This window comes from Rhododendron vialii, chromosome 5a (assembly GCF_030253575.1).
Source record: "Rhododendron vialii isolate Sample 1 chromosome 5a, ASM3025357v1".
NCBI classification, from domain to species: Eukaryota; Viridiplantae; Streptophyta; class Magnoliopsida; order Ericales; family Ericaceae; genus Rhododendron; species Rhododendron vialii.
Window position 1 is genome coordinate 14,355,500 of NC_080561.1, and position 60,948 is coordinate 14,416,447.

At 40.0% G+C, this 60,948-nt stretch overlaps 2 protein-coding genes across 9 annotated transcripts; one reads left to right on the plus strand and one right to left on the minus strand.

Moving 5' to 3' along the window:
- Positions 1-12,311: 12,311 nt before the first annotated feature.
- On the plus strand, positions 12,312-21,337 carry LOC131327286 (protein LNK1-like). 8 transcript variants are annotated; one of them, XM_058360378.1, is made up of 11 exons: positions 12,386-12,467; positions 13,278-13,345; positions 15,690-15,721; positions 15,873-16,005; positions 16,109-16,220; positions 17,087-17,610; positions 17,695-18,004; positions 18,355-19,038; positions 19,624-19,772; positions 20,693-20,822; positions 20,918-21,337. In XM_058360378.1, the coding sequence occupies exons 6-11, from the start codon at positions 17,303-17,305 to the stop codon at positions 21,023-21,025; spliced, it is 1,689 nt and encodes a 562-aa protein (XP_058216361.1). In that variant the 5' UTR covers positions 12,386-12,467; positions 13,278-13,345; positions 15,690-15,721; positions 15,873-16,005; positions 16,109-16,220; positions 17,087-17,302; the 3' UTR covers positions 21,026-21,337. The 8 variants fall into 8 exon arrangements, with proteins under 8 accessions (XP_058216359.1, XP_058216358.1, XP_058216356.1 ...); XM_058360373.1 differs by having other exon boundaries at positions 12,327-12,481; positions 15,873-16,144; XM_058360372.1 differs by having other exon boundaries at positions 15,873-16,144.
- A 5,866-nt stretch (positions 21,338-27,203) lies between these two features.
- Positions 27,204-36,749, minus strand: LOC131327289 (uncharacterized). The gene is made up of 4 exons (XM_058360380.1): positions 36,325-36,749; positions 36,067-36,196; positions 31,316-31,502; positions 27,204-27,638 (listed from the first exon to the last, which is right to left on the minus strand). The coding sequence occupies exons 1-4, from the start codon at positions 36,535-36,537 to the stop codon at positions 27,416-27,418; spliced, it is 753 nt and encodes a 250-aa protein (XP_058216363.1). The 5' UTR covers positions 36,538-36,749; the 3' UTR covers positions 27,204-27,415.
- Between the last annotated feature and the right edge of the window lie 24,199 nt (positions 36,750-60,948).

A 60,948-nucleotide genomic window follows, 5' to 3' on the forward strand; every position in this document is an offset into this window, starting at 1 on the left:
CATTGATAAGTTGGAGATGTTTTGGCATTGGAATTACTAAAAAGTATTAAGTATTCGATTTTTAATGAATTTTCGAACACAGACTGTTCTGCTGGAAATTGTGCTTTGCTGCACAGAATTTCTGAGTTTGGGGGTAATTTTAACTAGGTTCTTTATTGTAAAAAATCTGAGAAAAATCAGGGATAAACTTTGAGATGTTTTTATGATCTCTACCGAATTTTAGGCCATTTTGTTTGATGGTTTAAGTTTGACGGATTTTACAAGTTAGTGTGTTCCTACTGAGTTTTGTATGTGCTGCACTGACACATTTTGGAAAAATGGTCATATTTCTTAGCTCGGGTATCGGGTTTGCGCACGGGTTTTTGATTCTAAAACTAGACTCTTATGTCTTTCGGAATATGTAAGGGTTGTGGCTTAGTTTGTAGCAGGTTATATTAGTTTTTGATTTGAAGTTGATAGATGTGCAGAATCTGTGATTTTGGACAGGTTATTGTGTAATTTCGGACGAGCATAACTTTGTCGTTCGGACTCTTTTTTTAACAAATTTTATATCAAAATTCATGTAACGGAAGTGTACTTTCTAATGGTGGTAGTCTCATGACCTAATTTTAAACCAGTAGGAAGTTATGGTCAGAATACGATAGGATGGTTATGGTTTTCAAATCAATTTTAAGAGTTATGTCATATTTATACTCTTACATTTGATTGGGGGCACTTCTAGGCCTTAAGATGGACATATTTGTATTTTTTGGGTATCGTCTAAAACCTTATTAGTTTTATAATTTGGTATCAAATGGTTGTTAAATGGTTTAGGAGGTGTTGGTGGTCTTGTTAACCTTTTTGACACTTGTTAGCATGGTAAATATATTATGAGGTGTATCATATATTTACTTAAACATTCGAAGGGATTCATATGCTAATAGGAGTTAGCTTGTGACTAGGTAATGAGCTGGTCAAATGGGAGGTGCCAAAATCGTAAGTTTGGCGTATCTAAGTCATACAAAGGTGAATGTGTCTGATATGGTTCTTCTCAATAAGATATTGCTGTGGTGGTAAGTATATATATTGCTAATGGTGTTTTAGCTTTTGATATGATTATCGTTATGTAGATAATGCGGTGGAGGTGATTGTATATTAATGATATCATGCTAATCGATGTTTAGCTAATAGTATGCATGCTTGTTGTATGTTGATTGTACCCGCAAAAGGATTGTGGAGTGAATCACACCATGTTGTATGCCATTCCGTCTGATTAACGGAGGTTGGGAGCATGGTTTGCAGGACACAATGCCTTGGGTACATGGGAATGTGGCAGATGTGTCACTGCATGCTTGGGTGATTTATATTCAAGCTGTTGTTGATTCAGTTATTGTTGTGTGGTTGTTTATTGGTGATTATAACTATTGTATACATTTGAGTGTTTCAGTTGCGTTGGTGATGTATATTCATGTTGATATTCCTTCGGGTATTGTGATAACTATTGTATACATTTGAGTGTTTCAGTTGCGTTGGTGATGTATATTCATGTTGATATTCCTTCGGGTATTGTGATATTATGTTGAGCATTTCTATATCTCACACACTCTAGCTTTCCTTTTGGTCTGCCAGGTAGCAGGTTGATTAGAGTGGGTCCACTACCGGTCGTCGTGTTGGGGCGTTTTGCTAGCGTCAGGTGGGATTTTGGTTACGTTGTTGTGGAGTGTCTTAGCTGGTGCAGAACTTAATTTGTGAGGAGTTGTAGCTAAGGATAGTTAAAACTTTTAAATTGTATAGGTTATAATTAAGTTTGGTCGATGACTGACGTTTCATTTAAAGTTAGCCTTGGACGTTGTGGATAGTCGAGCTTGTTGTACGTAGTTGATGAAAAGTTGAATTGTTCAAGTTGTAAATAAGTCGTTGGTGGATGTGTTGAAGTATATAATTTTTATAGTACTATAATGTAGATATTGTTGCTTAGTTGTGCGAGGTCATGATTGGTTAGTCAATACGTTGACTCATTTTTATGTTAAGGTGATAAGTCTTCCGCTGGGTGTTTATTTCTGACAGGTTGTGAGGTGTGGTTTGGTCTTCTGTGTGAAATGCCACGTGGTCGCACCGACTCAGGCCCACTTTGGGTGCTGTTTGCGGGGTGGGGCGTGACAACAGCCCACATTTCTATCTTTTTATTGTCTTCAGTAGTTGAACTGTTATTTAGTAGTTTAACAAGTTTTTTTTTTTGTTATGGCCGTCAGGTGGCCTTGACTTGGTAGTTCGAGTTGGTGGTGGCCAAAGGGTAGATAACCATGCTAGTATATGGTCGCCACCCCATTTTGCTAATCGTTCTTTCATTAAACCAAGGTCAATATATGCTATTAAGTCCTTAGTTGATTCATAGTACGCCTTTATTCCATTTGATTCAATTCATGATGTTGTGCATATTTAGTTCGTGGCATGTTTTCTTTCGGTGTTTTAGTTTATGACTTTGTAGTTACAAATTCTGTTTAGAGGTGCTTTCCACATATAAGGCATGGTATTTTTGTTCCCCATGGCTTAGCTTCGAGCACTCTTCATTGGGATATGGTTCGTAGCATGCGCTTGCATATGTGATAGCCGTGTCCTCCCTTTGATCTTGGATACGGTCTTTTGTAGCTTGTTTGGAATATGCTCAGTACTTAGTTATCTATCTTGGTTTTCAGCTGTTAGTTGCGAGTTTGAATAAATTTGTTTTTAGAACTCTTGCTAGCTGTTTCGATTTGAGCATGTGCCTTAATTATTTTGTCGCAAGCAAGCCAAATGCATCGAGAATAGCCCTCGAGGGTAACCGAGCACCCGAGGCGGCGAGGGTTGGTGCCACAAAGTCCTAAAAGCCAAGTGACGATGCCTCGGAAGATGGCCGGAGGTGCCAAGGCCAGAAAGTCACGACAAGCTTCTGAAACCTGCAATTTTTGGTATTGTTATCGATAACAATATAAAAGTTATCGATACATTTTCCCCATTTTGGTCCAGAAGCTCTCCAGACCCCTGAGGGTATCGATAACCTTTGGCTTGAGTCATCGATAACTTGCTTCTACAGGAGAATTTCTGGCTAATGTTATCAATACCTTTTCTTAGGGTATTGATAACTTTTGTGTCTAGCAGATATTTTTCTTGCTTTTTCAGACTTTCCACTTATGAAAACTTTCTTTTTATGGGTAGATTTTTGGGATATTTGCTAGCTTTTGTAAAGAGAGAAACCCTTTGTGTATAAATAGGGGCTCTCTTTTTCATTGTTTGTATCGAGTTCATTACACCTTTAAGTCTTTTACTCCATTAATGCTTTCCAAGCTTTCTTAAGCTATTTCTTCCAAGAACACATGTAAGTTTAATTTGTTTGTTAATTTTCCAAGCATTAACGTTGCAGCTACTTGTTGGATCTTCATATAAATCAAGTTTATTTTCGGTTCTATCGGTTAAACATATTTTCAGTAATTAGCAAGCTTTCTAGTCTTTTCAATATGTGTGAGTAGTCGATTAGGCTCAGCCACGGGGTGATTAACGCCATGCCACTTAAGTTTTTCTTGCCTTTCTCAACTAAATACTTGAGGTTTGGTATGGAAAATGGGAAAGGTTCGCCTTTATGTAACAAAACTTGCCGATGTTAATTTTCGGTGATCATGTGCTTGCTCACATGGTTCCGGAGCGATGTCTCGGTTCGTGTTTGCCAAGAGAATGAAAGAGCTCAATCATTTTCCACACTACACTTCTTGTCTTTATTGATTTCATAGCTAAATCTTCCGGTTGATAGCCTATGTCGTGCGATTCAACCGAGTTATCGTTGAGAATGGTTAGATGACGTAAGTTACGAGTGTTATGAACTTCTACGCCTTGCCGCTTGTTTAATCTAGTTAAAACTCATTTCTAGTCTTTTTCATAGGAGCATTTTTCCATCTTTCAAAGCAAAACCAAAAGTTGGCCGTCTAAACGCCGCAAACCAGTACATCTAAAAATTCTAGCAAGCTATAAAGATTATCTCTGTGGGAATGATTCCGGACTTTCTGGGATTTATTCTGACAACGACCTAGCCCTACGCTTGGGATAAATCAACCTATTTCAACAGTTAGGTTTTGGCGAAGCATATTTTGGCACCGTTGCCGGGGATCTGTCTTATATAGCTTATTGGGAGGTTCGACAAACCTTTGTAAGTATTCCATTTAATTTTCCTTTGTGCAACATATACTATTTCTAGCGGATACCTCTAACCGATCATACTATCAGCTTGAGGTGTAACGAAGCTAAATCTAGTATCTATTGCCTTTTCTTTTCTTTTCCTTTCTTGCATACATATATATCGAGGTGGCAGCATAGCCCCTCAGAATTGTCTTGAGAGAGAGAGGCGGCGGCATAGCCCCTCCAATCTGTCTTTCTTATTGCAGAGTGGTTCCATAGCTCTTAATTGGTAAAAATGGAGGTTCATGCTAGTCGTCCATCGTAGTCCTTGCTCAAACTGACTACATCGATCTAGTTCTCCACCTCGCATATGAAGCAACCTCCGAGCTTATTCTCCACCAAGAGAACCTCCTCAGCCTTACTCTCCACCAAGTTAACACATGGCGGATGAGGAAGATGCTCCGGTTAGGACTCTTTTACTTGAATCCAGAACGGGTCACTCAACTGTCACTGATAGTCTTTCCACGGCCCACCACTGTTGCAAACACATTCGTGTTCAAATCAGATTATCATCGCTGCATTCTAACATTCCATGGGATGGAACGCGAGGACCCATACCAGCATATCCGAGAATTTGAGGAAGTTCTCCAATCATTTGTTAGTGGGGAAGTGCTTCTCAACCAATTTCATACACGAATACCATAATAGACTAATCGGCCGCAGACCTACCATACGAATTAATGGCTTATGCAACACCAAACACATCTACGCATAGACGGGCTCACACAGTATCCAACGGGCTCACACAGTACCCAATACGACATCTGGCCCACATAGTACCCAATGCAACCACGGGCTCACATAATGCCTAATACAACAACGGGTCCACACAGTACCCAGCACACTATGAGCTCACACAGTGCCCTATACACTACGGACTCACACAGTGCCCAATACAACAACAGGCTCACATAGTGCCCAAAGTACCACAGGCTAACACAGTGCCCAATATCATCACGGGTTCACACAGTACCTAAACAACCATGGGCTCACACAGTACCCCATATAACCACGGGCTCACACAGTGCCCTATACTTCGTAACTGACGGTTCCCGAAAAGTCAACAGTAATCAAGTTCATTACAATCTTGTAAGATTTTACACGATTTCTATCTATTTTATCAACCTAGAGTACTCTCATTCAACTACTTTAGTCGCCACATCTATTTAGGTCTCTATCAAACAAAATCACATAGATCACTCCATAGTGTTAATAGATACTAGTATGGACCAAAGACTTTCATTATAGCAGTCATTCAACAATCAAACATCTCAAATATGCACAAGTAATCACAATACAAACATGTAAGTTCACGCTACCTCGCAAATCGGTTTAAGATGTATGACCCGACTCCGTGGGTCTCTGCACGCTCCCTTTGCTTATCGATTGTGGACAATCTACCACTAAGTGCCCCGGATGACGACACCGATAGCAAAACCGAGGTGGTCTCTGACCATGATATTCCCTCTTTTGAGGACAGTCTACTGCACGATGGCCTGACTGGCGGCACCGATAACACACAATCGTTGACCGAGATAATACTCCTAACATTTTAGAAAGAGTAGGTGGTTCTGAACTATGCTGTCCCGAGGTGGACCGAAATTGTTCTCTCTATCTCTTCCTCCCTTGGCTTCCAGACGTTTCTATAGATACACTTTTGGCAATGGTTTGTTTCCTCGACTCTCGCACTTTCGCCTCCTCTTGTATTTCCTCCGTATACTCAATACTTCTAGCACACTCGACAATGTCAGAAAACCTTCCAATTCATTGACCTACCATAAACTTCTTGATAGACGGGTGTAAACCTTTCTCAAAATGCCTACATTTCCTATCATCGGTTGCAACTAACTCTGGAGCAAAACGGGACAAGGTTTGAAACTTGGTAGCATGTTCTGAAACGGCCATGTCACCTTGATCTAACCTCTCGAATTGGTTTCTAAGCTATTCACGATACGACTTCGGAAAGTATTGATTTTTGAAAAGTGTCTCAAATTCAGCCCAAGTCAAACTCTCCCCAACCGCTTCGATTTCCTGATTTGCAACTCTAACTGCCCTCATAGCATCTCTCCTTACTCCTAAAACAGATTCCCACCATTTGTTCGCCTCGCCGGTAAGTTGACAAGCGACTATACTCACTCCATAGGTCGTCCTCCGTAATCTTAAGTGCATTGAAGATCTTACGAATTTGTGCAAGCTAATGGCCGACCATAAGAGGGTCGCTACTCTTCCCATTGAACTGAGGTGGATTTCTACAACTAAACTCTCGTATGGCTATTATGGCCCGACTGTCCGCTTTATCCCTAAGAGGTGGTTGCAAAAGATTTGCTGCTACAAGTGCCACTACAATTTCCCTAGCAAGCTGATTTTGTCCTGCCCCCATTCTTGGATTTCCAATCCTACACCATCTATTCTCAGGTCTCGGAGGCATCTCACTACAAAGAAACAATGAAAAGATCATCAACAAAAGGATACACTGCGAATCTCCAACTCCACCAATCCCGTCTCACAACTCTACGCCACTGTACGGTAACATAAATGCAATGCCACATAGTTGGATGCATGTCAATCACTCTACAGCACACAAGTCATATCAAAATGCAATAATTTTTGAACCCATGAGACTTAAAGTCTCCCCACAGTCTCGAGGTATTCTAAACCTATGCTTTGATACCAAGTTGTCACGCCCTTGATTTTCAACATAAATAAACATACCTTTTCATAAATAAATTCCTCACATTATCTTACATAATACCCCAAAAGAGTTCACTATGTCCTAGTCATTAAATTACAGATCCAACTCTAAGAGTTTAAACATATTACATCATTAAAAGAAATAGAGTTAAGGTTCTATTACATTCACAAAACATGTTTGATCAAAATGTCTAAGTGTCTCATTTACCACCTCTTCCGAAGATATGCACTAGAATGCATGCACTTCACTCCATGCTACTGCTCTAGGATCACACCTAAAAAATGATAGATTGAGCTACACTAGCCTAGTAGACAAATCTACACAACCATTATATGCAAATGGGAGGACGAGTAGAATGAATAACAGAAGCAATGTACGGTATCTCAAGGAGAAACAAAACTCGACTAGTAATCGCCCCAAAGTCGACGACACAAATAAAGTACCATGGCTACACACCAAGACTCTAGTTTGACCACGAGAACTTACTATCTAAATGATTTTCTCATGACTAACACTGCCCCTTATCTTATTTCAAATCACCAATCCGATATCTTGACTCATGAAATTATCGTAATCATAGAATCACAATGTAAATGTCTTTAATACCACTTATACTTTCACCATGATACCCCCTTTTCATTCACATCATGTCACCATTTCCTTATCGTTCTGTGTCATGAGCAAAAGCTCCTGCCGGGCCATTTAAGGGATCTTGATACCCCCTACCAAACACCTTACGGTAGGTCCTGAATATATTATGAATATTTGCTCCTACCGGGCCATTTATGAAGTCCCATTACTCCCCACTAGTACCTCCTTCACTGATGGAGCTAATTCAAGTAGCACATCATAGGTCACCATACCATAATTCCTCCGATACACTTTACAATTTAGTCATTCATCTCAATTACGTATAGTGAACTCACAACGAAGACTTATTCACATAGAAGTAGTACGGATAATTTCATCTCAATCAACTCACTATCATTACGTTATTAGTTTTCTCATCACCATACAACCACTCACGTATCAAGGGATATCCTCTCACAACGGTTCATAGCTTTCCACCCTACAACCCATGAAACCGTACAAGTCACGCAAGAGATGTACCACATATCAATCATAAGGAGAATGTCTCATGTATCCACACCCAGCATTGTTTAACTCAAAGGAGTGTTCTACGCATTCATTTTTCACATCACATGTCAACACGTGCAACCTTCGCCCACCTATATCCCTTATGTTCTCTAGACCTTCATTTTGGTGTCAAAGGACTCATACGGAACCTAAGGACCACTACAAAGCCTAGTATGCCACTAGCCTCATCAAACCATTCAATTAAGTACTCAGGCGAACATAAGAACATCCGTGTTTCATTCCACGATTCTAAGGAAAAAGGATTACCCAATGTATATGAACATATCTATCTTATTTTGGCTATCAAACCTTATTGGCTTAGAATTAGGCTATGAGACCACCACCATTAAAAAGTAGACCTTTCGTACATCAATTTCGATATAAAATTTGTCCAAAACGGAGTACGGATGAAAAAGTTATGCCCTTCTGAAGTTTTGCCAAAACGCAGATTTTTCATTTCCTACTGGTAGGACACAATCTCCTACCAGTAGGAGACCAGAATTTCACAAAACGACACTTCTGGACAGCATTTTTATCGGTAGGGACAAAACTCCTACCGGTAGGACTTGAGTTTTCAGTGCACGATTTTCAGATTTCACAAGAATGATTCCAACAACGAAACCAACGATCTAGGGCACGATTCAAATACCAAATCAACACATAAACATAAAATAGAAGTGAGAAATCTCTACCTCAAAGTCGAAGAATGAAACCCAAGCTCAATCAAGCAAGCCCTAGCTCCGAAAATCTTGAATCAACCGAATACTCCTCTCCAAGCTAAACCCAACGAAATACAAGCTTAAGATCTCGTGTGGAAGGTGGAATGAAGGTTAATCTTCGTGGGTCTCGAGTTTATGGGCTTGATTTCGAGAGAGAGTGAGAGAGATAAAAAGCCGAGTGAGAAAGAGAGACGTGAGAGTAGAGAGAGAAGGGAAATGAGAAATTGATTTTCTACACACACACCTCTACATACATACATATATATATACAGTCAGGTTCCGGTGAGGGATCCCGCATTTTATTAAAATGCGGGACTCCCCTTCCCGATTGAATTTCGACGATCCGAACCGCTCAAAATGATCAAAACGTGATTTTAAGGGTCCCCGCGAGAAATCAGCAAAAAAAATGACTGAGAATGGCTTCATCCGATCAGTTTTCATTGAACGGTTTAAAAAAAACTACTCGGATGAAGCCCTTCCCGGTCATTTTTTTTGCTGATTTCTCGCGGGAACCCTTAAAATCACATTCTGCACACATTGAATAGTTCGAATTTTCAAAATTTGATCGGAAAATGAAAGTCCCGCATTTTAACAAAGTGAGGGATCCCTCACTTGATCCATGGTGTGTGTGTGTGTATGTGTATATATATATTATATACACACATACATATACACTCTTAGGATCCAATGAGGGATCCCGCACGGTAACTTCCCTTTCCCGAGCGAATTGCGACAATTCGAGCCGCTCAATGTGTTCAGAATGTGATTTTAAAAGTACCCGCGAGAAATCAGCAAAAAAAATGATCAGGAAGAGCTTGATCCGAGTAATTTTTTACTGAACTGTTCAATAAAAATTGTTCGGATCAAGCCCTTCTCGATCATTTTTTTTGCTGATTTCTCTCGAGCACCTTTAAAATCACGTTCTGATCACTTTGAGCGGCTCGGATCGTCGCAATTTGCTCGGGAAAGGGGAGTCCTGCACGGTAAGGTCGTGCGGGATCCCTTATATGATCCGGACTCTATATACATATACACACACACACACACACACACACACACACACATACACATACACATATGCCTAACACTCATACCCCAAACTTTCAAATTCTATCACATTCAACCCAAATCACATTCTCCACATTATTGTTATTATTCACATAATTTGCAACTCAAGCATTTATCAACCATCAAAATTATTAAGATTTAATACGGGTCTCTACAACCTGAGGGCCTTAATCTGCCCAAATCAGAAAATATAGTCCAAACACCTAAAACGGGCTAAGCCCAATCCCATAGAACCAGGCCCAACCCGAAACACCACAACTTGCCCTAGCCATAACGCAAATCAAGCACACCGCTAAGCACGACACACGGTGAGCACATCACCACCAGTAAAAGTTTCCACTTGGACTGCGAAACCATCACCACCAGACCTTGAGAATGATGACCACACCACCGTGAGCCCCTCACATTCCCAGACCTCGAAAATGACCGCCGAGAAATCGCCCAATCAATCCTCACAAAATATGTCACTGCAACGAAGTCACCCACTAAAAGCACAGAGCAAACACTATATCTGCAAAACCCAGGTCCACAGCCCACAAAAACACTGGTCATAGGGCACCCCAACGCCGTTAAGCTAGCCTAATACACTCAGGAGTGATAAAATGGTGGGATGTGTTTACACTTGCCGATTTGCTCTGAAGAAAGAAAATATTGGTAAACAGGATGCCGATCAAGCTTCTCCACCGCCTACTGCCAAAGACCCCCCTCGTCGTTAAGCAAAATTGGTTACTCTTAAGAGAAGAAACCAGCGGGGTCCGACGAAAATAAAGGGGAGACGAAAAGAAGAGGAGACGGCAACACAGAAGCAGCGAAGAGGCGATCTGCGGAAAAGGCAAGGGAAGGGGAAAAGAGGCCCGGGGGAGGATGGAAGGAGGCGGGTCTCTCCCCAGGAGGCGGCTCGATCTGGTGTAGGGACTAGAGAGAAAAAGGGAGTCGAAGAGTTTTTTAGAGAGAGAAAAGCAAGGTTGCTCTCTGACTGTTTTTCTAAAACAAAAAAAAAAAAGTCAGTTTTTTGACTTTTTTTTGAATATTTTTCAAAATACTTGTTTAAATTTCAAATTTTTTTTTACTTTTCAATTCTTCTCGTCTTTACTCACCCATATCATATAAAAATTTAGCGTAAAACTAACAAACGCAAACAAAATTGAATAATGACAAAACCAAAATATTGTGGTGTGTAAGTTAATCACTAGCGTGAACGAAGTCTTAAATACTTACGACCATAAGTTGCATAGTGAAGCTTGTACCTAAAGACAAAACATTCATTTAGTTTAAAGAAACTAGGCCCCATTTCTATTAACAAAAAAAAAAAAACTAAAAACTTAACGCATTTTATCATCTCGTTTTTACTAACAAAAATTACTAAAAACTTAAATGTATTTTACCATCTGGTTACCACTAACAAATTTTTTTTTACGAACTCAACAATTTTTTCACTTACATACCCAGAAATAATTTAACATTTCTCAATAACTTATTTACTATCGAAAACACCTAACGACTGTTCAACCACAAATAAAAATCTACAAATTTTTTACTATTGAAGCATACTAAAAATAAGATTAAATGGAAAGAAAGAAAGTGTAAAGAAAATTCATGATTGTTTTTCCAACTTTCCTCAACCTGTCTTTAGATTTCAAATAAGAGGAGAAAGAAAATTAAATGTTTTACGGTAGAGTTTTTTTTTTTTCTTGTTGGTCATTTGTTAATTTTAATCTATACTGTCCTAGAGGACTTGGAGGAGGGTAGTGAGACTTACGGGGATCGAACCCTGCCAATATACATGAGAGTATGTAAGGGAGGACAGTTGCACTCCACTCCACTCCACTCCACTTGCATTTTACAGTAGATTGACCGAACAAATATGCGTTAGATATTACTAACTTAGGAATGTGTTAGAGTATCTACAATGTGTTTGATATATTTATGTGTTAAAATGTGTATTAGGAGTAGTGAGCATTTATGTTTTATGTTTATAGAAATGAAACCCACTTGTTGTTTGCTAGCTTATTTTTCAAGCTTGACACACATGTTAGCACATTACTAAATTTACTACACTCTAGCACACAAATTAATACAAACATTGTGGTACAAAAAAAATATTTTTATTTGTTAAATTTTAATACACATAATTAAAACACTAATTACTGAACCCAATACGAATGCGGAATGCTCTAAGACAAAAGTATTACTTTTTTTGCAATATGATCTCAAAAATCAAATCACGTTAAATTGTGCATAAAGCAAATTTACAAACCAACCAGAGTAGCGGCTACGGCGACCTTTTCTAAAGCACTCCCAAAACCACTCCGCAAATTGGGCCCCACTACGTCCACGCGTCGGCGATCCAGTAGAGAAGAGCTGACGTGGACGAATGAGGTCGCTGAAAGTGATCGTATCCACCCTCCGTCTCCTCCACGAATTTCGATCCCATTCTCGTCTCTTCCGTCATTGTTTTGATCTCCGCGCCACGTGTCGCCTCGCCCATCACTCTACTTTATTCTAATCTTTTAACAAAATATACAATAAAAAAACCCCTCTCTAGAAACTCCTGGATTTCTCTCTCTCTCTCTCTCTCTCTCTAACCATCCGATTGAGGGCACAGTACGCAGTTTTTGCGATCTGAATCTCTGCGTTTTAGCCCCAGTCCGTGTTTCTTGGCCGAGGTATTGGTTTTACGGTGAGTTTTTCGAGGACACCTTTGTAGAAATTTTGAGTATGTTTCCCTAGAAGCTTTAGAAAGAATTTTTTTTGTTGTACTTTTTCATCAATCTCCGTCTTTGGTTTCAATTTTTCTGGGTTTGGCTGCTCGGAAACTGTGGTGGAAAATGCAAGGAAACTTGTTTTCGAGTTGTGGATTTTCGCTTATTGGGACTGTCCCGATCGGAAAATTCACTTAACCGATCTTGATTTAGGCACCATTCTCCCTAAATTTTTGGTCCGGTATTTCAATCGGAATTTTTACTTTTCGTTGTAATTTTTGAGATTAATTATTTGTCTCGCTGAAAGAAATCAGAAAACTATGAAAATGGAGGCTAAAATTGAGTAAAATTATATTAGACGACACTAGAAAACTAAAAACAGAAATACCAGCTGTTTGTATCTTTTGTCTATATAGTGAACTTTTATTTGGCCTTTGGTCATAATTTTTTTACTCAGAAGCCCTCTCATCAAGTCAAATGATTAATCAAAACATATAATCGAATCTAACAAACACTCAAAAAAAATGAACGAAAATACCAAAATAAAAGTTCAGGGAGAATGGAGCCTTAATAACTGGTTCACTTGAGTTTATTGAAATTCAAATATGTCTTGTTTTGCTGTCTCAGCCAAAAAACTAGAGTTTGGGTGGTTGTAAAATGATTACTAGAAAAGAGATAATCACTATTGATTTCTCATTTTTCTAGTTTGGTAGTTGCTTTTACTGATTTATTGTACTCTGGTGAAGGGATTTTAACTATAAAATCTATTATCAGGCAAGTGCATCTGCTTTTAGTGCTGGATGGAGCGAATCGGAGAAATGTTCGACTTGTGTATGTATGACGTAAGCATCTGTTTCCTATAATCCGCAACGAAAGTAGCCTCTTTTGATGATTGTAACGTTTTCTATCTATTGTTAAACTTTCTTGTTGCATGACAGATTGATGGACTTCTGAATTCTTTTCCTCCCTACGTCCCAATTTATTTGTGCGGGATAGAAATTTTGTCTTTTAGTTGGTAATATTTTTTGTATGCAGTTTAGATCTTGTTTGATAGATATCAAATTAGTATGCTAAACAAAATTCTCGAAATCACATAATATATTGCAAATTTAAAGATATAATTAATATAAAAATCACACAAACTCACGAAAAGACTAATGAATTCGGAGACGGAGAGTGTAACATTTTCATGCCTTGGAATCATCCTTGGAGTGAAAAAGAAAAAAGCAAAAAAAAGATCATCCTTGGAAATCATATATTTTGGTTCCATCTGTCTCCTGGAAATTACAAATCATTTTCTGATTCCATAAGTTGCCACAATATTCTAATAGTCGTATTATATTGTATGAAATGTGTTACTTTCTATATGCTTCGTGTGTACACTGTACAGTTTATATCGGTTGAATATTGCATTAGAAGCACCTACCTAATGATTTACCACAACTCGCTGCATACTTTGAATGTATGTGGGCTATTAGCCATCCGGGTGGAAAAGGGGACTTAAATTGTGCTGGGTGAATTTTGTCATCTTCCCCCATTTGTATGTTGCACGGTTAATGATTAAAAGATATACGGCAGCTTCAACAAAGCTTAACTGCATCAAATGCCTTGTCAATGGCATTTAGGCAAATGCTATGGTCCCGAACATCTACCCCGCCTTATTGTGCCTGCAGCTTTTCTGCGCCCTGTACACCTAACATGGAAGACCATAGAATGACCTCCCCTTATATTGTAAATAGGCAAGTTATCTTGACATCCTTGTTACCAGATGTTATTAAGCCTTGACTAGCATGATATACCCTAATAAGTTACCAATGGTAATTTACAAAACGACTGTCCTAGACCCTTGATAGACTCTCTCTCTCTCTCTCTCTCTCTCTCTCTCTCTCTCTCTCTCTCTCTCTCTCAACTTGAAATATGAACTGCTTTGTCTGCAATGTTAAGACTTAAGAGACCCAAGGAACTGCTTGTAACCCTATTAAAGAAAACAAAAGGCAAAAATTACAGCCATATAATGTTATTTAACACTCGGCATACTCTCTCTCTCTCTCTCTCTATTTGAAATATGAACTGCTGTCTATTTTATCTGCAATATCAAGAGACCCAAGGAACTGCTTGTAACTCTAAAATTAAAGAAAACAAAAAGCAACAAGTACTGCCATATAATGTTATTTATTACTGGGCATATACTCTCAATAGCATGGACATAAATGTCAGCGAAATCCTTGGCTCTCAAATGACTTGCCATTGTATAGATAGCACTAGCAGCATGCATGCATAGACACCCACTAAAATCTAGTGATTCACTTGGCTTCCCATACAATTTTAGAGCAAAATACTAGTAAATCGTAAAATGTAAAATGTTAATTTGTCATGTCCTTTAATGAGAGGATACAACTATTGGCTTGGCATGAATAGACATGCTTCTTCAGTTTAAAATTAAGGACATGATTTCTGCGAAAGGATACTAAGAGGCATACATAGTTTGATGTTAATTTGTATGTTCTATAAACTTTATGTGTGTTTCTATTTAAGACATGCAGATTTCACTATCCTCACTAGTACAAGAAAGTTGTTTAATACAACAACATAACATAACATAACTCATCTAGTCCCCAATCATTGGGGGTATGGGCGGGGAATGATTGGAGACAGACCTAACCTTTGGCAATATATACACAAAGTGGCTGCTCTCAGAATACCACTAAAACAGTGGCCCCGCTAAACCTCCAAGAACCGAGGAGCTACAAGGACGTTTTGTTGTAAAACCATGCCCCCAAATCAAAGCCAAATGGCACAAGAAAGTTGTTTAATAGTATAATTAATTATTTTGGGATGAAACATTACTAAACTACTAATTGTTTGTAGAGTATATAGATGGGCCTTGCTTGTTTTAAACCTTCATTTATACCTTATTCCTTTGCAAGTGGTCAACCTAATTGTTCACACTAGCATTGTATAGCCATATTCTTGTAGTCATATTATTAGACATAGAAGCTTTGGTTCTATTGGATGTCTTGTTAACAGATTTTTTGTTTTGTTGCTCATGACCACCTCCTATTTTGGAAATGACTATGTCTGAAGGTATAATCCATGCAGTTCCAGTGCCTTGCATGCAACATTTTCTTCTTGTTTTAGCGAAGAGCTAAATCCCATAAATGACATGTTATCCCTGTGTATTTTCAGGTTCTTGAGCCATAGCCAGATAATTGGTGGAGGTATGATTGGCATGACCTCTGCCGTCTTGATTGAAATCTAAGCGTCAGTTTGTTACTTTTGATATTTTAATGTATCAATGGTGAAATACCTTCCATTCCTTTCATTCAAGCTCTAGAGTTACTAATCTCAGTTAGTATTCTGTGTCTTCAGATGTGATGCTTGTGGACTTGGTAACATCATTGTTTCTGATGTCCCCTAAGGGTTATAACGTTAGGTTTTTGCTGTTGGCTATCTTGCTTGTTTAGAGAACAAGAAGTGAAGAAGAAACGAATCAAGGAGAGAGGTAGAATAACTGATGGTTTCACCGTTGTCCAGAACGCTAGCTTCATCACAGTAATTTGAGAATCACTCTCATGTTATTGTTGCGTTCTCAATTGACTATGCAGAAATTGGCTAGCTGCAGTACATCAATTCGCAAGGATGTAAGAATCCATTCTCCAATAGCTAATTTAGGAGGGCATCACAAAATATTCTCTGGGGCAGAATGCAAATCAATAAGTATACTGTCAACCTCTGGAGGATAAGTATTTGTACTACCCTTCGGTAGCATCTCAAGTATTCACTTTGCGTCTAAATCTAGTTAGCTGGAATGCTGGATATCTTGTCCATAGGCATGCACTGAAAATTCCAATCTTGGTAAGAAATTGTGGCAATCATGATCCGTGTCTGAACTGGATAACTTAATCCCAAGCGAACATGTAATCTGATCAATTCTGATCGTAAGATCCCGTGGATACTGCCCGGCAGGTTCTCTATTTCTTTGTCTTCATCTCTTTGTCATCATGATATGATCAATGATCATATCATGAACATCAATCAAGTGATAAAACCCCTGCCAAGTTAGGGTTGCAGCTTTTGAACTAGCTGTGAGAACTGCTTTAAACTATGCAAAGCTCTTCGTGACCTCTGTATTCTTCAATTTTCCTGGTGATGTGCTATGAAAAAGCTTATTCATTAATGTTGCCATGAAGAAAGTGCTTTTCATCTCACTTATTATTTGCATACTGTACGTTGAACGTATTTTGTGAGGGTGTACACATACCCTATATTCTTGACAAACATGAAGTCCAGATGTAGTGCGGATTTGTGGAACATTGTGAAGAGGTTGCCCATCATGGCACAAAGGAGTATCTTCATCTTTCTATCCTATCTTAAAGTCCTGAACTTGTTCCTATACTCTTAATTTGCTGGTGCTTTTTGGTACTTTTCTTGATGCTAATTTCACAGCTGTTTATTGATGTGCAACATGCTCTGTCACCATCTGCGAGTTATCTCAGATTATGTGTTTAGTTTATTTATCTGCATTTGGTTGAATGAACTTCTCTGCCATCATTGATGCTAAAATTCTGAACCTGGCGTTACAGCTTGAAGATATTCTTTGGGATGAATTTGATCGGGATGATGATCACGTAGTACCCCACCAAAATGGGATTGAACCAGCATTTAAAGGTGATAGTTGTAAGAAACGTCGGCGTGAAGTAATTGACATTTCACATAAGGCTGCTGACCGTTCAACTTCCAAGCATGCTAATCAGGGGAAGGGGGATGGGTTTCAACTTCTGAAAAATACGAGGGGAACAATGTTGGAGAAGGATAACAGGTCTCATACACCTGAAGGTGTGTTTTCTGCTTCACATGATCATGACTCAAACAACGAAGTGACAAGCTTAGCATCTCATAACACAGCAATATCCAATCGTTGCTTCAAAAGCAGTAAAACAGAGACAATTGGTTCTGAGTTCTGTGATGATGGACCTCTAATTGGTGGAAGTTGTGATGTGGTTGATAGTAACTCCTACTGTTATTCTCTAGGGGACATTTCTCAAACAGACAATGATCTCAATTACTACGATATTTCAAGCTATGACGACGTGGACAGGATGTATAGGTACCTCCCTAATGCTGCCTTTGTTGAATGCTCTCTCCTTTTTGTTGTGTAAAAACACTTATCAGTTTCTTATTTTTCTGGTAGCTGCGATTCCTTGTTTGGCAATGAAGATGAGTTTAGTTGGATGAAGGATACTATTGAAGGATCCGAGGGAGTGTTGATGCCTGACTTCAAGTTTTCATGTCTTGAGTCAAGTCTGTTTAAAGATAAACCTGTACAACATGAACAATGCTCTTCAGTCAACAATTCCAACTTGGACAGTTCATCTATGAGCTCTAAACTTCCTTTTCCTGCATCAGAAGATGAGGAGCCCAAAGCTCTTGGTGACTGGACATTCATGAATGGATCTAATCTTGCTTCTGAAAGCAACAGCGAGTTCACACCTAAAGAGCAGGTCAGTGAAAGTTATGTTCTGTATAAATGCATGATCTTCTTCCTTGCTACATTTTGTTCATCTTAGAATGCAGGTATTTGTTTAGTGATGTAAAATATGCTGAATTTCCATTAGTTTTTCTTGGATGTGAATTTAATCATGTTGTCATTCTAACATTTCAAATGTAAAACCACTGTAAAGATCACAACAGCAGGATGGTAATGTTACAGACAAAAGAGTTATACTACATAAAAACTTGTTCCCTTCTGTTTATTCTATTTATGCATCCTACAACTTGGTAAACCCAAAAGTCATTAAGGGTCAGCAATTTACAGGCTTTCTACTTTCTAAAATGTGATATTACGTGGCAGGTCATTTTTCATGAGAATCAGGCAAAGCACAATGATGAATCAGAAGGAAATAGAAAGGATGGATGCTTAGAAAATGGTGGTTCGTTCCATCACACTGGCAATGTGAGGATTAAAGACGCGAAGCTTCCTTCAGGGGACTCATGTCATGAAGTTTTCACCTCTCCCGACATTCTGAAACAAGAGGAAAACTTAGGATCTAATTCTTTTGGTTATTTGGAGACCCATATCGCGTGCATGATTTCTTCAGATCAAGTTCCAGGTAGTTCAACAGCAAATGGAATTAAGTCCAAAACTAATGGTCTTGGATCTCTTTCTGCGGAGGAGTCTTCTTATGCATCAAACCCAGTGTCCATGGAGATATATGACGATTATTCGTTCCAGGCTCCTTCTATGACTGTGGATAAAAAAAGAAAAAACATGCCGTGTCACCAAGGATTTCAACCCTCATTTTCCAGCAATCCTAAACATGTGGATTTACTGGTTCATGCTGTATCCTGTGATTCAATTCCAGTCTCAAATCATGCCCTTCATTTTAAAACTGAGGTTGAAAATTCTATTAATGCCAAAGGTGTTGTCATGAGGACGCCAGCAGATTTAGATACACCCTCTTGCATCAGTTCTGGATCTGAGAAAATCCCATTCAAAGCATCTAGTTTTCACCAGCTTCAACTAGTCATGGATCAGGTAGATTGAATTTTAAGCCTTCAATCATACTGTTGCGACTAAGAGCATCCATATTTTCGAGCTACCTTGGTTTTTTAAAAAGTTTGGGGCCATCCGGTCATATGCTTTTGTTTTGTATAAGTTTGATATTAACATGTTTACTTTTGGCATCTTTTTCATGCATGCGGTCAAATATGAGCGTTACCATGTTCATTTCTTCATCTTGAGTGAACTGCATGTAGGTTGATAAATGCCTGAGATGAGCGATAAATTCAATTGTTGAATTGTGGTTGTCCTATCTGTGGTATTACTCCAAGGGATTCAAGGTCTCTCTTGTGCAATGAGGGTGTGGCATCCGTGTTAGAGCATTCATGCATGCTTCAATAACTTGTTTTCACCTTGCATTGTGTTAATTCTCCTTTTTATGCATGCCTCAACTGGTTGTTTGGAGAGGGAGTGGATGTTGTTTGAAAGGAGTTTATCAACTATTCTACAAGGGTTTCTGTTATATCCCTGACTAGTGGGGCGGACTTTGATTGTTGACGTTGTCATCTGGTTAGTGTCTCCTATTTGGTAATTGACTGAACTGAATGTGCTTCATTTCAGCTGGATTTAAGTACAAAACTATGTATAAGGGATAGTCTGTACCGCTTGGCCAGGAGCGCTGAACAAGGACATCATTATGCCAATATGAATGGTGGCAATATTGGTGATAGAGACAATGGTGGAGTGCTGATGGATGAAGGAACGAATAAGTATGCAATCACTTCTTCCTGTTTAGCGCTTTAATGTTACTATTGTTTTACTATGATGGTTGATTTTTTGCCATCTAGAAATGCGGCAGGTTTCTATTCAATACTAGGAATGCAGGAAATGAGTTGTGTATATTTTGTAGTTGCTGCCAGACCTGTCTACAACCCTGAAACTGACTGGTTTCTGACAATATTATGCCTGAGATTAGGGTCTGTTAACTGTAGTTCTGGTGTCCACAATTTCCCAGTTTTATAGGATAGTAACAATCCAATATGACTTGCACCACCTCTATTGTTTCTACATGAATCCGAATTGGACTGGTAAAACTTCCTCGTGTCAGACTGTTATCAAAGCAAAGCAGAAGTATTTGTTAAATCAAAGTCATAGGTGATAAACGTACCCACCATCAAGCTAGTCCCTATCCTTGTGGCTGTTCACCTAAACTTGAAAAACATAAGCACTGCCATAGTTTACTCAATTCTGCAGTAAAAAGCATGGTTGGCAACTATTTCCTGTTAATCATGCTATGTGTCTTATGCTGTTTCCCATTCTGTGACCATACTTTTGATTAGATCATAAACGATCATGAATTCTCTGCACAAGTGAGTTTCTTATCCTCTCTTTTGGGTCTTCCTCTGCCCCCAGAGCTACGTCAGTCTAAACTATTGTCATGAATTAGTGGTTTTATTATACGATCAATTTATTGAGCCCTTCACCAATGCTCCTGGAGTATTTTTGTTTCGCTTTGACCTTAATTGGTGATTCCCTTCTAAATTACTCTGTTGTATAACTTCCTATTGAAGTCATTTTTCACTTATGGACATTTTCCCTTAATTGACTTATTCTTTGGTCTTAAACTTCTTTAATGTACTACCTTCAGCTTTCTTTGTCTGAGTTTTGCTTAAAAATATGATTATTTCAGTTGCAACGGATTTATGGAAATTGAAACAAACCCTATAGACCGGTCTATAGCACGCCTGTTATTTCACAGGCCTACGGACTCATCTGTAATGCCATCTCTTGATTGTTCGTCTCTCAAGTCAAATACAAAGGTAAGTTCTACATAATTTTGTCAGTAGAATCGCAGTTAATGCTGAAGGATTATATTATGTATCTTACATGTCTCTATTTATGCTTGAATGAACAGATTCCGGGGTCTATCACAAGTCCACCTGTGATTTCCGAGAAACGACCTAGTCGAGAAAAAACTGCCCATGAAGCAGATAATGTAGTGGTCACTGACAGTGGTGAATGATAGCATTAGCTTCAGAAGAGTTCGTGTTAAATATGTTTATAGTGGAGTGAGTAAACGGTGTGATCTTTGTACAGATTAGATTTTAGTTGCACCCATGGAAATGCCAGGTTTGATGCCATGTTTTTAGCGTCTTCTCTGAAGTTCATTTTCATTGGCAATTATCCTTGTAACAGTCTCCATGTTGAGCTAAATGTTACTAATCTTTTAGTGATGCCAACCAGTTGGGATGATACCTTGTTTATGTAATTTGACTTAGATTACTCTTACTTTGGAAGTGTTGATTAGCTGTGAATGTGGCTATGTTGCAATGAATCAAAATCTCTCATGTGAAGATCCTACTATGGTTTTTTTGACCATCTTAGTCGTTCATTTTGGAAGTGTTGGATGTGCTTGTCATCTGCTTGAAAAAATTTAGTTGATCGGATGTTGGTAATCGTTTTGTCGAATTGTATTTGTAAAAGAGAGATAATGGTTAGAGTTTGGCCGGTAATTTACTTAGTGGCGAGTATATTTAATCCACATAGATACCGGTGTTCCATCAAACTCGATTTTACAAAAAGATGATTATAGCAGGAGATATGTTTATATGAGAAGGATCAGTTGTACGAATCACGTTGAGACCAGCGAGCCTCAAGTTGTCGAAAATATTCCCTCCATCTCCAAATAAGAGCACAGTATCCATTTTGGGTTGTCTTTTAATTAAGTGTCAAAATTGAAAAGTTAATAGCTACTTAAGAGTTGGTACAATTTATCATTATGTCATTTTGAAAAGTTAATGGGTAAAAGTGGAGGATAGTTTTGAAATTGGAAGTAAAATTTGTTGTGAAAAATATAATGATGATGTCTCTGCAAAAGGACTTGGCTTCTCGGCAGTCCCCTTCTAGGGACTGCACCATGCAATTGGACGAATGAGTGATGCTACAGGTACCGACGGGGTCAGTACCGAAATCTAGGGACGGCCGCGCCAGGCCGTCTCCGGCCACCGGACGGCCGATCCGAGTCATATACATATATACACGAAAAAAGGGTGCTCGGATCAAGCACCTTACACACCTCGGATGCCGTTGATTCTCGCATATGCCCCCTCATTTTTTTTTTTTTAGAATTTTTGGACGGCTCGGATCGGCCGTCCGGTGGCCGGAGACGGCCCGGCTCGGCCGTCCCTACGATTTCGGTACCGACCCCATCGGTACCAATATCATTTCTGTGGACGAATAACGCCTCGTTTTGATTTTATTTTCATGATTGGAACCATTCATGTCGTAGAGGTTGTCAAGAATTTCAACCACGTCAAAAATCATGTTAATAGAAAACTGTTTAATACTTGATCGGATCACGTTTATGTTTCTAAAAATGGACATTGCCACACTGGATCAAACCCATCAAATCTCTTTCTTTCTTTTTTTAAGTCAGTCAATTTCATTTTATTAAAAGTGCCCATCGGGCAAATACAGAAATCCACCTAAAATACAGAGATACAGGCTAAACATGAACATCAGGTAGGAACCTAAATTCTACCACCAAGAAATAAGCACATACTGCAAAGCAAAGCCGACACACGAAGTTAGACCAATAGAGCCGTTCACCGTAATAGAGATTAAGCACCTGCGGGAACGGAACCTAATCACTGAATAAGCAAGAAAACAAAGGATCCCTTTTCATCAAACCAATCTTAACCCTGAAAACAGCAAGACAACCATAATCAACCCACCATCGACAATCCTCAATAGGCGCCGGATTATTCGCCCACCATCCCTTCCACACCGGATCTGAAAAAATAGACCGGTACCAACTCCGGACTGGGGAGACCAGCTGGGAAACTCGGAAAAATCAGTAAAAAAAAAAAAACAGAAAAAACAAGAAAAAAAAACCCTAACTCCATCAAACCATTATTACCTCGCCGCCGGTCACTAACCGCCGGATCTGAGAAGACAAGGCAGGTTCTGGTCGAGTCAAGCCCACAAATCACCGGCCAGATGTTCGATCATCCGAAGCTTTGTCGCCTGAAACACACCAATGCTCACCATACCAGACTGGAGAGAGAGATACACCGGAGGGTCGAGAGAGACTGGAGGAGGGGAAAGGGAGAGGAGGGTGGAGGGGGCGGCGGCCCCCTCCCCCAGATCTGGCATCAAATCTAATTCAGTAAAGTAAAAGGACACTCCGATCAGGTATCAAACTATTTTCGATTAACATGATTTTTCTTGTGGTTGAAGCTCTTGACGAGCTCTACAACATGAAGAGTTCCGATCATGAAAATAAAGTCAATACGAGACGTTATTCATCCAACTGAACGGTACAGTCTCCATAAGGGGATTGCAGAGAAGCCAGGTCGAATTGAAATTAGGTTGCTGGACACCTAAAATGGAACTGAAGGAGTAGTAATTTTGAATAGACATGTGCAGGGCATCATTCTTTCCAGAAATGGCAAGAAATTTACTAAAATATAAGATAATAATTTGTTGGGTGTAGACCAGTTAGTCGTGTAGCCCCTTTTGGGAATGAGAGGTCGCGAGTTCGATTCCTATGGATTGGAGATCAACCTCTTGTGGTAATACTAACTTCTAACCCCCCCACTAACTCCCGCTGATATATACAATGTTGACAAAAATAAATAAATTTAACTTATGAGTGTATGACGAGTTTTGTTCACCCTCTTTAAAAGAGGGTGAACATTACTCTCTTTCTTATTGGTTGAAATGGTGCAGGTCTCACCCGTAAAATACAAATTTTGATAAACATGACATCACTTTGTGGTGGGATTTACATCATTTCTATTGGATGATGCGGATTCCCAATGGTGTTGGTTCAAATTCCACTTAAGTCAAAGACTTGCACAGGTTACTCTTTGGTTCCCGAAAAGTTTGCTGGTGATAGCTGGTCCCTTGTTCTTTGTTGACGTGCGTGGCTTTACATCTTCATGCTTTGAAAATGTAAAGTGTATTGATGGCATGGGTTGGAGCCTATATAATGGCATTGAGGGAGAGTTTTTCGAGAGATCGAGAGAGAGAGGAAGAAAAACAGTTTGTGTGGGGGGCGGGGGCGGGTACACAGGGTTGTTGCTTCCCCAGGGTTTTTCTACCGTGAGTTTTGTGTGTGCAAGAATCAAGTCTTGTACTTAGGTGAAAGTGTGTTCTTGTATGAGCAAAGTGTATGAGGGTTAAGTGTGGGTTATTTCATACTAAAGTATACTTGTAAGAAAAATTCTCTTAGTGAAAGAACAGAATCCTCTCCGTAGAGTAGGCGTGTTATTGTCGAACCATGTAATTCTTGCGTGTCTCTCTATTTTATTTTTCATCGTACTTTCATTGGTTGCAATTATGGTTGTGTTTTGAATCTTGGTTCTTGGGTGCTTCCGCGTTTTATCCTAATAATTTCAACCAATAAGGAGGATGGTAATGTTCATCTTCTTTAAGCGGAGGGTGAACAAAGTTTTGGGAGATTAACTGAAATGAGGGATAAGAAGAAGAAATGGTAGAAGGGGAGATTAGTTAGGAAGGGATGATAGGGTTTGTAATTTATGTGGGTGGGGACATTAATGACTAGATAAGGGGAAAAAAATGTGTCAAATTACTTGCTTGTCCTTAGAAATTCTTTTTAATACCCAAATTATTTTTATGGCTATTAATAGGAGTATTAGTTATTCCTAGTTATTAAGAGAATTGATCTCGCACCAAAACTGAAGATCATAATTAAATTTTGGTATATTCTCAAGACATTCACTATAAAATCTCAATTAAAAATGTAATTTCAAACAACTTACATAAATATTACTCATTCCGTCCTATTTTATTTGTCCATTATTCCTTTTATTTCTTTTATGTCTATTGCATATATTTTTCACAAGGAGAGAGAGAGAGAGAGAGAGAGAGAGAGAGAGAGAGAGAGATATGGCGCGCATGGAACTTCTTGTGGAGAAATTTTTACATATCCCGGGTATAGGAGGGGTGGTGGTGTCCCCATCCGGTCCGTTATCAATTTTTCGGCCATTTGGAAAGGATCCCAAGGGCTATAAAATTGAAAATTGGGACCGGCTTAGCATTTTCCCAAACTAATTTGATGATTCAAGCTTATTATTCAGAAAATTTATCGTATGTGTTTATTATCCATGAAAAAAAGTGAGGTAATCATCCATCTTCATTTATTTGTATTGGTTTCAAGAGAATTAGACTATTAGATAACTACCTCCCATTTATCTTATAACAATTATGATTCATTCATTTTGGATAGCGATATCTAGCAATGTCCGATCAATTTGAACTCTTTTTTTTTTTTGCATACATAGAGACTTACAAAATAAACTGTTTGAATTCTATTTTAGATCACATAAGGTTCACATACAAACATCTCTCTATGATAAGAAAGGGAAAAGGAAAATAATGCTAGAAAATTAGTACTCCATACTGATGAGTAATACAGCACAGTTTCCAGCAATATATATATATATATATATATATATATATATATATATATATATATATATATATATATATATATATATATATATATCAACGAGCAGGAAAATAAGAGACCATGCAAAGTGCAATTGTGCAAACATAACATCCCACACGCAATAATTAAGACGTACGCCACAGTTCACATTAAAAACAAAAAGATCGTACGACACAGTTCAATCCATGGCCCACCCAGCTGATAGAGTTGACAAACTGATCAACTAAGAACAATTACCAAGTGCACGAAATTAATTACGTACGCCACTACAAAGGCAACCTTTTCAGCCACGCGCGGAGACGGAGAGACTGTTTCCGACTTGAAAATCATAACCACAAAGTCACAGATTCACGCTGGAACAATCTCACATTGCTCCCGGACCGTGCGCTTTTCTGTTCCGTAACGAACTCTACCATAATTCTACAATGGGTTTGGTTCAAATTCCTAATTACTTGCATGGGATTTTGAATGGGAAGCTTGGATAATTGTTTGAGATTAAATTCTTTCCGGATGAGGTGGAAATCTCGCGGTCTCCGCCACTCATTGTGGGTCCTACTGAGCATTTACTGCAATAATCTGAACCTTTCATCTTATAGAACTCGAAAAGTTATGTCCACGAAAAAAATTAGCTTAATCGGACATCAAGAACTATACCAAAATTTAAATTTTGATTTATAAAATTAACGGTCATAGACAGTTTAACTTAAAATCCTAAAGAGAGAATCAGGCCATCTGTTTTATAAACCAAAATTCAATTTTTGACTATTGATGTCCGATCAAGCTGATTTTTTGTGCAGACATTAATTTGCTGGCCCTACGAGATGAACGGTTCGGATTATTACAAAAAATACTCGGAACGGCCCACAATGGGCCGGGGCGGAATCCTCATCCGGACACAATGCATACTCTAATTGTTTGGTGGCAGGTTTCATACATGGCTATTAATGTCTAATGGTCACTAGTAGGTTTGTTTTTCCCATTTATGGGAATATCAAAGGTCTCCAACAATTTTCAAGCTTCTGGACTCTTCTCCCGTGCTCTATTTAAACCCAAGTGTTCTTGGTATTTGGCAATCAATATACGGCAGTGTATATTCGAGTTATGTGAGTGCAAGAGTCCTGTGCTTGGTGAGAGAGTGTGTTCTCATATGAGAGTGTGTTAAGGTTGGGTGTGGGCACTTTTATAAGAACGGGATCCTCTCAGTAGAGTAGGCATTTCACTTTTATTGCTGAACCATGTAAATCTTAAGTGTCTCTCTCTGTTTTATTTTCATCATACCTCCATTGGTTGCAATTGTAATTGTGTTTGAATCTCGGCATGTGGGTGCTTCTGCATTTAATCCCAACAACCACCTCATATAACCACATCATTGCCATAACCACTAGCACCGTCACCACCATAGTTTCCCAGGTCGCCATAACCTCTTGCACCACCGTTGTATTTCAGGTTGCAATGAAAAACAAGAGACTATTTTTCACAGGTCTTGCAACATGCGTAATGGAATTCAATACACATTTTAAGGATATCGATACACTTTCATTCGGATATCAATATATATCTTACATATTATCCACCGCCTAGTGGAGGTTGGTTAGCATTTTCCATTTTTCACAAATATACGTTTTTCTCATAAAATGTTTTCTTTTTTTGTCTGCCCCAGAAAGAAAACATTTCAGCCAAAAATGTAGCATAAAACCAATGATCAATTTGTGTTCATGCATCAATCTTTCTTGATCTAAAATCTTCCCTTTTCGCTTCGTTAACAGTAAAAACACAGTTCCAGGCTTCCAGCGATGTCAAAAACTTTTCCGGTAATTAAGACGCGCATAGATCGACAAATTAAGCAGCTCAAAGTACAACAATTATACAACTATCTACCAAACTTCTACATCGAGTTATATTACCCAGAAATCCCACCGCAATGCTCTTAAGATCCTGCTAATCAAACTGCTGCCGAAGCTGCATTTCGGTCTCACTCTTCCAAGTTGAATGAGATGACTGGCCTTTCATCCTCTTGTTCTTCTCCTTATCTTTGATGAGGGATCCTTTCTTCTTTGCAGCATCATTGTTTGGGTCCACAGGAGGGCGATCACCACATACTGGGCAGACCATTCCCCTTGCATTGGAGAATGTCTTTGGTATTCCACACTGCACGCACATCCTACAGACAGAAACCCATTTAAAACAACTGGAAAACAATTCACTGCCATGAATCAGACAGCCTAGAACATTTTCCATGGATCAGAAAGAAAAGAGGAAAAAACAGACAATCACATGCAAAAATTAAGTTATTAAGAGAATGCAGAGCAAGCTTGATTGCAAGAAATTAGTTGCATGAAACATGAGAGGAAGCATGTGCGGGGGAGCGAGAGTATATAAAAGAAATAGGAGCGTGCGAATCAATACATATATATTCATGTCAACGACTCAATTAGAAATAAGTACTCTAAAATTTTGTTGTTTTGTTAGTCTAACTATACATTAATAAATGTCAATTCCTAATTCACGCCAACTACAAATACTGCTTTAGCAAATCTAAGTAATTATTAGATTTAAGTTGAGCAAAATTGAGTTACTTTTCTAGTATCTTGTCATTACTTCGTATATTCTGTGTGTATCTTTTTGTTACTTTTCCTGTTAATCTACACGCTTGAAGAGTTCCATCCCAGTTGGGTTCAGGATCCTATTAAAGGAAGTGGGGTTAATACAAGATTCTGACTTGAGAGCATGCTAGCAAGGTTCTATGGTGGATTGGCTGCCCCAATACAGGATCAAGTGCAAGGACGAAAGCAAAACTGGGAGCAAGATATCTGACGGGTACTTCGAATATCATATGGATTCAAGCAGCCCAGGAGTGGCAATATACGAAGAGATTTATATACATGCATACTTGGATACATCTTAGAATTTTAACATCCAAAAAACACCATGCATTATAGCAGATTTTCAGTAGGTGTGTAAGGTTTCAATCATGGATCATATTCAACTCTTCCGGGTAAATGTAAATTGAATTTCAAATGCATTCCTCCTACTCTGAATCTGGATTGACTTTGTTGAATATATGAGTTTATTAGGCATATGCATTTGGATAAGCTGAATCTGAAGAACTCATCAATTAACAATTATCCCCAGAAAAGAGAGCATATAAGGGAGCTACAAGTCGCAGATTTTGCTTTGAAATACAAGCATAAATGAAGCTACAAGGCTACAAGTCAAGTAAACCACGATGGTTGTTTAGTTCTGCTAGTGCCACAATATGTGGACCCCACCAAAAAAAATGACTTTTTGTGCACAAGTGATGCAGACTGTAAATGACTTAGTCATCGGAGGAAGATTTTTGTCCAAGAAAGATTATTATTATTATTGTTGTTGTTGTTATTTTTATTATTAGTAATAGGAGGCACTTAATATTTAATTAGGTTATTTTTATGTTTGCTTTTATTTCCATTAGGGTTTGAGTCTATTAGGATATTTTTAAAGTTTCCTTCTATTTCCATTAGGGTTTTGAGTCTATAAATAAGACCTTCAACGATGTAATCGTCAGACTAGATTAATGAGAATTTGAGAATTAGGGTTTTGACACTTGTGTGTGCCTCTCTCCTCTTCTCCCTCTTTCTTGTCCGGCATCAATTGGTGTCAGAGCCCAACGCTCCGATCCATACTTCTCCTCTTCTCCCTCTTTCTTGTCCAGCGTCAATTGGTATCAGAGCCCATAGCTCCGATCCATACTTCTCCCTCTCTTTCTCTCTCTCTTCTTCAAGATACTATTCTCGGGTACTGTTCACAGTGCCCAAAACAACTGTCAAAACAGTCCCGAATCCAAAAGTTTTCCTTCCTAAAACCCTACCCTTTCATACATAAACCCTTAAAGTCCCGCATTCTTAACCCACTTTTGCACCACAAAATTCTTCTCCAGCCATAACCATGTTTACCAATGCTGAGTTGAACTCAAAAAATTGATGGTCTATATCAAGAACAACAAGGCTCGAAGAAATCTGTGGAAGAGATTAAAAAGGCACAACAAGTATTGAATGAAGATATTGCGCAGATAAAAGCTCTTTTGAAAAAATTTGTAGCTACGGGTTTGGAAAGAAAACTGAAAGATAAAGATCAAGCTAGTGGGTCTGTGAGTGTTCCTCTTCTACAAATTAAGGGCATTGTCAATGACCAAGAAGAAGTAATCGAAGAGAAGGAAAATCCGACGAAAGACGCGATTTATCAAAACAAGTGCTTCTTGACGATGAAAGTGCACCCAAATTATTAAATCTCTTTGACTACCCACGAACATATTTCTTTAGCTCAAAAAGGATTGATTTTATTGGCATTGAAGATTTTGTTTCCATTATCAAGCTGGATATCGTCAGCGATATACTGACCAAGATTACTTGGAACCAGAAGCAAATCAAGAAGCTGCCATATTCAAAGTACTTAATCTGTTGGCATGAACGAGTGCAATATTTAGACTTTAACTCGAACTTGAGGACGAGTTCTTTTTCTGTGTTGGGGAGAATGATGCGGACTGTAAATGGATTAGTCGCCGAAGGAAGATTTTTGTCCAACAAAAAATTATTATTATTATTATTGTTGTTATTTAATTATTAGTAATAGGAGGCACTTAATATTTAATTAGGTTATTTATAATGTTTCCTTTTATTTCCATTAGAGTTTTTTGAGTCTATAAATAAGACGTTCAACAATATAATCATCAGACTTGATTAATGAGAATTTGAGAATTTGGATTTTGACCCTTGTGTGTGCCTCTCTCCTCTTCTCCCTCTTTTTCTTGTCCGGCATCAACAAGTGTGTGTCGGCCTCACCCAAAAACATGTGAGTGTGTGTAATTAGAATTTTCCTAGATGTTTAATTGCAGAAGTGTATTCCCAAGGGGGCCACAGAGTTCTTTGGGCCTCACAAAATAGGGTTGTTTACAGCAGGTCAATCATAACTTTAAAAGTTCATTTCTTCATTTGAATATTCCATCAAGAAGCTGAAATTTCAATCCCACGGATCAAAAAATAAATTAAATATTAGCACCCAGATAAAGAAGGTTCCACATTTCTTCTCACACCTAGAATAGTCAGAAGCAACTACTAAAAATTAGTCAACAATATAGTCATATGAATACTTACCTTTTTCATCCTCTTAATAAATCATACTGTAGTATAAATGTTTACATACGAGTCATTAAAAATGCTATAGCATCCAACTCCAAACCAATTGGCAAGGAGTGGAGAGGCCGTCCAGGCTCATATACTAGTTTTGGAGGAGATAATTAACCAATGTGGGACAAACTCCAAGACTTCCCCGCACGTGCAACCCCCGACTCGCACGTAGAGAGGTAAACAAACGATCCATAACACTTGGATCACAACAAATAACGGTGCACTTATGGCACAAACAAGGAGGAACAAATTCTCCCAAAGCCTAGCTCTGATACCATGTTAAAGCATCCAACTCCAAACCAATTGGCAAGGAGTGGGGAGGCTATCCAGGCTCATATACTAGTTTTGGAGGAGATAATTAACCGATGTCGGACAAACTCTAACAAAGACACTAGACACTCTTACACCGAGGGCTACACACATACACACAACTCACGAGAGAATTCCATCCCAAGTAGAATATTTATAATTGATCTTTGTAAATTAGCTCAACTCTTAACCAAGACCACCTTTTTCTAAATATACCACTGCATGTAGGGAAAAGTACACAGGGCGTACATGAAGAGAGAGAGAGAGAGAGAGAGAGAGAGAGAGAGAGAGAGAGAGAGTTTAAAGAGTTTAAGCTGTTTTGAAGCTGGATGGATGTTAGAACTCCGCTTAGAAGAATAAGATGTACCTCAGAAGTTCAGCGGCATCTTCAGCATTTGGATTGGTGGCAGTTGCCATTCGCTTGACTCCTCCTTGTGCTGTGCTCAATAAACCATCAAGTTGAACAGCTGGTGTTGGAGGAGTGTTTCCCTGGATATCACTTCTTACTCGCTCATGAATTCCAACAAGAAGGGGTTTGGCCTCCATTACAGCACCTGAAAACAACATAACAGCAAATTTCAAGATATTAAATTGCAGTCAAAATGCATGGACAAAGGAAGAAATTTCCAGACACTGAAAACTCATATATGCAGTCTGAAATGCTAATAATGTATGGGAATTAAAAGCTACAACTACTCCATCACATTAAGCATATGCATTTTTCTCTAGCTTGAACCCATTGACACATCAGCAGCTGAAGCAACACTTTCAGTTCTGCCCCCAAAATGGAAATTCATCTACTCTGTTACTAATTGAAGTACGTCAACTTTGTAACTAACCTAAAGACAACGAACTGTCTTATGGATGTAAAGAGCTAATCTTACCGAACTGTCTTATAGATGTAAAGAGATAATCTTCCCGAACTGTCTTATAGATGTAAAGAGTCTAAAGACTAGTCTTAGGCTCTTAGCAAACTTCTTATAAACGTAAAGTTGGTAAGACGATATGTTTTGAGTCATAATTATACCCTATAAAGAAATCCAAAACCACTCAAGGAAGGTCATGAAACAACTCGAGACCCCATTACATCAATTGAAAACAGAAGAAAAGGTTCCAAACAACATCATCCTTAGTATATAAAATAGGAACAAGAATGTCAACAGAATCTTGGTGTTGAAAACTACATCTTGGAATGCACTATTCCAAGTAATATACGGCCTCGTTTGATTTGCCGATTGAAACAGGAGGGATCAAGAGTCCTGGGATTGGTAGTCCGTGGACTCTTTGTCCTGGTGCTAATTTTGTTGGGAATACTAGACAATGCCATGGTCAATTCACATGGGATTAATTTCGGGATATCCCATTCAGTTCGATCGAAGTTACCTCCATCAAATTTGGAACCTAATCACGAAGTTCCTCCAGCTAAATAGAGAGAGAGAGAGAGAGAGAGAGAGAGAGAGAAGAAGAAGAAGAAGAAGAAGAAGAAGACCACGTAACGAGAAGTAGGGTTGTTTAGATCGCCATCAATTACCAAAAAAAAGGGTTGTTTCGATGTTCGATGGCATTTCTGTAATTTTTCAGTCCTCAATCCTCATTAAAATGGGTCTTCCGTGTTTTTTAGTCTGCGATAACAATTACCCTGGGATAACTTAGTACACCACATATAGGTATTAAAAAAACACCAGTTTTATTAATCCGGGACGGCTTCTTGAGAACCAAATGTCGGATAACACAGGATTAATCCGAGGCGTCTAATCAGTGATTAAACAAGGTATACAAGTACAGTACGATTAATAAAACTGGTGTATGTGCTATCAAACGCACTCGACATAGATCAAGCAAAAAAAAAAATCTCAAGACGTTCCTTTTAGATTTCAAGCAACCCCTAAATTGTACCTACAAAACAAAAGCATGTTTTCCAACAACCTAAATCAATGCAAGTACTGCCCGCCACCTCACGAGGCAAAGATTCATCCCTTGGGGCTGACCCCAGAGTATATCCCCCATAATAAGCTGGTAAGTTGGGACAACAAGAGTGCACTTAGGCACCCACTCGTCCCAACTAGTTTCACGACTGCCGATCAAAAAAAGAAAGAGGGAGAGGTGTGCAAATTAAAGAAGCCTCTTTACGGGTTGAAGCATTCACCTAGAGCTTGATTTGGTAGATTTTCAAAGGCTATGTTGAGGTTTGGTTACAAACAGAGTCATGCAAATCATACTATGTTCATCAAAGGAGGTGCTGGTAAGATTGTTGTCCTTATTGTTTATGTTGATATAATAATGACAGACAATGATGTAGATGAGATTCTCAATCTTAAGTCTAGTCTTGCTCAAGAATTTGAGATTAAGGATTTGGGACCACTGAGATACTTTCTTGGAATGGAAGTGGCAAGGTCTGATAGAGATATTTTTATCTCCCAACGGAAGTATATACTTGATCTTTTGGAAGAAACAGGTATGTTGGGTTGTAGACCTGCAAATTCTCCTATTGAGGCAAATCATCATCTTAGTGGAGATGTGGGGGAGCGCACTGATAAGGAGATGTATCAGCAACTTGTAGGTCGCCTAATATACTTAGTTCACACCCGACCGCATGTTACTTATGCAGTGGATGTTGTTAGTCAGTTTATGCATGACCCTCGTACTTCACATTTGGATGCAGTTTATCATATCTTGGGGTATCTCAAATTAGCTCCAGGGAAATGAATTATGTTCTCCAATCATGGTCACTTGCGGTTGGAGGCATTTACTGATGCTGACTGGGCTAGTTATGTAGATGATAGACGCTCTACTTCTGGCTATTGTACGTTCCTGAGGGAAATTTGGTTACTTGGAGAAGTAAGAAGCAGTCAGTGGTCGCCAGGTCTAGTGCAAAAGCTGAGTATAGAACAATGGCACATGGTGTTTGTGAGCTCCAAATCTTATTACATGATTTGAGACTTTTTGATAATGGTCCTATGAAACTCTACTGTGACAATAAAGCTACCATAAACACTGCTCATAATCCAGTTCAACATGACAGAACGAAGCATATAGAGATTGACAAACATTTCATCAAGGAGAAGCTAAGCGAGGGTTAGATATATATGCCTTTTGTGAGATCTGAAGATCAATTAACTGACATATTCACAAAAGGACTTAGTAGCAAGAGTTTCCACCCTTTTGTGTTCAAGTTGGGCTTGATTGATATCTTTGCACCAACTTGAGGGGGAGTGTTAAGTTATGGGTGTAGTGTGCTATTAGTTTATAATTAATCTCTTATGTAAATAAATTAGTAGATAAAGGTGTAGTGTGTAATTAATTCTTTACTCTTGTATAACTTAACGTAATGAGAAAATAACCCTAATTTTTGGGGTCTCAATTCCATTGTCCAATTTTACAGAAATAATTTTTGTAGGAGTTTAAATTGTTTGGGGCTGTTTACAAAAAACAAAAGAAAAAAAGAATCACAATTTCCAAGACATGTAGGTAGTAAAATAATAACCTTGGATCCCAATTCCATGACTAGTGGCGGGGTTCCCAAAATCTGATAAAAAGAATTCAAATTCCACTCTAATAGCATTAAATTGAATTTGAAGGAGGGCAAATAGGGACAGTTGGTTCCTTTTTATGTTGACTTTACAAATTGGACATACAATTTGGAACATCCAAAAAAGGAAAGTTAGACCATCAAATAAGAACGCAGGGAGTATTTCAATCTCGAACTTGTGGAGGGCAAGGACAAGACAAGGAATGCTCCATCATTAGGTAAAGAGAACATCATAAAATTCCTTAGGGTTTTTTTTTTTTTTTTGATAACTCAGAGTGTTCTTGCGCATCTCGACTAATTATGGAGACAATCCCACCATCCACTAGCGAGGCCAATTAAAGCCGGGACAAAGCCACTAGAAAAAGAGTTGAGAGCACCTGGGTGGTTTCGAACCTGAATTCTTAACTTTTCCTAACCCTCCTCAAGTGATAATGCATCAACCAACTAGCAAGACTAACGAATAAAAAATACATTTTTATGGTTGGACAACTGGCATCCACTTGGCCCTCTTTTTGCTAGGTTTGGATCCAAAGTTGTCTATAATTTGGGCAGGAACCTTCATGCCAAAGTTGATACCATAATTGTACATCACTCTTGGCAATGGCCAAGGGGTAGAAATGCTGTGACTACGGACATTAGGAGGGCCACCCCAGCTACTTTTGTTCCCCATCCATCTCAGGAGGACACAGTTATTTGGAACCTCACATCTGATAGGAAGTTCTCTGTTAAGTCAGCTTGGAATGCAATTAGAAGGCAGCATTCTAAAGTTAGCTGGTTCAAAATTATTTGGTTTAAGCACCATGTTCCTTGATGGACTATCATCCAATGGCTAGCACATCTAGGGAGACTTGCTACTAAGGATAGGCTCCTTAAGTGGGGTATGGCTATGAATGATCAGTGTGTTCTATGTTCTGCTTCTGTGGAAACCCATGAGCACCTCTTCTTTCACTGCTCTTTCTCTTCTCAACTTTGGAAATCATTGCAAAAAGACCTGAAGTTTCAATGCCCCTTCAATGGACTGCCCCAAATCATGGTCTGGATGTTTCAAGTTAACAATGGCCCACAGTTTTCGTGCTCATTATCAAAGGTTGCTTTGGCTGCTCTCCTTTACCATATTTGGAGCGAAAGGAATGGCAGAATCTTCAAAAGCTTTGGGAGCTCTGTTCAACAATTGGAGATCACAGTCCGAACTGATATCCGTGCATGTGTTAGTTCTTGGCGAGGAGTCAAGAAGTCAGCCCCTAACATGGCTCTTTGTTCTCGGTGGAATGTGCCGGCTAAAGTTTTTGATAGCATGTAATTTTTTTTTGTTGGTTCCTTTTCTTTGTTCTGTTTTCAAGCTTTGATTGATGTCCATTTGTATGGTTTTGTTTGACAAAGGGTATGCCTTGTCTTGTGTAATGTGGTTTGTTTTTATAAAATTTTACCTTACCCAAAAAAAAAAAAAAAAAAAAACACTAACGAATAACAACAAATCAATTTCAAAACCTCCCAGGTGCTATCAACAAATCAATTTCAAGACAAACGAATAACAACTAAAGGACTACAAAGTTCAATTTCAAAACTAAAAACAGCACAGAACTAAATACCGGCGGGTAAATCCTTCTTCTCTTTCCGATTCCTCCTACGCCCATGCCGCCACCGGGGTCCACTGCCGTCTCCCGTCGCCAAGCCCGGTTCTTCCACGCAACTGTTCAGAAACCCCGGCGGCCCCGAAACCTACAATTAATCACAACAATCAAACACACAATATCAGTTCGACTTTCGATCCAAATTTTGCCGAACTACCAAAAGAAGAAGAAATATTAAAAGGAGAAAAAGAAAAATAGTGGGGGAAGATTTATTACTTCAGAGAAAGCGTCGAAGGCCGAGGGGAGAGAGGAGGAGGAGGAGGAGGCACCATTTGGGAGGTCGAACAAGGGTTTGGAGGCGTAATCGGAAACGGCGTTGTCGCGTTCGTCGTCTGAGGAGTTGTGGAAGTGGAGAAGGTCGTTTCGGGCTTCGTCGTCGACGTCGTCTTCTTCTGCGGAGGAGTAGGATTGGATGAGTGCTAAGCTCATTGTGGTTATTCCTTCGCAAGTCCAGAAAATCTATGAGCAGTCTCTTTTGTTTTTTTCTCGTATCAGTTGGGTTTGTTACCCCGGACGAAAAAGCTAGGGCACCGGGTCACCCCTTGACCGAAATGCATTGTTGGGTTCGCAAAATTCCACAAAAATAAGAGTAATTATTTGGGTATAGAGTAATTATTTGACGGGTTATTTCTTTCCCTAATTCGATTTTATAGTTGAGTTAGGTTTGTAATAATATAACTGTGGAATTCTTTGGATTGTTTCTCCCCCAATGGAGCTAATAGCTGAGATTGAGCTAGTAGTTTTGCACATATTAAAGTCTTTACTCGGCACCTTCGAGATCCATTTCGCAAACCACGCCCAAAGGGGATTGGAGTTCCCAAATCAAAATCAAACCCTCTATTGGCCTAGTAGTTGGGATTGGAGAATTGTGGGCTACTCGCCCGGCGGAGGGCGCCATCCGATTTTCATTTTATGAAAATACTTGCAAAAGGCGCGTTCAATTTGGAGTCACTACCCGGATTTTAATGGTTTGCCACCTGAGAAACCAAACTCGAATGACATCCGTTGTTTTTATTTTGGAAAAGGCTTTATTTCTTTTACCGGTCTGTCATAACCAAAGACAACGTAGGTTAGGGAGCCATGTTATGAGAGAGAAAAGGTTTTAAGGCACCCCCCTCGTGCGACACGAGGATTGGTCTCTACTTAGTGCTCATGGGGATTTCGAAATTATTTTGCCTTTTGACTCTTAAAACAAGTAGGGAGGGGGAACAATAATGGGGAATGAAAAAGTAAACACGTTGTTTGTGAGTATATGTATGCCCGTGCACAGTGTACAGTTTAGGATGATAAACATGAGATGGCAGAATATACAACAAAACAAAAAGCTGCTACTGCTAATATTGTTGAGCGCTCAGCTATGGACCTGAGCGCTCAAGTTCTCCTGAGTCCAGAAGTTTTGAACTCCTATTTTGTGTACAATAATGGCCAACCGAACTCTAAGTTAGTATGAGGAACTGACCTGAGCCCGATGGCTCCCCTCAGGGTAAAGAAAACAGTAGCCCGAAATGGCTTTCTACCTTTGTTAGATTGAACAATGCCTTCTTTAGATTTGAAAGTTTGTTTTTGAAGTGGGAGAGGGTATTTTCTGGAAGAGCAATACAGATTTTAGATATTTCTCTCTAAAAACTTGGTCTCTTTCTCTCTAGAAAATCAAATCCTTCCTCTAAAACACAAGCTTTGTATTTATAGAGAGATTTTGGTTCAAAGGGCGCTGGAAATCATCATGATGTTCAAAGGGAGTCCCATCATAGCTATTTTGGGAGAGGGGGAGTCGTGCTTGCATGGTCAAAATTAGCAAAGAGACCCTGCAGAAAGTGGGCTGATAGATATTCACTTTTGCAAGCCTGCGCAGCGAACTTGAGCGCTTAGGTTTGACCCTGAGCGCTCTGGTGATAGGCACGTGATATCATGGATATGAGCGCCTAAGTAGGGTGAATTAGCGAGTTAGTGGCGCGTTTTATCTCATTTTCCACTTGATGCCGTGTTTTGTCTTGTTTTGTGTTTTTGCTAATTTCACAGGAAAAAAGGCAATTTTTGCGCCAAGTTTGGATTGGGAGGCCGTGTTGGACGTCATTGTGGAAAGTCGTGACAGAGTTGTGAGGCGTCGGGTGCCAATATTTCATGCAAGGTCGTGAAAACCCCTTGAAGTATGGCGGTAGGGCTACAACGCAGACTCATACCCCTACGGATAACACTAGTCGCCGAGGGCTGCGAAGCAGAGAAACTCGTAGGGCTACAGCCCACTGTTGTAGCCCTACCGAAGGCCAAAATAGAAAAAGCAACCTCGTACGAAACTTCGTTGCAAAGCAACAGCTGTTGCCGACTGTAGTTGCAATTAAATTGGTATTTTCCCAATTTCAATTGGAATTAAATTTGGGGATTTCCAATTTAAGACTTTTGGGGATTAATATAAATACCTCCCCGGACTTCGTTTTTAGGGTTAGAACATTACGTAGCAGTTTTTTCTTACGTTCTTTTCCTTCCAGGGCTCTTTTTTTTTTAAGCTTTCAAGTTTTGTTCAAGTACTCGCACTTCGGTAACTCGTATTAATTTTCGTCCTTCATTAAAGTTGTTCGTTGGAACTTGTTTAATCTATTTCTTTTGTTTGTTTCGTATTCGGAGGCATGATTAATTCTAGGGTTTCTTTCTTTTTATTTTTAATAATGAGTGAGTAGTTTTTCTGAGGTTTGGTCGCTAGGTAAAGGCGCGCCGTGACCCAATTAGGATTCGTCTCGCAATTTTTCGCACATTAATTTAATTAAATAATTTAGTTGGTGAAAACTACATCCGTTGGACGAATCCGAGGCATTGCCAGAGCTCATGTGAGCAGGAACGGGGGATCAAAACCTGTTTGCTGCTGTGTACGGGACTAGCAACCATAGGATTCGCATCCTTCAGAGTTTCCAATTCTCCCTAAATTTAACTATTGTTTTAGAACCTTGAAAAAGCGAGCAGATTTTGATTGGGTAGCGAGCGCCGGATTCCCTACGACCATGCCTCTCTTTTTAATCATTTGAGCAAGTTATCTGTTAGTTGTAGTTAATTCATCAAATCGACAAGGGGTGGCTACCTAAGAGCTAATTTTAATACTACAACCCGAGATTGCACAACACACACATCACCGTCCTTAGTGGATTCGACTCCGGTCTTACCGGATATTGTGCTACGTCGGTCTCCGCCCTATGCTTGGGGCAACCCATTAATTTAGGACTAGGAAATCGTCAAGCATTTTTGGCGCCGTTGCCGAGGACGGTAACGTATGTTAAGAATTCAGGTAGTTATTTTTAGTTTCTTTAGTTGTTTCAAGTCAACATAGGTAGAGGAAAGCAATCCTCCATCGTAGGAAAGCAATCACCTCTAAAACCTAAGTACTATTGAGACAATACTAGGCGTCTCGTAGCCATTGAGAGAGTTCCAAGAGTAACTGTGGAGGAAGAATCTTTTAGCGACGAGTTGTTTGATATCGGTGGCTTGTTCGTGGATTTAATAATTGAGCCACCGATGGCAGAGCCACCGATGTCGATGCGTGCACACATGCATCCTGAGAGGACCACTCCTCTCGGTCCAATAGTTCTGCCAACCGAGACGGTAGAAGCACGTAATGCTTTCACCATAAAACCTAGCACGCATAATGCCCTTCCCCTGTTTTATGGGAAGGAGAATGAGGATCCGTATGAGCATGTCCGTTATTTTGAAGGGTTGGTGCGCACCTTGCCACCACTTCTCAGTGGGAGAATGCTTGCCTTAAGCTTTTCCCAGTCTCGCTCAAGGAATATGTGGATAAATGGTTGCGAATGCAGAAGCCACAGTCTCTCACGACGTGGGCTACTGTCTGAGATCTATTTTACAAGAAATATTTCTCGGAGAGTAAATCGAAGCACCTAACTCGCCAAATTCAGTTGTATAAGTAGAAAGAGGGCGAGTCATTTTTGAGGTGTTGGGAGAGGTTCAAGGACTTGCTTTTATCTTTGCCACACCACGGGTTTGCCAAACCCCAATTGGTGTCCTTTTTCTATTTGGGTTTGAATATTGCGACGACCCAACAACTTGAGTACCTCTGTAAGGAGGAGGATTTTCTAGATAAATCCCCGGATGATGTGTGGGACTTCCTCGACGAGTTGGTCGAGAAATACCGAAGTTGGGAACCTCCCGACCTCGGTGATAGGGCCATGGCTACGCAGGGACCCAGTGGGTCCGGCATTTTTCCCTCAAGTGTGCGAGAGCACAATGTCCAGTCTCAGCTGAATAAAATGGCTAAGCAATTAGAGGACTTGAAGTTTAAGCAAGTCTAGCAAGTCCATCAGGTGAGTGAGGTGAGAGTTGAGGAGGTTTGTGCCTTATGTGAGTGTCCAGGGCATTTAGTTACCGCTTGCCCCGCTTTTCCTATGGTAAAAGAGGCCTACCAAAGCAATCAGGTTGAGGTGAATGCAATAAACCAGCGTTGGGACCCGTATTCAAATACATACAATCCAGGGTGGGCCCAAAACCCACTTTTGAGTTGGAGGGATCAAAAAGCCCCGGTGCAACCCCAGGCACCACCTCAGCCACAAGTTCAGCAATTCCGGCCTCCTCAAGGCCAAATGACCTAGTTTCGTTACCCCCCTCAGCAGCAGCAGAGGTTTGGTCCTTCATCTTTTGGACCACCCCTGGTATTAACCATCCCCCGCGGGATAAGCAGACTGATGAGATGATGAAAGCTCTCATGCAGTCTCAAATTAGCTTTACTGAGCAAACCAAGCAGGCAATTGGTGACATTAGGAGCCAATTGACCCAGTTGTCGGTGGCAGTTGGACAAGTCTAGCAGAAGAAGGGAAAGTTTCCTTCTCAACCTCTAGTCAATGCCGCCGATACTCATTATGTGGGCGATTCTTCTGGCCTGAGTAATCAGTCTGGAAGAGGCTAAGGTGATCACCACTCTCAGAAGTGGGAAGGTGATCGACAAGGACTTACCTCCAAAGCAGAAATCTGTGCCACCCCTAGTGCCGATAGCTGTACCAACAATCATTCCAGACTTAGAGAGTGTTCCCGATGAGGAGAAAGAGGCGGAGTCTCCTGAAGTGGTGGCGCCTGCAACTGCGGCCCCCACGACTCCAACGCCACCTGTTGCTCCATATCCAAATCGCTTGGTGGCGAAGCCTAAGGTCAATGTGAACTTTCAAATGCTTGAATTGTTCAAGAAAGTTTAGTTTCCTATCTCTTTGATGGAAGCCATTGACGCAATTCCTCAGTCTGCGAAGGTCTTGAAGGATCTGTGTATGTCGAAGCAGAGAACTAAGAGTCAGGACAAAATGCTTCTGACGAAGCAAGTGAGCTCCATTCTCCAGGCGGAGATCCCCACCAAGTGTAAGGACCCTGGTTGTCCGACCATCCCTATAGCTATTGTGGGCCAAAAGTTTGATAAGGCTTTAATGGATTTAGGAGCGAGTGTCAACCTACTCCCCTATTCAGTATACTTAAAGCTTGGCTTTGGCGATTTTTGAGCCACACCGGTCATGCTACAGTTAGCTGACCGGAGTGTGAGAATTCCCAAAGGGGTGGTGGAAGATGTTTTAATTCAAGTGGACAAGTTTCTTTTTCCAATCGACTTATTGTCCTAGATACATGCCCAATACCAAAGGTCTTTGAGAAGACTCCTATCATCCTTGGCCATCCAGTTTTAGCCACCTCTAGTGCTGTCATGAATTGCAAAACTAGACAAGTCCAATTGTCGTTTGGAGACTTGAAAATGGAGGTGAATGTTTACAATGTTGATAGTCGGGTTGAGGATAATGAGGAGATATATGAGGTGAGTTTAATCGACACGCTGGTGCAAGAGCATGTTGATAGTGTGTTATATAAGGATCCTCTGGAGATAGCCTTAACCGCCGAAGAGGCGTCATTCTTAGATTCTCCAGAGGTAGGGAGTTTAATGGAGATGCTTGCAGTGAAGGATGTGTGTGGCGTCGCTTGGAACCCAGTTCTTGAGCCTCTGGGTGCCCCACCTCCTAAAGCTCTCCCATCGTCGGTCCAGCCGCCTAAACCAGAGTTAAAGCCTCTACCGGACACATTTAAGTATGCCTTCCTTAAAGGCGATGGTACTTTTCCGGTTGTGATCTCCTCATCCCTTGAGGCGGATCAAGAGGCTAAGTTGTTTGCCTTGCTGAGAAAGCATGTAGGCGCGATAGGCTGGACAATAGCTTATTTGCAGGGTATTAGTCCAACGGTGTGTACACACCGTATTTTTCTAGATGAGAACGTGAAGCCTTCTAGGCAACCTCAGCGTCGTTTGAACCCTAATATGAAGGAGGTGGTTCGGGCTGAGGTGCTGAAGCTCTTAGATGCGAGTATTATTTACCCGATAGCCCATAGTGAGTGGGTAAGCCCGGTGCAGGTAGTGCCTAAGCAGGCTGGAGTGACCGTTGTGAGAAACGGCGAGGGCGAGCTAGTGCTGACCCGTGTTCAAACCGGGTGGCGAGTTTGCATAGATTATCGGAAGCTCAATGCGAGCACCCAGAAAGACCACTTCTCTCTCTCTCATTCATTGATCAAATTCTGGAGAGGGTGGCTGGCTGGGCATTCTATTGCTTCCTGGATGGGTACTCTGGCTACAATCAGATTGAGGTAGCCATGGAGGATCAGGAGAAGACCACCTTCACGTGTCCTTACGGCACGTTTGCCTACCGTTACATGCCTTTTGGCTTGTGCAACGCTCCCGGCACCTTTTCAAGGTGCATGATGGAAATTTTTAGCGACATGGTAGAGAAGATCGTGGAGGTGCTTATGGATGACTTTTCAGTTTTTGGGGATTCGTTTGATGAATGCCTCGAGAACTTAGGAAAGGTCTTGCAACGGTGCGAGGAGAAACAACTTGTGCTTAATTGGGAGAAGTGCCACTTCATGGTGACCCAAGGGATTGTGTTGGGACACATTGTCTCATCCAAGGGTTTTGAGGTGGACAAGGCGAAGATTGATTTGATTGCTAATCTTCCTTCTCCCAAGACTGTCAAGGATGTCCGGTCTTTCTTAGGTCACGCCGGTTTTTACCGGCGTTTTATTAAGGATTTCAGTGCCATCTCCCGACCGTTGTGTCAGTTGTTGTCGAAGGATACACCTTTTGTGTGGTCTAACGCGTGTGAGGAGGCATTCAATACATTAAAGCGGAGTCTCACTACTCCGCCGATTGTTCAGCCTCCGGATTGGAGTTTGCCCTTTGAGTTGATGTGTGACGCCTCCGACTATGCAGTCGGAGCGATTTTAGGGCAGAGGCGAGGGAAAGATCCCTGCGTTGTTTTTTATGCGAGCAAGACGCTAAATGAGGCATAGATGAACTATACCACCACCGAGAAGGAGTTGCTCGCGGTGGTATTTGCCTTAGATAAGTTTCGGTCCTACTTGGTAGGGTCGCAGATTGTGGTTTTTACAGATCATGTGGCTTTCAAGTACTTAATGACCAAGTCGGACGCGAAAGCTCGCCTTATCCAGTGGATTCTTTTGTTGCAAGAATTCCACATTGTCATTAAGGATAAGAAAGGGGTCGAGAATGTAGTGGCCGACCACCTGTCTCGTCTGGAGTTTGAGGATCCCACCTCTCATCTCCCCATCGTGGATACTTTCCCTGACGAGCAGTTGTTCACTGCTAATACGTGCTCATAGTTTGCTGATATTGCCAATTATTTGGTGACTGCGCAAATTTCACCCCATTGGTCCACAACTGAGAAGCAACAGTTTTTGAGAGAGGTCCGGCAATATATTTATGATGATCCATATGTGTTCAAGTATTGCGCGAACCAGATAGTGCGCCGGTGTGTCCCCGAAACTGATCAAAGGGGATTTTAGAGTTTTGTCACACCGAGGCGTGCGGAGGTCATTTCTCCGCAAAGAAGACCGCCGCCAAGGTCAGTGAGTGTGGTTTCTATTGGCCGAGTCTATTTAAGGATGCGTACGTCTTTTGTAAGTCATGTGACTGATGTCAAAAATTAGGTAAAATTGGCTCGCAGAATATGATGCCCCTCCAGAACATTTTTGTGATAGAGGTTTTCGATTGTTGGGGCATTGATTTCATGGGCCCGTTTATGGGGTCATACGGTTATGAGTACATCCTCCTAGCGGTGGATTACGTTTCCAAGTGGGTTGAGGCAATTCCTACTAAGACCAGTGATTCTAAGGTCGTGCTAGAGTTCTTGCGAACTATTGGCATGCCACGTGCCATTATCTCTGATCAGGGCACACATTTTTGCAATAGATCTTTTGGGGCATTAATGAGCAAGTATGGCATCTCTCACAAGGTGTCTACTGCCTATCACCCTCAAACCAACGGTCAGGCTGAGCTAGCAGATCGTGAGATTAAGGGAATTCTAGAAAAGACTGTGAACCCAAATAGGAAAGATTGGTCACTTCGGTTGACCAATGCTTTGTGGGCGTACCGCACTGCTTACAAGACCGTGTTGGGTGCTTCACCCTACCGTCTCGTTTATGGTAAGGCCTGCCACTTGCCCGTTGAGATGGAGCATAAAGCCTATTGGGCCATTAAGTCGCTTAATGCGCGTTTGCCAAAGGCGGGTACCCATAAGAAGCTCCAGTTGTGTGAGCTCGAGGAAATTAGGAATGACACATATGAGAGCGTGAGTATTTATAAGGCTAAGGTTAAGGCGTATCATGATAGGAATATTCAGCGTAAAACCTTTAGTGTTGGTCAGAAAGTGTTACTGTATAACTCGCGCCTCCATTTGTTTCCGGGTAAGTTGAGGTCCCAGTGGGACGGTCCCTACTTTGTGAATAAAGTATATCCGAATGGTTCGGTAGATGTTTGTGACCCTAAGAATAGTAATATTTCCAAGGTTAATAGGCAGCATCTGAAACCATTTTTGGAATATGTGGAAGTAGGGGAACCTGATGAGGTTTTGGTCGATCATGTTTATTCGGACGACCCTGTTGTGTAGCCGTTGTGGCTATGTTCTGACGGGTAGCTTTTGCGTACCACTCTCTTCATTGAGAAATGGACCTAGCCCTTAGCAATAGGGGTACCCATCATTGACTTGGGTTTTATAGCTTCGCACACCGCTAATAAAATAAGGATCGTGTGCCCAGCTCCAGTTAGTAAGGGCAATTTTGTGTCGGTGACATTGGATTTTACTAAGTCATGTTGTTTTTGGCACAATTTATGTATATTTGTCTTTTATTTAGTTGTTCTTTATTTCTTGTCTTTTATTTAGTTGTTTTTGCTTCTTTTAAAAAAGAATAAAAAAAATAGATAATTGAAAAAAAAGAAAAACAATTAGCATCATGGTCTTGTATAACCACCCGTTCCTTGCCCACCGGCGAGAGACGGGGAGAAAAGTATGACACGTTGATCGCATGAAGATTTGGTGGAGTATTTTTCTTGTTATTTTTGTTTTGGGAGCCCGGATACCACGAATCGGGCGGTACTAATGTCTTTTGCAGGGTGCGGTGACTTGCCCGGCGGCCGGAGACAGGAAATTCCTCGAACATCGGCCGAGGTCATGGTAGTTGGCTGCCACCTGTAGGTCCATTTCTTCTCCATTATGTTTCTTTTGTGCCGTGTCTCCATGCTTTGGGGACATAGCATGCTTTTAGTTGGGGGGAGGGGTGTACTTTGTACACGTTCTCGTGGCGTTGCTAGGGGTAATTCTTAGTAATGATTTTTAATTTTTGATTTGTTGGGGATACGCTTGTTATGCTTGATTGTGTAATTAGATGAGCATGTTAGAATTAGCCGAAATTTTGGACCTGTTTAACTTAGATTCATGCATATATTTGGCGCCTTTGTGAACATGTTAGTGCTGTTGATTAACGTTGAGTAGGTGTCCCCACGTGGTTGATTTTGCATCTTGAAAAAAAAAAACATTCCCATGTTCTTTGTTTTTTTCCTTTCTCGCATTTGCGTAAAATAGTAGGCGTGTTTCATAATTGAATAGCTAAATGTTTTGCATGCATTTGTGAGAGTTGGTAACATACATAGGGGATGAAACAAGGCATTCTTTTATGATTAGACCACATACGAGTCCCATTGACCAATCTTAAACCAGTTCGAGTCAGTTCTTGAGTCTAGCCTAGGAAACCGGTGTGTGGGGTGGATCGTAGTTGGGGGGTTTAGCTCTGTGCATCATGGATGTCTCATTTGGAGTATCGTTGTTGTTGGAAGTGGTGTTGAAGAAGTTTTCTTGTGTGTCATGTTTTGGGAGCTAAAAGCGTTTGAAAAAAAAAAAACAAAACCCTTAGCCAAAAAAACAAACAAACAAAAGAAAAAAAAAAGAAGAGAGAGAGAAACGTGGCCAGCATGTCCAGCCTTACCCGTACCGCTACACACTTATTCTGTAGCGCTGCCGAAACCCATCCAATTTAAAAAAAATTGACGCTGTGCGGAATTAAAAAAGGGGCAGCCGGCCCTTTGCTTTTCATTCTCTCTCTCTCCTTCTTTCACTCTTTTATCTTCTTTACTTTTTCTCCAGGTAAACCCCAAAACTCCATAACCAAAAACTCTACCCTTCTCCATCAAAACCCTTCCAAACTCCACAAAAATCCACCAAACTTCACCAAAATCCTCCTTTTCCCCATCTCTACTACATATATCTCTCAAACCTTCAACAACAAAAAAAAAAAACCATATCTCCACTTTTCCTAAAATAAAAAAAAACAAACCCTAACCTTTTACCCACCAAATACATGGCACCCAAGAAGAGGGCAACCAAGGCGGAAAAGGGTAAGGTCACGGCAACTTCTATTCGTGCTAGTGGTCCGGACATTGAGCAAGAGCACAATCCGGAGGAGGGGCATGCACTGCGTGGCTGGGTTCGTAGGAGAAATCGGGAGCAAATTGCAAGGGACGAGCGGGTGGCTTGGGAACTCTCATGCAAGGGGCGTGGGGTCAAGGCTGAAAGGCACATTATCAAAGATGGGTTCCCACCGGACAATGTGGTCATTCAGGCAATCGTAGATCAAGGTTTGTCTTTTTGGATTGAGGAAAATCCTGGGTATAACATTGAACTAGTTGAGGAATTTTATAAAAATATTGTGTTGCCTAAGGCCGGGACTAACTTACATCCCGGGGCCTGCATTACCTCTAGGATCGGTAGGACGCCTGTGATAGTAACTCCTGATATCATTGCTACTAGGTTGAAATACAAGAGGCCTACGCGGCCTAAAAACTACCCAGCCCTTAATTTACAATTTGATAAGGAGGAGGTGTTTGATATGATGTATGAGAGTAAAAAGCATGGTATGATCCCACATCGGCCCGGTAAATTTAGGGCATCGTTCCGTTTGGCTAACCAGTTGGTGTGCTATAATTTAGACCCACGGGTGACCGAGGGTAAGCCTTCTGAGACCACGGGAAATTTGATGGTCACATTTTTGGCAGAGGATACAGTGTGTGAGGTCACGACCCTGACTCTAGGAACTTGTGTCGAGTCATCGTGACCGGCCAATGAGTCCTAGCGCTCATCCAGGCCTCTTCTTTTTTTCTTTTCTTTTTTGAAAATCAATTTGGAGACAATAGCTTGAGAAAAACATAACTATTTTATTTCAAAAACACTTATTAAGTTTTATTACAAAACCCAAGTCTTCTGAAAGAGAACATCTTTACAATATCTACACAAAAGTACAGCATGCATGTCCCAGGGCAGTAGCAACTCCATCTCTATTCTTCATTATCTGTGAAAATATTAGTTTTCATAAGCCGAATGCCTGTGTGAGATACAAATACCAAAGTTGCACGTTTTATACCATGGAAACAATTCTTAACATCAATGCTTGTATAATCTGAAACAAATAATCTTATGATGGTCATCCAACAGCCTAATCTTTCCGTAGGGGAGCGACCCCTCTTGCTGTGTGAAATGATCAAGTCACTGGCCACTAGGACCTTGTTCTTTCCGTCCGTGTAACTCCCTTCTGTGCTATGGTATCTTTTTAAGCGTCCCCCAAACTCGGGACAACTGTCTGGATGCATCAATAGGCCATCTCCTTTGTCTGACCGCTTCCATTTTCTAGCTTAAATTTTAGAGCGTCATCACCTTTGTCTGACGTGCTTCTAATCTTTAACATGAAAAATTTGTCATTCTTTTTCCATGGCATATCTAAAAAAAATTGTAATCTTTTCTCAACATAAAATCATGCTACTTTTATAAAAGAAAATCATGTAACTAGAGTATAAGTATCTCACCTTAGAATTCTTTGTTACGTATACTCGTTAACCTCCGGACGACGTAATGGTAGCTCAACAGTGATATATGACTTGGACAGGATTATTGCTAACTTTCTTTATTTCTTTTGTTATACTAACCAACTGAACCTTTCTATTTTCTTTTTCCGTACAGTAGTCTAGTACTAGTGGTTGCCATTTTTTGATCATGCACTATAAATAGGGCTTGCTATTTATAGTGTTCCTAATTTAATCTCATTTTGACACCTAATACTACACTTGTCATTTTTTTAGTCTTGGTGTAAGCCAAGCTACTAATGATTTGGCTAGGCTATGTTTTAGGGTAGTGAGGTGGCAGCATGCATGGTGTCATTCTTTTTCTTTTTTCTTTTTTTTTTTCCTAAGTTTTGTACGTACATATACATATATATTCAAGTTATAGTATTTTTGTTATTTTCCAAGTAAATTATCTATTGTGTGTACATTATATAAAAGAAGTGTTTTCAATTTTTGTTCCAGACTAAAATTAAATAATTTTTCATGCCGGTCTCGACATTGTCTTCATTTTTAGTCGAGTCACGTATGTATTTTGGGTCAGGGTATTACATTCTCCCCACCTTAAGAAGCTAGTTTGGTCCTCCAAACTTGCATATACTTCGAAAATAACTTGAATCTATTTTAGTAAAGAATGATTTAAGTATGGTACCTGCTATGATGTTCTTGGTTTCTCTTATGTATCGCCAGGAAAGATTGCATAAGCTCTTCCTTGTCTCTGTCCTTGTCCTATGTTTCTAGTCTTATTTTGCGGGTTTCCATTATTTCCTTTTCGTTGATCCCCATTTCCATCCAACAAATTAGAGTTCTTTGGGCAATTCCTTCTGATATGGCCCAACTCACCGCACCCATAGCAACCAGTTGATCCTTTCAAACATATCCCCATATGTGCCTTTCCGCAATTCAGGCAGTTGGGACGATTCTCGGCCCTATTCTAATTTTGTCCTTGTCCTCCTATATTTGGTCGCTTAGTCTGTCCATTGCTAGTATTGTGGTCCTCGTTCTTCCTTTTCTTAGGTTCTGACATATGGTCAGTTTTTGCACTTTCATCTTCCAGCATAGAGACTGATCCAGTACTTCCGCATAAGTGGGTAATTTTAACGACTTAACAAGTTTGCGCAAGTCTAGGTTTAATCCTCCCTCGAATCTATGAGCTTTCATATTTTCGTCTGGAATCAGATGTGGAGCATAGTGTGCTAATGTTGTGAACTCAGCCTCGTATTGGGCTACAGTCATGCCTGGTTTTTGTGTAAGGTTTTGAAATTCCATACTTTTGCTATCTCTGATGGATGGGGGTATATACTTTTGGTTAAAGAGGTTATAAAATCGTTCCCATCCCATTTGAGGTTCAACCCTCCTTACTAGCGTCCACCAACACTGAGCTTCTCCTGTTAGGTTGTATGCTGCTAATGCCACTTTCTCTCTTCCTTCACATTGCATAACTTGGGCTATCTTTTCTATGGATTCCAACCATTCATTGGCTTTTACGGGATCTAGTCCACTAGGGAATGTTAATGGTTTTAACTTTTGGAAGTCTCTTACTCGGACCTCAGTTACCGCTGGGGCTGGTAGGGGATTTTCTGGGGGAATCACGGGTGGATCATTCAAATTAATATGCTCTCCTTGTGGAGGTGGCTAATTTTGCAAAAGTGTAAGAATTCTTTCCACTTGATGTTCTAGTCTTTCAAACCGTTGGCTCGATTCCATTTAAAATTAAGTTGGAAAAAGAAATACAATCACGACATAAATAACAGTTTTTATTTATAAACATAAAACATCACACTTCATATTTACAACGCTAATTTACATTGTTCTTTTTTTATAAACATAAAACATCACACTTCATATTTACAACGCTAATTTACATTGTCCTTTTCTTTTCCTCCCCCTTTTTTTTTTTTCCTTCATCTCCTAATCACTTGGGATGTTTATTGGTACCGATGACGCACACCCTAGAGATAGCGGTTTCGCACTGCAGGAACTCTTGCTAGGAATATGGTGGCAGACTCGAATTGGAGGATTTTCCTTAGCTTTCTTTTCGAGTTCCTTCATTTCCTCTGGTTGCTCTCCAATCATTTTGAATGCCTTGAACCATACTAAACAATTGCTTTTAGCACGCTTCTTTAAGATAGACTTCTTATGCTCTTTTGTGTAGTATCCAAAATATTCTTCTATTCTACTTATTTCTCCCGTTAATGCCTCCTTGGCCCGGTATTGGACTCTTCGCTCGTGAGAATCTTGATTTACGTGCTTGGCTTCATTTCCTTTAACTCGGAAGGGTCCCCATTCGTCAATAGTGATAGAGTCCGATGAGCTAAACATCCTGAAACAATCATTTTTATGGTAATTAAATTTTGTTAGTAGATTTCACTATTATCAAACCGTAGGATGTTTTGCCAGAGGGAAAGAAACACTATATTAATTGTTTTCTTTTACGTTGTTCGAATTTATCACTAATATGCTTTGTAGTTCTAATATTTGTCTTTACGTACTAGGTGGTACTGAATTCATAACAGAAAAAAAAAACAAGATCTTTTTATTTATATACATGTCTATATACAAACTACTTCTTCTCTATACATTTTTACACTATTTACACATGCATTTTTTTCCTTCTAGTGGTACCCATTTTCTGTTGGCAACGGATTATCATTATTGGTGGGCCCTGGTTCTCCCCTATTAGCAGCCGGTCTCCCATTTCCTTCATCTTCCGCATTTACCCGGTTCAATAGAACTTGGAAGCGTTCATTATCTTGCAAAAAATGTAACGCTTTCTGTCTTATGATAGTTTCGGTATCGAGACGATATTCTACAACACTTCTTTTTGCTTCTATTGATAGTAAGGGTTGGTATTGCACTACTCTTCGTACTGCTCGGTAGACGAGTGTTTGGGCATCCCGAGCGGTGAGATGTTCGTACAGTTCGGGGTTCGCTGGGTGAACGGCAGGGCGTCCATTAACAAGTGGGTTGACTATGTATCCGCCCCAAATATCCATTGCGTGATGATTTGTCATTCCTACAATCAATATATTTTAGAATCTAAATAATTTTACCGTATAAATCATGCTAGCTGCCCGGGGACTGATGAACAAGAAAAATACATACTTCTCTTTCAAAATTTTAAGACTGGTAAAACATTTTTTTTTTCATTTCTTTTCCTTTTAAAGAAAATTCCCAGGTTGCTTTTTCAAAAAAAAAATTTCTTTTTGTAAAAACATTGCTCTGATACCACAATTGTCACGACCCCGACTCTAGGAACTTGTGTCGAGTCATCATGACCGGCCGATGAGTCCTAGCGCTCATCCAGGCATCTTCTTCTTTTTCTTTTTTTTTAAAATCAATTTGGAGAAAATAGCTTGAGAAAAACATAACTATTTTATTTCAAAAACACTTATTAAGTTTTATTACAAAATCCAAGTCTTCTGAAAGAGAACATCTTTACAATATCTACACAAAAGTACAACATGCATGTCCCAGGGCAGCAGCAACTCCATCTCTATTCTTCATTATATGTGAAAAATATTAATTTTCATAAGCCGAATGCCTGTGTGAGATACAAATACCAAAGTTGCACGTTTTATACCATGGAAACAATTCTTAACATCAATGATTGCATAATCTGAAACAAATAATCTTATGATGTTCATCCAACAGCCTAATCTTTCTGTAGGGGAGCGACCCCTCTTGCTGTGTGAAATGATCAAGTCACTGGCCACTAGGACCCTGTTCTTTCCGTCCGTATAACTCCCTTCTGTGTTATGGTATCTTTTTAAGCGTCCCCCAAACTTGGGACAACTGTCTGGATGCATCAATAGGTCATCTCCTTTGTCTGACCGCTTCCATTTTCTAGCTTAAATTTTAGAGTGTCATCACCTTTGTCTGACGTGCTTCTAATCTTTAACATGAAAAATTTGTCATTCTTTTTCCATGGCATATCTAAAAAAAATTGTAATCTTTTCTCAACATAAAATCATGCTACTTTTATAAAAGAAAATCATGTAACTAGAGTATAAGTATCTCACCTTAGAATTCTTTGTTACGTATACTCGTTAACCTCCGGACGACGTAATGGTAGCTCAACAGTGATATATGACTTGGACAGGATTATTGCTAACTTTCTTTATTTCTTTTGTTATACTAACCAACTGACCCTTTCTATTTTCTTTTTCCGTACAGTAGTCTAGTACTAGTGGTTGCCATTTTTTGATCATGCACTATAAATAGGGCTTGCTATTTATAGTGTTCCTAATTTAATCTCATTTTGACACCTAATACTACACTTGTCATTTTTTTAGTCTTGGTGTAAACCAAGCTACTAATGATTTGGCTAGGCTATGTTTTAGGGTAGTGAGGTGGCAGCATGCATGGTGTCATTCTTTTTCTTTTTTCTTTTTTTTTTCCCTAAGTTTTGTACGTACATATACATATATATTCAAGTTATAGTATTTTTGTTATTTTCCAAGTAAATTATCTATTGTGTGTACATTATATAAAAGAAGTGTTTTCAATTTTTGTTCCAGACTAAAATTAAATAATTTTTCATGCCGGTCTCGACATTGTCTTCATTTTTAGTCGAGTCACGTATGTATTTTGGGTCAGGGTATTACATTGGGCCCAGTACATTTTTACAAAGATTATAGTATTCAGGGATGCCCCGACTCAGACTAGGATGCCGTTTCCGTGTTTGATTTCTGCTATTGGTAGGGCGACCGGGGAGCTGGGTCAGAAATGGTTTAAGAATGATGAGTTAAAGCCCGGTGCCATAGATGTCTCTCTGCTTACAAAGAGCGTTGCCCAATCTAGTGGTCAGCAGAGTGTGTTATTGACTGAACCTCCGGCGAATGCTAGTTCGAACACTTGGTTAAAGAAGATATTTTGTCTTGGGGCAGCAACGGCGAAGAGCCAGCTGAAGATTAAAAGGGAGGTGCGTCAAATCGGGAGGAATCAGCGCAAACTGGCCCACCAAAACCAGTGGTTATGCGGCTGAGTCACAGGTCATTCTTCGGGCCCCTATCAGAATCCCGAGTTTCCGGAGGTGGAAGATAGTGATGATTTTGCTGGGAGCGATTCAGATTGAGCTGGGATATCCATGATGCATAAGGCTAGGTGGTGGTGTCATTTTATGTGTTTATTTCATGTTTTTCAGTGTCAGTGGACTATGTTTAATTTTCTAGAATTTGGGTTTGTAATAATTTAGTATGGATGTTTAATTTTCTTGTTGGACATGGTTTAATTGGCACCAATGGGTGCATGCTGGTAGCTGAGGGTAAGGTGGCGGCCAGTTTGGGTAGTTTACCTTGCGCTACTATAGGCCGCCGCCTAGTTTTGCAGTTTCCTTTTCTTTCGGAACCACGGTCGTTATAAGTTTTATCAAGTCCTTAGTAGATCCTGTGCACGTTGTTAAACTCTCGTAGATGCATGTGATTTATTAATGCTGCTCATATTGTGGAATCGTGATTGTTATCTCGTACTTTTATTCTTTGTGAGCGTTATTTTTAATTAGCACGTGGTGGCTTTTGTTTCGGTCCCACGTAGTTCGCCAAACGCTTTTTCATGGGATGTTTGAGAGTTCCGGTGAGCGAGTGTAGCACCGTTGCCATCGTGGGGCATTTATCTCTGCATGTGTTTCGGTACTAATATTGTTCATCTTTTTGCCAAGGCATGCATGTATTTAAGTTGCAGGTGTGTGAGAAGGCAGAAATCTTTTGGCCGCCTAATTATTGTTAATTTTGCATAACCCTCGTATCCCTGTTTTTGTTATGTTAGCTTCCGTTTTTTGTATTTTTCTGTTCGTTCGTTACTCGGGACTAGCAACGCTCAAGTTGGGGGGTGTTATAGGCGCATGATATCATGGATATGAGCACCTAAGTAGGGTAAATTAGCGCGTTAGTGGCGCGTTTTATCTCATTTTCCGCTTGATGCCGTGTTTTGTCTTGTTTTGTATTTTTGCTAATTTCACAGGAACAAAGGCAATTTTTGCACCAAGTTTGGATTGCGAGGCCTTGAGGTTGTGTTGGACGTCATCATGGAAAGTCGTGACAGAGGTGTGAGGTGTCGGGTGCCAATATTTCATGCAAGGCCATGAAAACCCCTTGACATATGGTGGTAGGGCTACAACGCAAAGTCGTACCCCTACGGATAGCACTAATCGCCGAGGGCTGCGAAGAAGAGAAACTCGTAGGGCTACAGCCCACTGCTGTAGCGCTACCGAAGGCCAAAATAGAAAAAGCAACCTCGTACGGAACTTCGTTGCAAAGCAACAGCTGTTGCCGACTGTAGTTGCAATTAAATTGGTATTTTCCCAATTTCAATTGGAATTAAATTTGGGGATTTCCAATTTAAGACTTTTGGGGATTAATATAAATACCTCCCCGGACTTCGTTTTTAGGGTTAGAACATTACGTAACAGTTTTTTTCTTACGTTCTTTTCCTTCCAGAGCTCTTTTCTTTTGAAGTTTTCAAGTTGTGTTCAAGTACTCGCACTTCAGTAACTCGTATTAATTTTCGTCCTTCATTAAAGTTATTCGTTGGAACTTGTTTAATCTATTTCTTTTGTTTGTTTCGTATTCGGAGGCATGATTAATTCTAGGGTTTCTTTCTTTTTATTTTTAATAATGAGTGAGTAGTTTTTCTGAGGTTTGGTCACTGGGTAAAGGTGCGCCGCGACCCAATTAGGATTCGTCTCACAATTTTTCGCACATTAATTTAATTAAATAATTTAGTTGATGAAAACTACATCCGTTGGACGAATTCGAGGCATTGCCAAGGCTCATGTGAGCAGGAATAGGGGACCAAACCTGTTTGCTGCTATGTTCGGGATCGGCAACCATAGGATTCGCATCCTTCGGAGTTTCCGATTCTCCATAAATTTAACTATTTTTTTAGAACCTTAAAAAAGCGAGCAGATTTTGATTGGGTAGCGAACGCCGGATTCCCTACGACCGTGCCTCTCTTTTTAATCATTTGAGCAAGTTATCTGTTAGTTGTAGTTAATTCATCAAATTGACAAGGGGTGGCTACCTAAGAGCTAATTTTAATAATACAACCCGAGATTGCACAGCACACACATCACTGTCCTTAGTGGATTCGACTCCGGTCTTACCGGATATTGTGCTACGTCGGTCTCCGCCCTTCGCTTGGGGCAACCCATTAATTTAGGACTACGCTCTGGTCAACCATACTCCTGAATGCTCTGGTCCAGTTAGGACATGAGCACCCATGCCATGGTTCTGAGCGCTGGACTCCGGTTTTTGAAAAGGTTTTATTTTGGTTCGAAGGTTTAAAGGAAGCATTGTTCTGGTTCCTTCAAAAATCGTTTTATTTTTCTATCATCTTTGGGGAAGTTTAAAGGTATTTTCAGAGGGCTCAAATTGGGGTGTCTACAAGAATTGTTTTCAGTTTCATATAATTCTTATATTTGTATTTTCCTAGCTTGAAAAAAAAATTAACGCGAGCACGCGAGCAATGTTTTTTGAAAGGACACAACCTACCTGCAGCATGGGTTCCGATTGGCAGTGGTGCAGGTTGCCATTTTCGAGGCCCATGTCGGGTCCACTTTGATAATCGAGAATCGTTCATCTTGTATATCTTGACGAATAGTTCAACCATGCAAAACAATCATATCGAACAAGGTTTAGGTTGAATGGGAGATGGATTCCTAAGCTTTTCTCCCTCGTGTGCCATTAGACTTGTTATTACAACGGTCAATCGTATGAAACAAATGTTTTTTCAGAAAATATGACTTGGTCTGTGTGAATAAAACGACTGCTCCTCACTCATATTCGACGTAATCCTTATAATTAATGACTTGCTCTTTCATACCTTAGACAATGTTGGTTGAGTTTGAATAAGAGATGGCTCCCCTAACTTTCCACACTCATGTGCCCTTAGACTTGTCATTACAATGGTCAATCGTGTGGGACAAGATTTTCTCAAAATATATGACTTGGTCTATGTGAACAGAAAGATTGGTCCTCACTCATACCCGGCGTAATCCATTATAACTAATGACTTGCTCTTTTATATCTCAATCAATGTTGATTGAGCTTGAACGGGGGATTACTCCCCTAACTTTTCACCCCATGTGCCCTTAGACTTATTATTACAATAGTCAATCATATGGGACAAGATTCTCTTAGAAAATATGACTTTGTCCTTGTGAACAGAAAGATTAGTCATCACTTATGCTCGATGTAGTCCTTAATAATTAATGACTTGCTCTTTTATAACTCAGAGGTTGACCTTGAATGGGAGATGGCACCACTACTAACTTTCCACTCTCATGTGTCCTTAGACTATTCAGTAAAGGCCAAAACACACGTAATGCGTATGCAAGTTGAATTTTGTTAAAATTTGCACAATTTGTTTCCGTTTAATGTTTAATCAATTTTTCAATCTATTGTGACAGATAAGCAACAATTAAACTCTTGTCATGCTTCATAAAATAGATGTAGTAAGCACGTGTATTCTATAAGGGGTTTGAGGCAAGGATATTTTAGAAATCTATGGTCATGCTTCAGGTTAACTCATACATAAACAAAAATAAATAAACATGTAATCATAGAGGGGGAAAAATTATAGAAACCATGACTGAATTATGGTTGTTTTTTTATATGATTAAAAGTCAGGGGAATACTCTCGACCACTGTCTCAGATTCTCACGCATTGAATAACGTCTCAGTTTGGCTAAAATCCCTCTCTCCAGAGGCAAAGTATAATCTCTGAGAAGATGAACCAACAGCTGACAAGATCAATCTCCATTGAGGAGATAAAACAAGTGAAGGATGAACTGGGAGCATTGAAGTCACTTGGCCCTGATGGATTTCTTGGGATGTTCTATCAGAAATTCTGGGGGATTATCGAGAAGGAGGTGTGTGAGGTTGCGAAAAGTTTTTTTTTATTCGGGATATCTGCTGAAAGAGTTAAACTACACCCATTTGGTGCTCATTCCCAAAGTTCAAGCCTCGGAGTACCTAAAATAGTATAGACCCATCAACCTTTGCAACTTTATTCTTAAAATCATCACGAAAATCCTGGCAAACTGACTCAAAGTATGCCTAGGAGACATTATTTCTCCTAACCAGTCAGCGTTCGTTCCAGGAAGGCTAATCCAAGATAACATCATAATAGTCCATGAAGCTTTCCATCATCTCAGGAGGAAAAAGAATGGATTTGGAGGTTATATGGCTATAAAGCTGGATTTCAATAAGGCCTGCGACAGAGTTAAGTGGGATTTCCTTAGAGCAGTACTTGTGAAGATGGGGTTTAACTCTAAATGGATCCAATGGGTTATGGAAAGTGTTTCGTCTGTGAGCCTTGGTGTTTGTGTGAATGGGGAGGTTAAAGCAAATGTCAAACCTGGTCGGGGACTTCGCCAAGGTGACCCTCTCTCACCTTACCTCTTTCTCCTTGTTAAGGAAGTGCTCTCCAACCTTCTAAATCGAACAGTTCATGCGGGCTCCCTGTCTGGCTTCTAATTCAATCACCACTGCCTTAATCTATCCCACATCTTTTTTGCAGATGATGCACTTTTGTTCTCAAAGGTTGAGTTAAATGAATGCAGGGTGGTGCTAGATATTCTGAAAATTTATGATGAGGCTTCTGGGCAAGCGGTGAATTTGGATAAATCAAGGGTTTTCTTCTCATCAAATCTCAACCAAAATGATAAGCAACTTATCTGTTCCTTTCTGGACATCCTTCCTTTGAAAGATGATGCCAAGTACTTAGGGCTCCCATCTCTTTGGGGGAAATCAAAAGCGGACTCCTTGTCTTTCCTGGTTAAGAAGACCTTGAAAAAGCTTCAGGGGTGGAAACAGAAGAGCATGTCTCAAAGAGGGAAGGAAATCTTGATTAAAAACGTGGCTCAAGCTATTCCCTCCTACGCGATGGCGTGCTTCCTCTTCCCAAACAAAGTGGTGGACAAGTTGAACTTAGTGATTAGAAACTTCTAGTGGGAAGGTGATCCAGAGAACAGAGGTATTAGTTGGATGGCTTAGGATAACCTGACAGGACCAAAGGATGAGGGTGGTTTCGGGACTTAAAAGCTTTCAATGAAGCTCTTCTCGCCAAGCAGGCATGGCACCTTCTTATGAATCCCAATTCATACTGGGCTAGGATCATGAAGGGTATCTACTTTCCCAACTCCTCTTTCTTCTTAGCAACTAGGGGAAACAAGGCTTCTTGGGCATGGGCAAGTATTCTAAAAGGCAAAGAAATTCTCATGCAAGGACTAAGATGGCAAGTGAATGATGGCACTAGTGTTAAGTTCTGGGATGACAAATGGATACCCTTTCTGCCCAATTTTCAGATTTCCTCTCCTAAACCTCTAGGTTACGAGATTAACAAGGTGTCTGATGTGATCAAGCGAGGAATGGGATCTTGGGATATGCAGAAACTCAGGGAGATAATTTCGGAGGAAGAGACCATGGCCATTGCTCAAATTCCCATCTCGTCCTTTCCTAAACCAGACAGACTTATTTGGCACCACACTCTCCAAGGTAATTACACTATTAAATCTAGCTATAGAGTCGTTCGTTCGAAATTTGGTGGACCCCTAGATAATCTTGAATCCTCATTCAAACCCAATAAACACTTATGGAAAGTCATTTGGAAGTTGGAAGTTCCCCCTAAAGTGAGAAATTTCTGGTGGAGGGCTAGCAAGAAAATTCTAGCAACCAAGGAAAACCTTTTCAAAACGAAGTGCTCCCAATCCCCCTCTTGCTCGATTTGTTTGGATGAAGTCAAGTCTATGGAGCACATCCTTACTCAGTGCCCATGGACGAGACCCATTTGGTTTGGCAGAGATCTCCACTCTTTGATTAATCTAGATAATAGCCCTTCTATGTTGAGGTGGACCTCAAATATCATTGATAGCAGCCCAAGTCTAAAAGAAGAAGCAAAGGTAATTAGTAAAGTGGCTTTTCAGGCCTTGTTTATTTGGAAAGGCAAGAATGGTTTGGTGTTCAACCATGAGCAGGTGGATCCCACTTCCACAATTATTAGAGCTACTAAGGCTCAAAGTGAATATGAATCGATCCTCGTTGTTCAGAGATAGGTTTTGGATCATTGTGATGACCCCCCCCCTCTTGCCATTTCGGCCTGGAGAAAACCTACCCCTGGTAGCTTCAAGATTAACTATGATGTAGCAATGAATCGAGAAGGCCTAAGGGCTAATGCAGCAGTTGTGGTTCACAATGACATGGGAGAATTGATTGATGGTTCTGCACACTCTTTCAAGTGCTCTTCTGTCCTTCAAAGTGAACTGGAAGCTATAAGAAAGGCTTGTTTTCTGGTTAAAGATATGTGTGTAGTCCCTGTGACGATTGAATCAGACAACAAGATGGCAATTTCTCTAAATGTATATGAGTTGGTACCTCCTTGGGAGGTCTACCGTTTGATTATGGATATTCGGGCAGTAAGAAGGCAAATAAATCTTGAGTTTATTAGGGTCAAGAGATCCGTTAATAGAGTTGCGCATCAAGTGGCCTCTCTAGCAACAAAGGGGAAGCTTTCATTGGATTGGGTAGCAAATTCTCCAGCTTCTTTACTTAGGTTATTACTTCATGATGTAATTTATGTCCCTTTGTAAGCCTTTGGGCACTTTTTCCCAATCAAAAAAGAATAACATCTTAGTAGCTATTGTAAAGGCAAATTTTGAGGAAAAAATGAAACAATAAACGAGGGGTAAGCACTGTATACTACTCCTACTTTTTCATAAAAGACAACCTAAAACATGCATGGTACGTAAAAGAAAGTAAACAAAGGACAGGTGTGACCAAAATGATTGGTCCTCACGTATACCCTACGTAGTCTTTTAAAATTAATGACTTGCTCTTTTATATCTCAAACAATGTTAGTTGAGTTTAAATGAGAGATGACTCCCGTAACTTTCCACCCTCATGATTAGCCCAGTTAGTATTATTGTCCGGTCCCATTACTTACGGAAAGTTTGTCCACATAGACAAAACATGCACAGATTGTGCATAAATTTTGTCATGGGACCCATCATATGTCTTACTTAAACGATCCGAGCCGTTTAATCAACTCAATTCGACACCTATAAGTGCTCAATCTAATTCATCAAACTTTTCATTATCCTGAAATCTGAATAAAAAGTTAGATGATTGGATCAAGCGCTTATAGGTATCAAATTGAGTTGATTTTTTGCGAGAGCCTTCGAAAAAATATTTTACATTTAATGAACACCTCAGATCACTCGTGTGGGACCCAGGGTGGGCCCATAACAAAATTGTGCACAATCTGTGCATGTTTTGTCTGTGTGGGTAACAGTACAACTTACTCCTAAAATAGATATCATGTATCGATAGTTTTTTTTTATCTCTACCTTCTCCCTCCCAAGCTCAATCGACCTCATGGACGGCTTGAAGTGTTGGAGAAGTCCGCACCAACTTGTGGAGAAAGTCCTATGCAGGAAGTTGATTTTCAATTAAACGATCAAACCAATCACTTTTGTCCTAAAAATGAGCTACAAAATAACGGAAGTTTCAATAGTTTGGATATTTATATACAAGAAGAATTTATAAGCACCATAGGCATAAAACTAGCTATCTTAAAACAATTGCATATGAATAAAAATTAGAAGCACCATTTTTGTCCTATCCATTTCCTTTTTTGAAGGTTTTTTGTTG

Excerpts from the sequence above, each read along its gene's own strand:
- LOC131327286 (XM_058360373.1), top strand. The coding sequence starts at position 16,076 with ATGTTATTGTTGCGTTCTCAATTGACTATGCAGAAATTGGCTAGCTGC. Across the intron at positions 17,611-17,694 it reads GACGTGGACAGGATGTATAG|CTGCGATTCCTTGTTTGGCA; the intron begins GTACCTCCCTAA and ends TTTTTCTGGTAG. Across the intron at positions 19,773-20,692 it reads ATGGATGAAGGAACGAATAA|TTGCAACGGATTTATGGAAA; the intron begins GTATGCAATCAC and ends TGATTATTTCAG.
- LOC131327289 (XM_058360380.1), bottom strand. The coding sequence starts at position 36,537 with ATGAGCTTAGCACTCATCCAATCCTACTCCTCCGCAGAAGAAGACGAC. Across the intron at positions 31,503-36,066 it reads GAAGAAGGATTTACCCGCCG|GTGCTGTAATGGAGGCCAAA; the intron begins GTATTTAGTTCT and ends TGTTGTTTTCAG. Across the intron at positions 27,639-31,315 it reads GATGCCGCTGAACTTCTGAG|GATGTGCGTGCAGTGTGGAA; the intron begins GTACATCTTATT and ends TTCTGTCTGTAG.